The sequence below is a fragment of the Monodon monoceros genome, unplaced genomic scaffold (assembly GCF_005190385.1).
Source record: "Monodon monoceros isolate NGI ecotype Baffin Bay Population unplaced genomic scaffold, NGI_Narwhal_1 Super_Scaffold_20, whole genome shotgun sequence".
Classification (NCBI taxonomy): Eukaryota; Metazoa; Chordata; class Mammalia; order Artiodactyla; family Monodontidae; genus Monodon; species Monodon monoceros.
Genome location: NW_021703777.1, coordinates 106,290,472 through 106,362,560, shown reverse-complemented (window position 1 = coordinate 106,362,560; position 72,089 = coordinate 106,290,472). Strand labels below are relative to the sequence as shown.

At 41.4% G+C, this 72,089-nt stretch overlaps 1 protein-coding gene across 1 annotated transcript; it reads right to left on the bottom strand.

Annotated features, from left to right (window-relative positions):
- Positions 1 to 31,607: 31,607 nt before the first annotated feature.
- On the bottom strand, positions 31,608 to 43,006 carry OSTC (oligosaccharyltransferase complex non-catalytic subunit). The gene is made up of 4 exons (XM_029234551.1): positions 42,804 to 43,006; positions 39,049 to 39,142; positions 37,164 to 37,361; positions 31,608 to 32,182 (listed from the first exon to the last, which is right to left on the bottom strand). The coding sequence occupies exons 1-4, from the start codon at positions 42,940 to 42,942 to the stop codon at positions 32,164 to 32,166; spliced, it is 450 nt and encodes a 149-aa protein (XP_029090384.1). The 5' UTR covers positions 42,943 to 43,006; the 3' UTR covers positions 31,608 to 32,163.
- Positions 43,007 to 72,089: the final 29,083 nt, after the last annotated feature.

Genomic DNA, 72,089 nt, shown 5'->3' with positions numbered 1-72,089 from the left:
ACTTCTCCAAGCATGACAGAGGGAGCTATTGTCTTGGAGCTGCACCAGGGTGCGAGCAGCCCCACGTGTGATGTGACTTGGACGTGACCAGTGTTCGAGAACAATCTGACGTACATTAGGGCGTATAAGTAGATAACTGACACGTCTGGGAGCAGAGAGAGAGGTCAACTGAGGAAAAGGTTATTTATTCGCTTTCTACCTGCTGCTATTATCTAGGGTCAAGTTCAGAGTTAAAGCAGGTGAGCCATCTGGCAGGAAGAGATACGTTGCAGGGAAGGGACGAAGCTAACCAGTGAGTGCCGTGCGTCCAGTTCTAATCATCCGCCTGCCTCCTACACGATGTCTGCCGTCTCTCCTCCTTCCAGGGCTTGAAAGAGACAGGAGGGCTCCATCCGGGTTGCCGGCCTGCCCTGCCCCTGAGCCACCTTCGTAGTTCCCCTAGTCTGCTCCCAATTTCCAGAAGGAAAATAATGCAGACCAGTTGGAAAGGAAAGGGAATTTTGACTAAAATGTGGCAGCTCTTCCGTAAAATGTCCCCCTCATAGTTAAAGAAAATGGTTGTTGGGCTCTAGAAAATGTCACAGAATGTGAAAAGGAGAGGCTCTGAGTTTATAGGTGTTCAAATTGAAGCTGGAGTTGACCACAAAATGTGTTTAGTCCCAACCCTTTTTATTTTTTTTCTGGCTGTGCCCTGCGGCATGCAGGATCTTAGTTTCCAGATCAGGAATCGATCCCGTGTCCCCTGCAAATGGAAGCTCAGAGTCTTAACCACCAGACCACCAGGGAAGTCCGGCAGCCCTTCTTTTTATTTGGGAAGAAACAGAGAGCTAGGAAGGTTAAGGGTTGTGCCCATGGTCATCTAGTCCCCCTCTCAAGTAGACATCTTTAAGTGGATCTGTCAAGCATATAAGCTAATGACCTCCCTCCACCTTCTCTGGGAATTTTACTTAATACAGGTAAATCCCTAATAGCCACGTGGGTGCTCTACGAACTCAGCCCACCTGCTGTAACTGATCAGATCAGGGGTGTATACCCAGCTGTGTCCGTCATTCATCTTTCAATATTTGAAACCACAAAAAAAGAAATAAGAAAAATAATTGAAACCATTAGTGGTTCAAAACTCTTTATGTGGCTGGAAGTATAGCTTGTAGATTCAGGAAATATAACACATATATGTTAATGAGCCATATTCCCCTGTCATGTACCTGTGCACAAAGGAGCAAAGAAACAGGTCAGCAGAGTGAAGCAATTGTGCAGAAAATGGCAGAAAAATGTGAACAGAGTGTGAACCCTAGGGCCTTCTAGTTCCTTTTCTCAGTCACTCACTGAGCTTAGCTGCATTCCTGCTCTTGGGTTCCGTGACATGTCCCTGCCAACCCCACCCCTTTTCTCCTTGTGTTAGTTCAACTTGCTTCTATAACTTGCAGCCAAAGAATGCTAATATCCTCTCACAGTAAGTGTGAGTAGGCGTGGGAGCCAGCATGACTCTCTCTGCTTGCACTCCGGGCCATCAAGCAGGGAGCCTACCTTATCCTTCCTTTTCCCACTGGACGCTGAGGAAACACTGGCAATAGGACCACTGGGAACTGCTTTTCCGAACCCAGAAGGATGTAGCATGGAAGGGATGCTGCTAAGAGCATCAAGATGCCCTCATGATAGGTATGCATATAAAAAGGGAGGAGATCACAGCTGAGCTGTCTGACCATCTGAATTACTGCCCCAAATCCTCCTTGGGACAGCCCAGCTGTGGCTTTCTCCTTTTCTCTGTCTGAGATCCAGTCATGACTACTTGCTGTCACAGTCTCTGTATGTTGTTGGATCAGTCCTTATGGCCATTTCTGCAAGCCTAGCTGAGTCTGGGTCTCCTCCTTGGGAGCAAATATTCTCTAACTGCAGTTCCTCTGCTATCCTCTCACAGCCAGGATTACAGACCTCTAGTCCCTGGTTCTACATTTCTTGGGACAGTCATCTGCTTTCTTTTGCGTGGGCCTAATCCCCAGGGTATCCCCACCCTCCCCTGTCTTAGGTTGGGTTCCTCAGGAATAGAACCTGGGAAAAGCATTTGTGCAAGTAGTTTATCTCAAGGAGTGCTGGCAGGGAAATGGGAGGTGACAGAGGGAAGGGAAGGGAAAGCAGCTAGCTGATCAAGTGTGTATTAGAGGGCAGGTTACCACTCTGGGCAACTGGGGTGCAATCCTGTCTTGGGGACTTGGGGAGACAGTGAGAAAATGTCTCAGAGTTTCTCACCCTAAGGCACAAGGAAGCTAAAGTCTATCTTCCAATTCCCAAGCAACATTGATGCCGAAATCTCAGCTTCTCTGTACACCGGTGCCGAATTGAATCTCTGAGACAGAGTTTTGGGTGAAGTAGAAAAGAATAGCTTTATTGCTTTGCCAGGCAAGGGGGGCCACAGCGGCTAATGCCCTCAAAACCGTGTCTCCCAACTTGGAGAAGTTAGTGAGGAGTTTTATAGTAATGGTTCAAAGAGGGCGTGATCAGCTCGTGGACATTCTTCAGATGGGTTCGTGGTGAGGTAAGTAGGAGTCAGCGTCATCAACCTTCAGGTTCCAACGGGTCTGGGGTCTACATGCTTGTGGGCAGAATACCATTGTTAATCATTAACTTCTCTCACCTGGAGGGGTTTTCAGTATCTGCAAAACAGCTCAAAGATATTGATGGGGAACGAGGACCTTGTCCCAAGGCTGCACTATTGTTTCTCTTGACTGTTTGTTTCTCCCTGGTCTCGCATCCCCTCCCTTCCCTAATTAGCAACTGCTTGAATCTGCCCGTTGGAACTCAGGGAAGTCATGGAGGCTGAAAGAAGCCTATTTCCTGTAATCAAAGGATTTGTGCCCAGGAGCCCCACAGGGCTGCCCGGTATCAGCATTAACTGATGGCTGTTCCTGGAAGATAAACTTGCCAATACCGCCACCTGATCCCACGCTGGGACCGAGAACAAGCCAGGAGGCAGGGATGTAGGTTCTTGCAGTAGGACACCTTCCACACATGTCCCCTGGTGAGGTGCCAGGGGACATGGGCAGAGCACAGTAGTGTCCACTACGGTCCACTTGTCCCAACTGCACCTAGGCTTTGGTACATGATTACGCAAGCAACGCATTGTCCAACACGAACTAAAGTCTAAGACAAATCATTCAGATATGAGGACCCTAGAGCCCTGCATCCAGCAGAGACAAGCTCTAGAACTTGAACCTCATACCAATGATCATCCCCACTCAGCTTTAACTGCCAGGGAGCAGAATTAAATCCTTTGAACACTGGAGATGTTATTTTGTGGAGTTAGTCACATATGTATAAAGTCGATGGTGTTTGTTTTTAAGGAAAAGCCTTATTCCCAAGGCTGTTCCAGGTTTTTATCAAGTCTTTCTTTCCCTCTTTTCTTCCATGAATGTAAATGCAGGATCAAGGAATGCCACAGGACAGAGATTTTGTTCCTTTGCTAAGTCATATCACAGTCGAAAGAGCATGGACTTTGGAACCAATCAAGCTAGTTCTATTTCTGCTTTTGTGTCTTAAAAAATCCTTCCCAACCCTGAAGTCAGGACGATATACTTCAATATATTTTCTAAAGGCTTTATAGCCTTTCACATTTAAATATTTAATCCAATTAGAATTGATTTTCATATATGGATTTGCTTTTTTTGTCCATATAGATAACCCAATTGTCCAAGAAATGTTAAGGGAACCACTGACCGAAACTGCCCTCCCTGGCCAGACAAGATGGTAGCCACTTGCATGAGTTATCTTACAACAGGAGGTCCTGGTAAGGAACGAGGAACTAACAAGCTACCACCAACCAGAAGAATTCGAGAAAGGTCAAAAGGAGAGAGGAGACGCCAGCCCATGTGTCTGACCAATCACCCAGAATCCCTCTCGCTGGAATCCATCTTGCCTGAGTGATGCACGTGCCACTAGGAAGGACCCTGAGTCAGAGTGATTGGCCAGGGACAAACTGGAAAATAACCCAATTACCATAAAACCCCAGACCGCGAGCCACATGGCAGAGCAGTTCTCCTGGGTTCCCTTATCCTGCTCCTCTCTGCCCAGGGGACCACTTCCCGATAAAGTCTCTTGCTTTGTCAGCACGTGTGTCTCCTCGGACAATTCATTTCTGATTGTTAAACAAGAGCCCACTCTCAGGCCCTGGAAGGGATTCCCCTTCTTGCAACAGAAATATTTATTGAAAAGACCATCAGTTCTCCACTGGATCACAGTATCACCTTTTCATATATCAAGTGCCCATATGAGTGTAAGTTTGTTCCAGGCTCTATTCTGTTCCATGTGTCTATTTGTCCATCCCTGGAGCAACACCACACTGTCTTAATCAGTATGGCTTACAAGTTTTCTTTTATTTACTTCTTTATATTTTAGGCCACACCATGCGCATGCAGGACCTTAGTTCCCTGACCAGGGATAGAAGCCACACCCACTGCAATGGAAGTGCAGAGTCTTAACCACTGGACTGCCAGGGAAGTCCTGGCTTACAAGTTTTTATATCTGGTAGAATAGATTCTCCTACCTAATTTTTCTTGTAGACTGCCTCACCAATTCTTGGCCCTTTGTATTTCAGTATAAACTATAGAATCAGCTTGTCAAAGTAATTGATGGAATTTTGATTGGGATTGCTGAATCTATAAATCAATTTGGGGAGAATTAACATACATATAGGATGCTTCCTTCCATTTATATAAAGTTAAAAGCTTGGAAAAACTAATCTAAGGTGTTTAGAGATTGATAAATTTAAAATATAACAAGGAATCAATAACACAAAAGTCAGTGGAGTGGTTACCTCCAGGAGGAAAATAAAGGACCATGATTTTGAAGGGATACACAGGGAGCCTTTGTTTTATTTCTTGATCTGATGGTAGTTATATGGGTGTCTGCCTTATAATTATTTATGAAAATGTGTATTTATGATTTGTTTAATTTTTGTCATATAGTTCATAATAAAATATTTTCAAAATTCTAACTCTGCCTTCTTACTAGTTATTACATTAATTTTTGTTACGATAGTCTCTCTCTGAGCCCCAGTTTTCCCATTTGTAAACTGGAGCTCATACCTACATCACAGATTTATCTCTTCTTACAACATTGCAAACAGCACATAATACTGTGCTTAGCACATGCTAGATCATCAGAAAAATGCTGATTTCCTTTCCCCACCCAGGCAATCCCTAGTCAAATCAGCCAGAGATGAAAGGACAACCTCTAAGACGATTATGTATTCAGGAGTCCCCTGCATGCGGCCTTGGACTTGCACTCTGTCCTGTACTAAAGGAATGTTGACTGGACAGTGAGGTTATCTCCTGCTCTTTCTGGAAATCATGACATCTGTCAGTTTCATCACTTTAGGTGTAGGGCAAAGTGAAGTTCGTTCAATAATGCTTATCTCTAAACCAGCCTTCTGCGGAGTCACCAATTGGCAATGGGCTTTCTCTCCACCCCTTTCACTCTGTCCTTGGCTCTAGAGAAAGTGAACCTGTAGCCTTTGACCCCTACTGGTAAGCACTGTCAGATTGCAAATGGTGGTGGAGTTTTTAAAATAATTCATGCTTAATTGAAATCCCTTTAAAATAATGCCATGGGTGGTGGGGAGAGCACTGTGTGATTGATATCTATATCTACATCTATATCTATATATAGATGTAGATATATATATCCTTTGCAGCTGTTACAAGCTAGGCACCAGATTTAGTCCCTTACTAATAAAAATTAAAACAATAATGGTTAAGATATTTTGAGTGATTGCAAAATATGCAATCACTTTGTTTGCACTTCAGGTGTATTATTTTATTTAATCTTCTCATGATAATAAGTATAATTTTTATCCCTCACTTTACAGATTAGTAAACTGGGTCTTAGAGAAGTTATGACTTGCCCAGTGTCTCACAACTAGTAAATTGTGGAGACCTTAGCTGTGTATCTAAATTTGTGGAACGGCAAGTTAAGAACTGAAGTGGTGGATATACACACGTTCTTAGGCACACAAACTGGCTCATATGCCATGTCTTCTATATATTTCTGCAATGAGTGACTACCACAAAAATGGTGTGTTCTCCAACCTGTGACATTCTCCATGACTGGTGGACACGTATCAGAGCACTAACAAATAACCACGACGAGTCTCCTTCTCAGACTGTCTCAGTGAGCATTAATTTATCATGATAGAAATGAGATGATGGAGGAATAAAAGCACACACCTTATAACCCCACTTATCACAAGTGCATTTTATAGCCAAAATGTTCCACATCTGAAGGAAATAAAATTTTCAACTGCACACAAAATCGGCTGCTGGTTGGGCCTCAGAGAAAGTAATTGCCTGTGGTCGAAAGAAATACCTGATCCAAGACACATAAGATCCACTGCTGCAAAATTTGGAATTGGAACAAAGAGTGTCTTAAGTCTCTTTGTTTAGCCAGAAATATAACACATAAACTCGGGGGCTGTGAGGGACCAATATTCCCTGTGCCCAAAGAAGCAGAGAAATCAGTCCACCAGAGAAAGAGCAGTGAAACATGGTACAGAAAGAAACAGAAAAACAAGGTTAAGAGAAAGAGCTCTGAGGGCTTGGTGTGTCCGCATTCCAGGCCCCTGGAGCTCCCTGCACACCTGTCCTGGAAGTCCCTGAAATGTCCTGTATCCTTTTCATTCATGTCCATATGGGTTGGTTGGTTGGTTTTTGTCTTAAAGTAGTTTGAGTGTGAAAGAGGGGTGTAAAAGGAAAGGTTCCCCCCTTTCCCTACAGTGAAGCTTCGAGAATTTTTCATTTGCCAATCCTTCTAGCAGAGCTTCCTAGCTTCCCTCAGTGTCTGTCCCTATTACGGCGGCTCTTCATGCTCTACCCAAGGCTTCCGTTTCAAGTTTCACCCTTGCACTTTGGAGGTTGCTTAATAACAGGTCTCACCAGCACTGCCGTGTGCCCCTAATCAAGGACTTACCATATGGTGCCCATTTTTACAATAAACAGGATAGACATCAGAACCTGCCCCTTTTAAAAACAACCAAAAAAGTACAGTCCTCTCAGTCACTAGAGGTGGCATAACGTGGCCACAAGCTATCATCCAAAAGAGAACTAGAGGGCTCAAGAGTGCCCCTGGACATAAAGAAAGGGTGGAGAATGAAGGGAATGTAGACCAGATACACACTGGAATCGCCTGGGGAATTTAAAAAAATCATGACACCACGATCCCACCTCCAAGAGATTTTAATGAAATTGGTTTGGGGCCCTAGCATCAGGACTTAAAAAACTCCCCATCATCCCAAGGAGTTCTAATGAGCAGCCAAGGCTGATAACCACTGATGTGGATGAGAAACATAATTGATAAGAAGTTGGGCAGATTTTAGGAAAAGACAAAGGTGAAGAGAACTACGTTGACTAAACTTTTTATCCCAGGGATCCCCAACTCCCCGGCCTACTGCTCTGACCTGTTAGGAAGCGGGCCGCACAGCAGGAGGTGAGCGGCAGGCGAGTGAACGAGAGCTGCTTCTGTATTTACAGCCGCTCCCCATCGCTCGCATTAGCGCCTGAGCTCCGCCTCCTGTCAGCATTATGGTGAGTTGTATAATTATTTTATTATATATTACAATGTAATAATAATAGAAATAAAGCGCACAATAAATGTAATGCGCTTGAATCATCCCAAAACGATCCCCCCCATCCCCAAATCCGTGGAAAAATTGTCTTCCACGAAACCGGTCCCTGGTGCCAAAATGGTTGGGGATCGCTGTTTTATCCTCCAAGGCACCTCGTTTTAAGTAATGACCATCTATTGAGCACCCACTGTGTGCCAGGAACTGTATCTTACATTCATTATCAGCATTCCTCATAGTGACCCTGGAGTTTTTCAGCTGAGGAAGCTGAAAGTCAGGTGAAGAAACTCCACTAAGGACAAACAACTCCTAAGTTGCAGAGTTTGTGTCTTTCCTTTACACCAGTTGTTCTGACTTTAGTGTGCGTCAGGGCCACTAGCGCGCTTGCTAGCCACACCCTATCACACAGGTATGAAATGAAATAGGATTAGATGGGCTCGTGTCTTTCTCCCAAACTCCCCAGGTTAGTCTGATACACATGGTTCACAGACAGATTTTGAGAAAGAGTTTCCCAACTATACTGTTTCCTCTAGCACAGGGCTCCCAACATAGTAGATTCTCAAGAAAAATTTAACAGAGGAAGGGAAGAAGGAAGGAAAGAAGGAGGGAGGGAGGAAGGATAGACTTGGGGTATAATAATAATTGAGTAATAATCATTAATTGAGTAACTGAGTAATAACTATGATGACTTTGAGACAATAGCCAAAAGACATATTAAGGGATATATCTATGGGGCTTGTTTGTTAGCCTTTCTTCCTTTTTTGATGTCAAAGAGCTACAGTGAGAAACCCTGAAGATGGGGGTTTAGAGGCAGAGTAAGGCCAAGCCAGCGGTGGGAAGGAGACGGGGTGGGTATGTTCTTCTGCAGAGCCACCACGTGGCCCAGAGAACAACAGAGGCATACAGTTCCAAAGACGGGGCTCTTGAGTACAAAGGTGCTTTCTTGTTCACACACCTATTCTATTTAACTTGGTTTTGACATCCATGAAGGAAAACATCCATTCACACACGTAAAATTGCAGAGGGTCAAGCCTGCAATTCCAGCTGGCATTTCAACTCTGCTTAACGGATGGTACTGTCCAGCAAGAAGGATTCCATACTTAAAGAAAAGGCCGTAGGCAAAGTGGCAAGGACAAAATAGATTGGGGATTAAATGACTCTTCCTGCACAAGCAGGAGAAAATCACTCTTAAGTTATATATCATTGCCCAAAAAATCTCTGTATAGAAAAAGTAATAATTACCAGGCCCCAGCAGCATATAATATTTTATCTAACCACATTTGTGGCCAATAAAGGAATCCAGACAGTCCTTCAGAGTCTTTTCACTGCCAAGGGCAGAACTATGTTGTAATATTGACAGAAGGCCAAGCCACATCTCTTCCTGCCTCACCTTCCTCCCCAATTCTCTACCACCACCATCAATTGCCCGTCAAATCCAGTGACAACAGCGGAACAGCGACCCAAACATAGAACTTCAGTGAACATTTCCTCTTTCAACTAAACGTATTTGTGGGTTTCTGATGGACTTTAAGTATGTTTGTTGAATGAATAAACAAGTGAAATAATTAATTAACCTGAAGACAGCCTGGGAATCAATGTAAACAAGGTTACATAGGACTTCCCTGGTGGCCCAGTGGTTAAGACTCCTCGCTTCCACTGCAGGGGGCACGGGTTCAATCCCTGGCCAGCGACGTTCCATATGCTGTGTGGTGTGGCCAAAAAGAGAAACAAAAACAAACAAAAAACAAAGTTACATAGCAGGAAAAAGACAAATGCTTGACACAATTCAGAAATGCTGTAGTAGTTGCTCAATAAATGAGTGTTACATGGCAGGGGGAAAAATTACTCTTTGAGACACTGACCCAGGTGAAGCACATTTATTAAAAACCCCAGGGCTGTGTTTCAAAAATGTGCCTAATACTAAGAAGCTTCTGGTGCTTTTATTAAAAATACAACTTCCCCACGCTCCTGCTATGCATATTCAATTTCTGCAGATCTACTGCAAAGTCTGGAAATCTGTATTTGCAAAGTTCCTAAATACCCTAGGGCCAAGGTGTTAAGATCATTTGCTATTTTCCTTCAATTTAGTGGAGTTTGACATATTCATTCATTCAGCAAACATTTACTGAGTGTCTACTGTATACCAGGCGTGAAGTTAGGCACAGGTAATACAGCAAGACCAAGAAACACAAGGTCCCTGCCCTTATGGGGCTTACCCTAAGGGAGATTTGAAACTCATTCAATGGAATGAGATAAAAACTGAAGAGTATTTTGAGACCAACACACCTTTATTAAATCCCTGGTCTGGTGGATAAGAAAAGGGAGAGGACAAACAGAAAGAAATCTCTTGAAAAAGGATTAAAATTCAGAGTTTAGGAAGATGCTAGAATGTGCGCAAACGCCTATTTTCTTATCCTCACTGGCATCCAGGGTGGTGGGACCTGAGAAGGGAAGCATTCCTGTTAATTCCTTGGGGTCACTTCAGTGACCAGAAGTAACCATGGGGCCAGAGCTAATGCTCCTGCCTGAGATCCATACCAGGAACCTGTTCCTCTCTGGGGCCTCTGGGACTTGACTTAAAGAGTTTCCAGAAAATAAATGTTGTAATTACTGCAACAGATGAGTGAAGCTTTCATTGTTCTCTGAAGAGCATTTGCTGTGAAGGTCTCCTCAGGGAAGTGGTGGAGAGCCTGGAGCCATGCATGCTTCCATCTTTATCACCAGTAAACAGTAAATGGGTTCCAGGGCTAAGTACCAAAAAGTACCAGTTTTGGAGTTAGGAAGAATGAACTGGAATCCTGCTTCTCCACTTATTTTTTGTGTGAGTCAAGGTAAATCCTTGAGCCTATTTTCTCATCCCTCAGGGTCCTCATGAGCATTATATGACAAAAAAACATATGGAATCCTTGGCAGAATTACTGGACCATAGTAGGCGATCAATAAATCATTTCAATTATTATTTTCATAGATGTGCAAAAAAAAGGGATAGCAAAGATGTATGTGTCGATGGATACCAGTTTTTCTGGCTGTCATCTTGACAAGTTCCCTACCTATGGAAACTTTGAGTTTCCACACCCATCTTCCAGATTTTCTCTATAGAAGATGTGCATTAAAAGCTTTTCTAATTCAAAGAGTGTAAGGGTAGGAACTCGTGGATTTAACACCATTAAAAGAGGATCCCCAGCAAAGATCTAGCTGAAGACTCGTTTCCAGGGTCTCCACTTTTATTCCTGACAAGTGAGAATTGTTTCCTGTATGCTAATTTTGACTACGGGTGTTAAGGATTAAAGCATTAACAGTCTTGATTTTTAACTAAGGAGAGACTAGAAAGAGGGTGTAGAGTGTTGGATTATAGGACTTAAACCGTGGGTGAAAGAAACACCCAAGGAGTTGGGGACAGGATGAAAGCAACAGAGGCTTGGGGTCCTATTGGAAGGGGAGTCCCAAAGGAAGACAAGGAAGAAAAAAGTTCTCAAAAAGAGGACAGAACACCTCATTTATAACCTTGGGTACTGACTTCCCTGGTGGAGCAGTGGTTAAGAATCCACCTGCCAATGCAGGGGACAGGGGTTCGATCCCTGGTCCAGGGATACATGCCGTGAAGCAACTAAGCCCATGCACCACAACTACTGAGCCTGCACTCTAGAGCCAACCCCTGCACTCTAGTGCCCACGTGCCACAACTACTGAAGTCCGCGTGCCTAGAGCCCGTGCTCTGCAGCAAGAGAAGCCACTGCAGTGAGAAGCCTCTGCACACTGCAACGAAGAGTAGCCCCCGCTCGCCGCAACTAAAGAAAGCCTGCATGCAGCAACGAAGACCCAATGCAGCCAAAAATAAATAAATAAATTTATAAAAAAAAAAAAACCTTGGGTACTTTGAGTATTGCCTGGTGTTAGGAGGATTGAAATGGAAGTAGTCTCCAGCTTCAGAGGTGATATTAGGCCTCTAACCAATTCGTGAACTTGCCTGGTCCACGTGCCTGCTTGTGAGCTGCCTCCAGCAAGTCCGGGGGCACTTAAGATAAAGAAGGGATGCTGAATTAGGCGGTTGGGATTGACATGTATACACTAATGTGTATAAAATTGATGACTAATAAGAACCTGCAATATAAACAAACAAACAAACAAACAAACAAAACAACTAATACTAAACTTTCTTTGGGTTATTTGTATGGAAATATGTTAATATAAATGTTTCAGACATTACATGAAATTTCTAAAAATCTTATATGTTCTGGTATAATGTTATAAGTCATAATTCTAGTTATTACTTTAAAATGTATATCTCAGAAATAACTAAAAAAAAGATAAAGAAGGGAGTGGATCGTGGAATTTCTTGAGCCTTGGGCCAGTTCCCGAGGGTCTAGAAATTCTTATGATACACAAAATGAGATAAACAGAATTGTTGAAGAAACCCAGAGCTGCATGTTCACACACAAACTGATGATATCTGTTAGCAGCCTGGTATTATAAGCGGACTCCCCTGAACTGCAGTTTGAAGTCTCACCCGCGGAGTGGACGCACTGCCCAGGACCTTTCCCAATCAGGACTCCAGATTGCTGTTTTCAGGACTTCCCAGCGCGCTTCAAGTATGGATGTAGGTGTCGGCCCAATTTGGTGATGTACATGCTTTTACTTTTCTTTCCCTTTTCATTTCCATTTCTTTCTTTTTAATGGTTTTCTATTAAAGTTAGGTTGAAATTGTCTATTTGTGTGACGAGTGGTGTCTTTTTGGTAACGAATCCTTCGAACCTAAGACGAAAGTAAAACTTCGGCAAAACACCTGGTTCTCAGCCTGGCACTGAACCACACCAGGTCATTTATTCACTGGTTCGTTCATTCATTCATTCAGCAGGTATTTAGTACGGACCTAATATGCAGTTGTTCATCACAGCAGGTACATAGTAAATTCCTGGATGGGATTAACAGCTGCTCCATGTAATGACCAACTTTGGGCATGTGGCTTTATCTCTGTGCCTGAATTTGCTAATCAGCAAAATGAGTCTAATAGTAATTCTTACCTCATAGATACATGATAAGGATTAAATTCATACATGTAAAGCACAGAAGAGTGCCTAGAAGATGGTAAATCCCCAATAAATATTAGCGGCTGCTTATTTTTTTTTTTTTTAATTTTATTTGTTTGGCTGAGTCAGGTCTTAGTTGTGGCACGCAGGATTTTTTGTTGCAGTGCACGGGCTTCTCTCTAGTTGTGGTGTGCAGGCTCAGTAGTTGCAGTGCATGGGCTTAGTTGCCCCGTGGCATGTGGGGTCTTAGTTCCCCGACCAGGGATCAAACCCGTGTCCCCTGCATTGGAAGGTGGATTCTTAACCACTGGACCACTGGGGAAGTTCCCGGATGCTTACTATTAATAGAAAATCATTTGGGTGTCAAACTAAGAGTGCTATTTTTATTTATTTATTTTTTTTTTGCGGTACGCGGACCTCTCAACGTTGTGGCCTCTCCCGCTGCGGAGCACAGGCTCCGGACGCGCAGGCTCAGCGGCCATGGCTCACGGGCCCAGCCGCTCCGCGGCATGTGGGATCCTCCCGGATCGGGGCACGAACCCGTGTCCCCTGCATTGGCAGGCGGACTCTCAACCACTGCGCCACCAGGGAAGCCCAGAGTGCTATTTTTAGGTTATCAATTCTTTCCATCCCCTGATCCTCCCCGCCCCCAGACACACTTCAGATCCTAAGAATTAGTCAGCTCAGCTTTCCCAGACTTGAAATTTTCAGAGCTTTTTCTTTTCCTTCCTTTATATACCTCGCATAAGATTCTTCTGTTTCACCTCATTCGCATTCCTTTCCCTCATTTTAGCAACTCTAGAATACCTGCTTTTGTTCAGAGTATTCATTTTACTCTCATACTTCTTGCTCTCTCTAATGAGTCTTTGCTTCTCCAACACCTATGACTGGAGACAGTTTAAAAGACCCAAACAGAAAGTGCTCAGTAAATTTTTTTTTCTTTTCCCTTCATTCTCATCATTTCTTCTAACGTGACTCTCTATTCTTGAGATCTATGATCCAAGTTAAAAATGACTGGTTCATCTTAAGGTGATTAATATCTTTAATTCATTCTTATGCCCCTAAACTGATGACTCTCACAGGACTCAACATAAGATTTACTTATATTTGAGCTATGTCTACAATTTTCTTCAAATCCCCCTGTCTTCATTTGCCCACCATAGAGAATGGAAATCTCATCAAATTCCTGCCTACCCCACAAGGGTATTATAAAGGTTAACGAGGCAATTTCCCAGCAGTTCTTTGAGTGCTGAGAGCACATGATATTATTATTGTAAGATTATTGAGGACTTTAAATGCTTATAAAATAGCAGACATCCCCCTCGGGCTATTAGACAAGAATTCTTAATTTTAACTTTTCAGACTTTAGTAAATTCAGTTTCTTTCATCTTCAGAGTTTTGTTACACATTTTATTGATGTTTGGATGAGATGGAATTCTGAAAGTCTTATGTAAATTAGACTGTGTAAACACAAATACTTATATGTATTTACATATGTGCATAAATACTTTTATTTCTATACCACTCCAATGATTTTACGTATAATACTAAAAAATCCTTCCGGGCATAACTTTCTGAAAGAATAAATATTAAAGACTTGAGAAAGGAACATTTAACCATCACTACAGCCTCAATCTGATGCTTGATTTCCCCCTAGGATAACACTGGTAAATGTTATCTATGCTTAAGTCTCCCCATTGACAACTTTGTCATTCTAGAAACTTCCCAACATGTGTAGAATTCCTCCTTTTGCCAGGGAAGGGCTGTTTCAAGTATCCTCTCCCTTGAAATCTCCTGCTCTTCCTCCGTCCTCATCCAGTGGGCAATCTTGTTTCCTGCTTTGCTGAGGAAATGGAAGCAATCAGAAGAGAGCTTCCACAATCTCTCTTCACCACACATTCTGCCTTCTCTCTGACTCCTATAGATGGATGGACTGTCCGTGCTTCTGGCTAAGGCCATCCTCTCTCACCTACTTGTGGACACTTCACCGCCATTCTCCTCTCTGTCATTTGTATCATCCATTTTTCTCTCCCTATTGAATTATTACCATCAGCATACAAGTATATTGTGAATTTGCCCATCTGAAAATAACTTTTTAAACCTCACGTGTCCCTTCAGTCAATACTCATTTCTCTCCACCTCTTTCTGGCAAAAGTCTTGGAAAGGATTGCATGTGTCCGCTGGTACAACCTCTCTCCTGCCATTCCATCACAGATGCCCCGCCACGCCTCCCATGCCGCTCTTCTCCAGGTCACCAGGGTCCTCCACGTTGCTAAACCTGCCGACCTTTTCTCAGTCCTCATCTCACTGGACCTAGCGGGGACATTTGACCCAGTGGATCACTCTCTCCTCCTTGAAATACTTTCTTCACTTGGCTTCCAGGATGTTCCCCTTGCCCTGTTTTCCTCCCTCTTTTCCAGCTGCTCATTTTCAGCCCTGCTTTGGGTCTGCCTTTGACATGCATCACTTCTAGCCCCACCTTCGCTGCCCCAGCCTTGTCTGAGCCACTATCGTCTCACTTAGGTTATTGCAACTCATCACAACTTGTCTCCTTTCAACTGCCCTTGTGAGATCTTCTCACCACAGCAGCCAAGCTAATCCTGTTAAAATAGGTCAAGCTAGGGGACTTCCCTGGTGGTCCAGTGGTTAAGAATCCACCTTCCAATGCAGGGGACGGGGGTTCGATCCCTGGTCGGGGAATTAAGATCCCACGTGCAGCTGGGCAATTAAGCCCGCGTGCGCCGGAACTAAGACCCAACGCAGCCAAATAAATAAATAAATGAATATGAAAAAAAATAATAATAAGACTCCAAGCTTTCGCTGCAGGGGGCACAGTTTCAATCCCTGGTCAGGGAACTAAGATCCCAAACGCCACGTAGCCAAAAAATAAATAAAAATTTTTTTAAAAAAAAAGATAAAAAATAAAAAGGCATGCATCTTTAAAAAAATAAATAAGTAAACTAAAATAGGTCAAATTAAGTCATTCTTCTGCTCAAAACGCTCCAATGTCCTCCCATTCCATCTGAGGTAAAAGCAAAGTCCTTGCTGCCCAGTGCAATGTGATCCTATGTTACCTTTCTAATCTCTTCTCTCTGGCTACTTTCCCTCTTGTTCACTCCACTCCAGCCATTCAGGCCTCCTTACCGAGCCCTTGAACCCACTATGCTCACTCTGTCCTCAGGGCCTTTCTCCTTGCTCTTTCTACTCTCCCCCCCAGATTGCCTCATGGCTCCTCCCTCGATTCCTTCATTTCCTGACTCAAGAATTGCCCTCTCAGTAAGGCCTTCGTTGACCATCCTATCAAACATTGTAAGCACCCCTGCAAATTCATATTCCCCTCTTCTGCTTTATTTCTTCCTCAGCATTTCACATATCTAACCTATATTTCACTCATTTGTTTATTATCTGTCTTGCTCACTAGAATGTAAGCTCCATGCGGATAGGGAGGGTTTTTTTTGGTCTATCTTGTTTACTGTTTTATCCAGTGCCTAGAACGAATGTCTAGAAAATAATAAGCATTCAGTATAAATATTTGCTGAATAAATTATGGATGAAACAAATAGATAAATCAGTTTGTTGTAATTGGCAGGTGGTTAGGAAAATAAAATGCAAATCGTGGCATCAAAGCACCTCTTGGCTGAGGATTAGGCCGTCTCTGTGCCTGTACGTTCAAGGTATTGATGAAGCACCTCGGCTGGGTGGTCCCCACTGCAACCCCGCAGCAGCCTGGGCCGACCCCAGTCTTCCCTGCAGAACTCAGCACACACTCAGAGAGGACAGCCTCTCCACCAGAAGGAGTTTGTCAAGCTTATGGCTGTTAACTCATCAACAGAGGTAAATAAGATTTTGCCCTTTTTCAATATTCTACTAGGTTATCAGGGTTCAGTCTTCTTGGCTTTTGTCTCTTAGTTTTGTTCCCAAATCCAACTGGTGAAGATTTCTATCCAGATTTAATTAAACTCTTAAGAAACTGGCTGTATTGTCATTTTCTGCTCTTAAGAGTTTGACTCTCAGTGTCAGCCTGAGCATAAACATTTAAGTAAGATATCATTCATCATTCAACAAACATTTATAGAGCTACAAAGTCCCAAGCACAGTGTAATGGAGGCAAAAATAAATAAGGCCCAGTCCTTGCCCTTGAAGAGATCAAAGTCTAGAGGGACAGGAAGACGTAGAGACGAATTCAGCACGATGTTACAAGCCCAGTAATGGACGAAGGGTTATGGGAACACTGAGCAGAGAGCAATGAAGTTTGCAGGGAGAAATGAGCTTTGAAGGATGAGAAGGTGCTGCTGAAAAGGGAAAGTGCATTACAGTCAGAATCACTGCAGGAAAGCCTCCCCAAACACAATGATCCCTGCCTTACCCAACGTGACACAAAACAAAAACCACCTCCTGCTTGCCTTGAGCCTGAACAGTGCTCCACTTAAAAATAACATGATCTCTTACCAAATTGTAAATGTCAGTTGATCCATCCCCAGGAATTCCGCCCCCTCTGTGGCACTCATCAGACTGAATAAAGTACCACAGGATAAAGTAATCAGAGGGGCCTTGGTAGATTTCCCACCTTGGGCTCAGACTATTAGAGCTGTGGCTTGAGAGATTAGCTTTGCCCAAACTTGATTCTTTCCATTGCTGAGGAAGCCAAGGCCCTGAGCGGGGACGGCCCTCCCCAAGTGTACCCGGTGAGTTAGGTCACCCCGTCTCTCAACAGGATCTAATCTGAACACATATCAAGTGAACGAATCAATTCTTGCAACTCATTTCCTGCATTTTCCAAACCAGTCTTACTGCTCTCCAGACCTGAAATAGGCAACATTGCTCTGACCTATTCCCCCACACACACACACTTGTCATTCAACTGCAAAGAGCCTGCATAGCCAAGTGAACCAGTGCCAGGAGGTCTGACGGACCATTCTCCCACATCTTCAGCTGTCCTTGGATCACCCCAAGCTTTTCCTTTAAAGAAGCTCCAGAATGGCTTTCCAGGGCTGTGAATCAAATTCCAAACACAGGTCTTTGTTGGAGTGTTAAAGCCTATAGCATTTTGGAGTTGAAGATTTTTTTTTCACATTCCTCAAGTATTCCTCATTGAACCAGATTCCCCAGAGTTTGTCCTGACCTTGAACAACAAAGTGGATGGAAAAAAATGACATGTCCTCTGCTCAGTGCTTTGTCCTCCCCGTTTGGTCCTAGCTCTACAGAATAAATATTCACAGCCGTGTGTAGACCAGCTTCATCTAAGTGACATTTGCCTCTTTCAGCTTCAGTTAAGAGGGAGTTATCTTAAAGTACAAAGGGAAATGAGGACAGAAAGCCCTTTTAGCAGCCAAATAATGAGTCTTGTGCAGTCACTCAGGATACCTTGGTAGAAGGGCGGTCCCGCAGTTCCCAAGTCTGGACCGAGTCATCTCTACTTTGTTACCTCTACTATTCCCCTCCCCGCTGCCTGCTTACAGCTGGACTCCAGCTGCCTTTCCTGCTTCTGCCAACCACCATTTAAATAATCCGATTACACATCATTTTCCACAATCTAATGTATTTCATTTCTGTCAGTCTCTATACAGCTGCCTGAGCTCAAGGAGCATCGCAGATCAGTTGAGATCAGGGCAGCTGAGCTACAGAGCTCCGAGCATGGAGACCTGGGCGTAGAGAACTGCTTGTAATCACTTAGGAGGGGGGCTGAGTCAGTGGCAGACCAAATGGCCTGTCAAGTACACAGAGTTTCCAACTCTTTGGTTTCTTTGAACCCATTGCAAGAAAAACAGCATCCTTGAGAAATTTCAGGCAGAAGAAACTACAAGAGCTTTGAACATGCATGGAGTAGGCAAAGAAGTTGCTTATATGTTTTGGTTTTCTCTTCTTAAGACCTGGGTTTAAAATACCCAACTTACAGAATTGTTTGAAGGATTTAAAAGTGCTGAACACAAGGCCAAGTAAGTAGTCACAATCTGACATGAAGGACCATTCCCTTCCTCTGAAGCATACGTCAATCACGCATGTAGAGTCCTTAAATAAGATCGGTTCCTCCTTAGCTAAGCCGTGGGGCTGGCCGAGCCTTTGGACCTAGACTAGGGGAAACAATAACAACACCTAGCGTTTGTTGAGAAGTTTACCTGTATGAACTCCTTTAATCTCCATATCCTTACTCTGATTCATTTTCCTTCATAAAACTTGTCTACCTGACATTAGATATTTATTAGTTGGGGTATGTCTCCCCTTCTGGAATATGATCTCCATAAGGATAAGATCTTTATGTTGTTTACTGTTATATCACCAGCATCTCGAAGAATACTTGACAGTTAGTAGTGTTCTTTAAATATTTGTTGAATAAATTTAATCCCCTAACAAGCTATGATATAGGTAATACGATTACCTCTTATCTCAGATAAGAACACTGAGGCACTGAATCAAGTAAGCTGCCCCAGGTCACACAGTAGGCTGTGGAGGCCAGATTAAAATACAGACTGACCCAAGCATCCCCACGCTGTGCGCTGTGCTCTGTGCTCTACTGCCTCTGGGAAGAAAGGCTTCCTTTCAGCCCCTGCCGCTATGAATTAGACTCACACTTTTTTTTTTTAAATGAAGTAATTGTTCCCTTTGGAGCTGGTGCTATTTATCAGCAGCAGCGGCACAGCTTTTACCCTCCCCCCACCACTTGAAGGAGGAATAGCATGGCAACCACTGCATCCAAAAACATATCTGGTCAGGGGCCACTGCCAGGTCCAGAGAACCAAACAGCCAGTGCAGCCCTGGGACCTCAGCTGAGGTGATGAAATACTGGCATCTCAGAAAGTCGACAGATGAGCCTGGCACAGTGGTTGGCCCAGTGGGGCTATAATCTGAACCACTGTACAAAGAAGACCTTTTGACAGCTGATTCATGATTTTCTCAAAACGAATCATCAGCTCTTCATAAACAATAAGGAAAAACATGCCTCCCATTGCTGACCTGAGTGAGGAGTGTCAGGCTCGCTTCTCTTGCAGCCTGTTGGAACTGTCAGGCCAAGATTGTCTCAGAGGACAAACCTTTAGGTATGTCTCCATCAACACAAAACCTTCAAAGAACAAGTGGCTTGAGGCAAAAGGGCTACAGTTGGGCAGTAATACTTTTTTTTTTTGCTGTACGCGGGCCTCTCACTGCTGTGGGCTCTCCCGCTGCGGAGCACAGGCTCCGGACGCGCAGGCTCAGCGGCCATGGCTCACGGGCCCAGCCGCTCCACGGCATGTGGGATCTTCCCGGACCGGGGCACGAACCCGTGTCCCCTGCATTGGCAGGCGGACTCTCAACCACTGCGCCACCAGGGAAGCCCGGGCAGTAATACTTTTGTCACAAGTAAACATGTCAAGAGAAGATTAGTGATAGAATTTTTTTTTTATTCAGTGTGTCCTATTTTTTTTTTGAATTTTTATTTATTTATTTATTATTTTATTTATTTATTTTTGGCTGCACTGGGTCTTCGTTGCTGTGCGCAGGCTTTCTCTAGTTGCGGCGAGCGGGGGCTACTCTTCATTGCGGTGTGCGGGCTTCTCATTACAGTGGCTTCTCTTGTTGTGGAGCACGGGCTCTAGGCACGCGGGCTTCAGTAGTTGTGGCACGCGAGTTCAGTAGTTGTGGCTCGCGGGCTCTAGAATGGAGCCTCAGTAGTGTGGCACACAGGCTTAGTTGCTGCGCAGCATGTGGGATCTTCCCGGACCAGGGCTCGAACCTGTGTCCCCTGAATTGGCAGGTGGATTCTTAACCACTGCTCCACCAGGGAAGCCCCTGGCCCTGAGTTTATAATAGATGAAGCTGAGCAATGAGTGAGGAGAGGTTTGTTATACTATTCATTCCTCTTTCACCTCTTTTGTGTCTAAAATTTCCATAACAAAAGTGAAAAGATAAGCAAATAATACAACAACCTTTACAAAAGTTTTATCGAACTCCTCCTATTTGCATAGCACCATGCTATGTGCAGTTGAGTGTGGGGCATCAGGTTCTGCCTCGAGGAGCTTAAAGTCCTAATAGGGGAAATAAAGCAAGCTCTCAATGAACCCAAATCCCAAGTGGGCTTTAGTACCTCAAGAGAGACAGAAGGAAAGTCCGATGGGGTTCAAGCTCCAGATGCCTGGTTAGCACTGTGTTAATTGAAACAGTCTTGCTATGAAGATTTGAAATCCTATTCCAGCCTAATTTATAGTGCCCATGACACTAGTGACAGAGAACAAACATCTGTTATCTTACGTGTCCTGGGATGTGGAGGGAAAGCGGAGAAACTAACTTTCTTCCTGGTCAGTCCACAGCTGGGCTGGAGCATACTATTTGAAAAGAAATGCAAAGATTTGGCTAGGGAATCAAGCTGGGGGTTGGAATGATGGACATAATGGGTATGGTCAGGAGTCTGTCAGACGGAGATGATTTCACAGTGATTAGGTGATCCTAAAAATGTCCCTCAAATACGAGTTTGAGGCACTTTTCTCCTTTATTGAAATCATCTTGCCAAACAGGTAAAACTCAAGTCTACTGGCCAAAGGCTTCTACTATCCTGGACAGTGCTGGAGAAATCTTGCTGACTGGCTTGGGGATTTTTCTTTTTCATGGGCCAGGCCAATCCTGCCCCTTTTATGCTTTGTCCACCTGCAGACCAACCACGGTACAGGTGGACAAGTGTCCAGGGCTTATACCTAGCCTACCCTGATTGGAGATGATGTTACCAAACTTTCAGCTCTACATCTACAGTTTCTTGACTTATAATCCAAGGTAACGAATTACCTCTATTATGGAATCTTCTACTAATTAAATAAGAATGCTCTCATTTCCCATTTTTCTAAGTTCTTAATAGGTCTCATTGTTGAAGCCATGAACACCTTACATGAGCAGATGCCTCGATTCATTCTGCCCTCAAGCCTGAATTTAAAATGAAATGCCAAAGCCAAATTATAAAAAGAAAGTAAGGGGGCTTCCCTGGTGGCCCAGTGGTTAAGAATCCACCTGCCAATGCAGGGGACACAGGTTCGAGCCCTGGTCCGGGAAGATCCCACATGCTGTGCAGCAACTAAGCCCGTGCGCCACAACTATTGAAGCCTGTGTGCCTAGAGCCCTTGCTCCGCAGCAAGAGAAGCCACCGCAATGAGAAGCCCGTGCACCACCCCTGCTCGCCGCAACTAGAGAAAGCCGGCACACAGCAACAAAGACCCAACGCAGCCAAAAGTTAAGGGAAAAAAAAAGAAAGTAAGGTACGTACATATAATCTGGTACATATAATTCGTGTAGAATTAAACTAACATGCTTCCAAATAAAAATTGTATAAAACCATACTTTTCTAATTCCAGCTAAATGAAGGCTGTGTGAAATATCTGTAATTAGTAATCAGTGGAGCAATGGACGTGTATTGGACGTGTATTTTGTAAACTTTAAAACAGTCTCCAGAAGTTATCTCCACTTAAGCTCCCAAACATAAATCAAGCTCCTATTATATGCTGAGTACTAGGCACACTTCTCAGAGGCAAATGATGAAGCTTAACTGATACAATATAGTAAGTACTACAACAGGTGAATATGAATATATAAGCAGAGCTATGGCGTGGAAAATTTTGTAAAGAAGTAAATAAGAAGCAGGATCAGACCCTGAACTCAAGCAATTTCCAATCTAGTTCATTCTTTTTTTATATAAATATTAAAAATTTCCTATTCCTTTGAGGTCAAATAAGGACACGTTCCTGGAACGTTCCATCGTGGTGAAGAGCAGAGGCTCTGGTCCATCACCTACTGTGCAACCTTTGGCAAGTGACTTGACCTCTGTGAGTTTCCTCCTCTACAAAATGGGCCAAATAGTACTCCCTCATAGTACTGTTGTGAGGGTGCAGTTAGGTGACATGAAGAATGCTGGGGACAAAGTGCACACAGTACGCTCTCGATAAATATTAGCTATATTTAATGCCTACCCTTCCCTGAACAACAAAGCTTTCCACAGTAAAAGAAAATCCTCTCAAGGACAAGAGTTAGGGATTTAATGGGTTAAAAGTCCTAGAGAATGGAGTGCTGTATTAAGGCTAGTGAATCAGCACTTTCGTTGTTTACTGGTCATCTGCTCAGAAACACTGATTAACATGTTCAGAGGAAGAGCTCAAAGACAAATTCCAATGACCAGGAAAACAACAAACCTCCTTGATAGACAGGCAATTTCCTTATTAAGGTTTTGCGTTAGTAATAAACAGGTTATGTGACATTTGGGGCATTGGGGGGAAGGGGGAGAGAAAGAAACGGCACGTGGTAGACCCCAAAGGCCCAGAGATACAGTAACCTGGGGCAGAGGACATCCAGCCACGTGGACCCACATAGGACGAGCTTGTTGCAAAGACCTGCACAGGTTACTCAACCTCTGGATGCCTTGGAGAAGAGGGGCTTACGTGAAGTGGGAGCGTGACCTCTCATGAGGGGACACAGGTCCAAGCTGAGTGAGTTGAAGAACTAGCAGTTTGTCCTGGCCTTCCTTTGAGAGGTTATCAAAATATTTGACGGTTCTTCTATTTGATTGTTGCAGCAGTTTTATGTGGCATTGCCAGCGGCAGTGCAGCTCCTATCTTGAGATTTCTCTTACTTAGAAATGTTAAAGCCACCACCCTATAATTGACGGTGGCTGTTTATAAAATAATAATAATTGATATTGGAAAACCATAAGACAGCTTGAGAAACAAAGAGAAACCAAAGTTTCAGAAACATCTGGGTTATTCTACTTCCTGCTTTGAAGCATCATGTAGTTGGTACCTAGGGGGGAAAATGATGTAGTATTAGTATTATCATCCCTTTATAGACAAAAGATTTTAAGTATTAAAAGTATCTGTATATATGGGCTTCCCTGGTGGCACAGTGGTTGGGAGTCCGCCTGCCAATGCAGGGGACACGGGTTCATGCCCCGATCTGGGAAGGTCCCACATGCCGCGAAGCGGCTGGGCCAGTGAGCCATGGCCGCTGAGCCTGCGCATCCGGAGCCTGTGCTCCACAATGGGAGGGGCCGCGGCAGTGAGAGGCCTGCGTACCACAAAAAAAAAAAAAAAAAAAAAAAAATAACTGTATAAATTGAAAATATTCTTAAACCCTCAGTGGCTTCTGTATCCTATTTATGATCACAAAAGCCTGAATAAGAGGTAGTTTCTAGCTCCTGGGTTCCTGGGAGATGTTTGAAAGCCACAGAGGATCAGACATATCAGCTCCTTCACAAAGGAGTCCTGGACTGCTAAGGTCACTTAACTCTGGGCCTCAAATCATGGCATTTAGCATTGGGAGACATCTCAGTAATCACTTCATCAGTTTTCTGCAGGGAAAAGTTCCTTCTTGGTAAAATGGCAAGTGTTCCTTTGAAGCACATGTAAAAACAAGAATTTGAGATAGGCCTAAGAACATAGTCATATAAATCTGAAGCAGCAGCAGGGTTACACCCAGGCCTGGCACATGGTAGGCACTCAATAAATGCTTCTTCCTATTTGATTATCAAGAGCCCCATCTGCTGGTCAAATGGAATTCATTTGCAGCCCTGCAGATAGGGATTAGAAAACCCACGTGTCAGAAAATTAGAAGAGGTGAAAGGAATATCAAAGGTGAAAGAGGCACTGGAGATCACCTGATCCAATCCATTTATTTTACAAATAAAGAAGCTTATTGTAATACTGGTGTATTCCTAACCAAAAGAAATGGAGAAAGTCAAATAATTTATCAAAATAGTTCACATAAAATATTGACTGTGAGACAGACAATGAATATGAAATTTTATAAGGTGAAAGTAATCCACACATTGAAGATGCTTTCTGGTCTAAAATTGATACCTGTTCTTCTCAGGGAAAAAGGTTAAATGGGAGTGTGGACTTGCGGTAAAACTAGGGTTTGAATCGAGGTTCTACCCGTGATGTTTCGTGGTTGAGATATTTAACTCTCTGGTTTAACAGTCTTCATCCTTAGATTGTAAGTCATAACACTCTGCTATAAGAATGTAAGATCACCTATCTAAAGCTCAACAGCAGGCACAGAGTCAGAACCCCAAAATTGGAGGAGAAGAAGGAAGGATGGCTGTGGTCGTCACTACTATTAATATTGTGGACTAACAATAGCTTTCTACTTAGATCTAATAGCAGGATAGTCAGGAGAATTGGAGTAATGTATATAAAAGTTCTTTGTAAATTGGAAATACATAGTACAACTAAAAGTTACAGTTATAAGTTGGACACAGAGAGATGATATTTAAAAGATTATACTTTTAGGGACTTCCCTGATGGTCCAGTGGTAGAGAATCCACCTTTCAATGCAGGGGACTCAGGTTCGATCCCTGGTCAGGGAACTAAGATCCCACATGTCACGGGGCAACTAAGCCCATGCGCTGCAACTACTGAGCTCGCGCGCCTCAACTGGAGCCCACGTGCCGCAAACTACAGAGCCCATGCACCCTGGAGCCCGTGTGCCACAACTAGAGAGAGAAAACCCACATGCCACAACTAGAGAGAAGCCCGCGCACCACAATGAAGAGCCCGCGAGCAAGATCCCGCATGCCTTGGTGAAGATCCCACGTGCCGCAACTAAGACCTGACGCAGCCAAAACATGAACAAATAAGTCTTTTAAAAAAAGTTTTAAATAAAAGATTACACTTTTAATCATCAATTTAACAACAAAATCTTTAAAAAAGAAAATCTTTAAAATATCCAAAATGTTTGATAAACTGTTTTTCAAATACAAGCTTTCATTTGCTATCTGGAAAGACTCTTCTGAGCTCTCTATTTCTCTAAACTCGAAAACTGAACCGAACAATTCTTTGATTCACCTCTCTCTACTCACTTTTCCTTATCTGCAACGTGAGCTAGAAGAAGCCAGTTGACACTTTCTACTTTCTGCCTGGAAATCTCCCCAGTCAGATCCATGGGTTCATTAGGTGCCTTTTCTATTCTCTACCTTACAGCAGGCAGCAGTGTTAACAAGCCTGCTGCCTTTTCTTCAGCCTCCAAGGTCATTTTCCTCGCTGGCTTCAAGCCCTAGTCAACAGTTCCCTGGGGACCTGTCACTTGGGGCTTCTCAAAGCTCTTCTAACTTGCACCCTCCACCTCCTCAAGACCCTGTCAGTTTCCATCCATTACTCAGTCCCAAAGCCAATGCCACATCCCCACCTCAGTTATCTATGCTGCATAAAAGCCACCCCAAATCGTAGTGACTAAAAACAACAGCTTAGTAATATTTCTCAAGGTTTTCTAGGCTGACTTGGGGTAGTTCTCCCTTGGGGTGTTTCAAGTGGTTGCAGTCATCTAGCAGCTGGGGCTGGATGTCCACAAGGCCTCACTCATAGGACTAGCAGTCGATGGTGGTGGCCAGCTTGGAGCTCAGCTGGTGTTGACACGAGTGGCCACACGCACTTTCTCCGTGTGGCTTAGTCTTCTCATGATTTTGCAGCTGGGTTTCCAACTGCATCCCAAGCGCTGGCATTCTAAGAGGTAAGAAACAGAAGGTGCCAGGCAGGTTAACAAGTACCCGGCACTGGCACAAGCTCACTTCTGCCATCCTCTGTACGGGCTAGAGAAATCATCTCCACCTCTGGACGCAGAGCAGCAAGGTCACCTTCTATAAAACAGGTGGGATGAGAGTTATCGTTGCAGCCATCTTTGGAAACTACAATCTTCCATTTAAGGATTAAAAAGCACACATACAAAAACTCTATCAACCCAAAACAGGTGAGAACAGAGGAAAAAGAAACATTAAAAAATTGAGACAAATAGTACAAAGTGAGGACATATAGAAAAGCCCAAATGTGTAATAAAATAGACTAAACTCACTCATTAAAAGACAAAGATTGTCAGAGTAAAACACAAATAAATAATGCCTCATGATACACAGACACCCCTAAAACATAAGGACAAAGAAAGGGTTCAAAGAAGATGATAGAAAAATATACAGGGCAAATTCTAAGCTGCAGAGAGCTGAGTAAGCTACATGAGACTACACAGACTTTGAGACAAAAAATCACTGTCAAATATGAAGAGGGTTGCTACATAATGATGAAAACTTCAATCCACCAGAAAGACAGGACAATCAAATTGTATAAAACTGAAAATATCTTTAAAACTATGATCACAGTAAAAAATAACATACACGAACTAAATTATCAAGGTGTTATGCAGTAACTCAAAAGCAAGCAAGACTAAATAGTACATTGAATAGTCGTACAAATGTTGTAACACTAGTTTTTTAAAAGCAAAGAAGTGATAAACCAAAATTCAGATCAGGGGATACCTCTGGAAGGAAGGCAGGGGAATGATTGGATAAGGACTGAATACAAAAGAGACTCCATGGTACTGGCCATATTCATTCCTATGTTGGGAATGGGTTCGCAGGATTTTATTCATTTTATTATGCTTCCCAAATTACATGTCTGTTGCATATATTCCTCTAAATATATTACATATGATATAATAAAATGTTAATTTGAAAAATGACATGAATCAGGCTTTATAGGGGAAACAAAGGAATGTAAGAGATCAGAAATACAACTTCATTAAATTAATGATCTGAGTGTTTTTTCATAGTCCAGACGTTTTGAAAAACACTAAGTTAGAATATAGGACAAAAAGTATATGATGTTCTAGTAGAAAGTACAAGGGCTTTAGAGGTAGGTCCACTTTATTTCAATCCCGGCTGATCCCTGTGAAATAGAGAAAACAATATTGACTAGATTGAATTGTTGTAAGGATTGGAAATAATACGGATCAAGTACCCAGCATGGTATTGTACCTTCCTTGTTGACTCAGCCTGCTATTCCTTTTTATGACACTAAGAGACCCAGAAGATGGTTGGGGCCCTTGTTAGGATTAAATGAGGTAATAGATGTGAGGGAGCTTTTAAAAGTTGAAATATGTTATTATACAAATACAAAGTATTATGTAAAAAGATAGTTAGATATTAAAATTGTCAGATAATTTCCCATCATCTCAGTTAAAATAGTACAGCAGTTCTGAGGACTCTGAATTACAACTGTTCCAGCCTATTAACCTGGTCAAACCTTGAGTGCTCTGTGTTTAGACTGGCGCCCACAGGCTGCTATAAAGAGCTCTGAGGTGGAGCAGTTGCCAACATAAACACTTAATGGCATGTGTGAAGGTTCATCCTCGACAGGAGGCATCCAAAGAAACGGACTTTATGAAGAGGCCGTGCCATCCATTAACCAAAGGCAGTTCCTTGGCCTCCGGTCTCAGGGTGGCGTCATGCCATGCGCTGCGTGGAACTCATTTCCACCCTGCAATGGACAACATAAATCATAAAAACACTTTGTTAAATGGACATAAGAATAAAAGCAGACATTCCACGCTTCAACTATATTTATCACACATGCCTGTGTGCACATTTCCACCACTCCCATCCCCGGGGGAGAATGTATAACCTTGCATTAAATCAAACTACAGAGCGTGAAGGGAAGAAGAGCTAAAGACAAGTTCAGAGCTAACATTTCTGGAGCACCTAATACATTCCAGAGGCTGTGCATTATCTCATTAAATTCTCGGAACTTCCCTATGAGGTAGGTATTGTTACCTTCATTTTACTTAGAGGAAAAAGGCTCAGAGAATCTAAGTAACTTGTCCATGGTGACACAGCTGGTAACTGGCAGCACTGGAATAAGGCAGCAAATCGGATTGATCCCAAGTCTGAGCTCCTAATAACTCATGGTATCGTCCATCCAGATCCATAGTAACCATTGCTGAGACTCTGATATTAACAGGGCTTATGAGAAGGATGTAGCCACCAAAATGGCTCTATCAATTTTAGTATGAGCACCCCAAGCGCAGTACATAATCTTTCAGGGAACTTAGAATGCAGGGACAGGGGAATGATCATAAAGGAATCAGAACCGATGTATCTGAGGCTGAAAAACTAGAAATGATAAGCCTGAAAAAAATGGAAGCTCAGGAGAGGGTTTTACTATTTGAAATGCTTGGTGTCATTACGTAGTGCAGGTAGATATGTCTAAGTATAGACACAGGGACCTGAAACCAATGAACGAAAGAAAACAGAAAATAGCTTTCTAAAAGACAAAGACGGAATTCTCTGGCAGTGCAGTGGTTAGGACTCAGCGCCTTCACTGCTGAGGGCACGGTTTGATCCCTGGTTGGGGAGCTAAGATGCCACAAGTCGCGTGGCACAGCCAAATAATAATAATAAAATGGTAATAATAATAATAACTTTTTAGAAAAAGACCAAGAGACATGAAGATGGAATGGGCTTCCTCTAGAGGTAGAAAGATTCTCATCACTAGCAGGTTCAACAGAAGTTAAAGGACCCCTCATCACAGATGGTGAAATTAGGATTTGAATTGTCTCACATACTTTGTAACAAATTATATGAACGTAATTCCACAAACTTGGCAACAACTGGCCTTTGGGCAATCTTGCAAAGAGAGCTGGACAACTGGGTGCAGCAGGGCTGGGGGGTAGGGTAGGGAGGGGTGGCCAAAGGCATGGGAAGAGGTAGGAGTTCCCATTCGAGGAGGTGCCCTTAAAAAATTATCGAGTCAAAGAAGTTTCCTCTAGAGTGGCTGAAGCTGTCAAGTATAATGATCAAGATGGGTTGGCAGCCATGATTCCTTCTACTCTTAACTAGAGTAATAGAAAGTGGCCAGTTTCGCAGAGAAAAGAGCATGAAGCAGACCCACAGAATGCCTCAGAAATAAACAGCGGAGTCCTTATAGTCCCATGTTCTCAATCCTGGTACTCTCAATGCTCAGCATCCCTGCCCTGAGTATCGTGACACTCCAGCATCCGAATAATTTATCCTGTCTGCTTAAGACAGCTTGAGTGCGTTTCTCACTTGTAATTAAGAGTCTTGGTACATAAGAAAAACAAGTAGAAGAGATTTAGGGCAAAGTGTATTAGCACTTGAAACATTTAGGCAGATGAGCAGCCATTGTTTCAACAACAAATTAAAGGCTTGCCTCACACCAAGTCTTGGTTTAGGTGTTCCTCCCACATGTTCCTATAGCAAAGAGAATTGGTACGTTATCGTATATTCACTAAATTATAAATTCCACATGAACAGGGGTTGCGTTTTTCTTACCGATGTAACCCAACATCCGGCATTATGTCTTTTATAAGTATATACTTATTACTACCTTCAAAGACTGATCTGTGTCAGAAAATGGCAGTACAATGGAAACCATTGGTCTGCTTTGCAGAAGACCTGGGTTGTATTTCAAGCTCTGTAACAAATGAATCTCCATCTACTTACTAGCAAAGTGGGGAAATAACCTTTATTCCAGCTTTACACTTCAGGAATGTACTATTTACTAAGAACCTAAGTTACCTCACACTTCCCAATTCAAATAAACAACAATCAGAGTACAATCTTCCATTTGTAAGCAAGATATACAGGATTTCCTCTCATTTTAATCCTATGAAGAGGATATTTTCTTTATTGTCAGGGTTCACCTCAGCTTTCTAGCCAAGATCATGCTAATCTCAAGATGGCACCAGGCCAAAGATCTGAAAAGGCAGTGAGTGGTACAAGGGTCTAGCCATTTCCACCCAACGTGTTTCTGACAGGCCTTCTTTCCTCTGGAGCTCCCCATTGGGCAGACAGCAACCCTCAGCTGAACATCACAGGATGACAGCTTCTCCTGGCTAACTGGGCATCCTTCCTTTACCTCTCACTGGAGTTACTCTCCACTAAACCGTTCTGCACTTCTAACTCCACTGTAGCATCCACCTCCTGCAGAATTCTGTGATAAAATCAAAGACTAGTTTGTTTCTAATCTAGGCCGTTAATTTACTCTCTCATTTATTTAACCGCTGCTGATGTTAATAATGCTTGGCAGGCTTTCTATCAGGCTGTGACATTTTGGCTTAGTGTCCCCAAAGCATTTTAAGTCTAGTACAAGGTATGATTTTTTCTTTCACATAAAACATTGCAATTTTACCAGCAAAATTAATTACATTTCATTGTATCTAGTCAAGATACTTTTATTTTACCATAAATACAAAAACCAAACCAAACCAAAAATAATAGTTGTGACACAGAAAAACACACCAAACCTTAACAGCACCATCTGGTGGTGCTTGACAGGAACTGCTCACTGCTCAATCATTCAGGGAAAGACCTCTTGAAACTGCAACACCTTTGTGTTATCTTCTGTCCATCTAGTGTAATTAAGGTTTTAAAATAAGGCCAAATAACGAAAAATATAATTAAAGTTAAATCAAGGCTTTAAAGTTGGTGAATACATACAGGTGTTATGTTCCTTTTTCAGAGCTCTGGAGTAGAGTAACCTCCTCTCCCCACATCTCTCATCACCATAGTACAGACTATTAACTTGTTTTTGTTTGTGGTATTTATCAGCGTCTGAAACTTTATAAACATTTTTTTATCTTTTGATAATTTGGCTTCCCTGCAAGGACATAAGCTCTGTGAGGACAGAGCCCTTATCTCTCATCCCTATAATCCTCAGTGCTGCCTGGCAAGTAGGTTCTCAAAACTTTTTGAATAAATGAATCTTTTTAATTTAATGAACAGCTACATTTAGATCAGCCTTGGAATTATGAAAAAAACCCACCTGAGAGAAAATTTTACTGTAAACTTAGAGATCATGGGGTAAGAATTAAAGAGGCCCTGGAGAAGTGAAGTCCATGGCCAGTTAAGGGAGAACCAAATGACCTGGCTAGAAGAAATTAGGGGAAGACCAGACTGGTCTACAGATGTTTTTATGTGCTCCAAACTGTGTTAATTACTGCAGATGAATGACTGAAGGGAACTGTCATCTAACACAATCACATTTAAAACAACACTGGCATAAATGTACAGCATGTGCTGGAATATTTATAGGGACACGGAGTTGCTACCTCACAAGGCATCCTGCCAACTACACTTGGAGACTTCAGGCTACCAACAGGAGCTTAAGACAGTCACAAGATGGGAGTGGATAATTATAGACCAAAGATTAATACAATCAGTTAATCAAAAGACAAATTTAAAAGGTGTTAATTAGAAAAATTATTTATTTCTGCTCCTTTCATACATCTTATTGTTCAGGTAACAGTCTTACATATCTGAAATGATGCACTGTCACACACTCTGTTTAAAGGCAAAGCACCACAGGTAAAGCTGATCAGCTGTCCAGAGTTCTCAGCTTATGGGATCTCACTTCCTGATTTTACATTAATTTCTGAAGGTCAGAAGTGTCATCTCCAAAAAATGTTAAGGGGTTTGTAAAACATAATCACCTTATTCAATGTTATAGTTGTAGAAATGAAGTATATTTTCTTTAAGAAATGAAAAAAAGAAGAAGAAAATGCCACTTAACATCGTTGGTATGTCAGTATAGGCCAGCAGGAAAAAATGCTGATAAGCTTGTCTCTGATACCAAGAAGACATTCTAGTCCAAGCTATAACACATTTCCTATGTTTTCACTAGATGTTTCTTTTCTGCTGCTTTTCATCCTTTTCCATATTTCATATCAGAGGACTGGTACAGCCTTTAAAACTTCATTAACGGGAGCAAATTCAGTATCCACCGATTTCTTCACAAAAGGCACTCTAACCCATCAGATAGCCCCTATAAAAATAAAATTTATAAACACAAAAAGTGAAAAGGAAGCAACATTTCAATGTGTCCCAAACAAATTTTATGATGAATCAAATGACAATCTGAAAATATAATTGTGTGATTCCTCATTATGGTTCTTATTTCAAATCTCGCCCCCCAATAAATACAGTACTGGGTCTGGGTTCCATTATCCTTCTCCCTCAAAGGACAAAGTTACAAACCAATATGCTAAACAACAGAGGATGAGAAAAAAAAAAGTAAAGAGAAAAAAATGTTATGTAAAAGTCAAAGAAAGAGTCAGAATCAATTTCCTTTCGACTCTCACAACTGCCAACAAACCTTTTTATGGAAAGAAGCTGGTTTAGATTTCCTGAAAACCCTAATATTACCAAAGGAGAAAGTAGGAGGGCCAGGAGCTGTTCAGCCTGGGAGGCAAGCCCTCACGCCCTCCAGAAGCAGTGTGCAGAAGCGTGTCTGCCTTGCACCTCTGTTTCTTTAGGAAATGTCTTGATGGCAGGCAGGGGGCATTAGCTATAGCTGTTGAGCAAGTCAAACTTCACACTGTTCAAATAGGAAATCCTTTTACTAAATGTACAAGTTGGGCCCTGAAATCCCCTTTAAATTAAAGTATTAAAAGTCTGCTTTAAAAAAAAAAAAAGTCTGCTTTATAAAGTTCCAAACTTTTTCTTTTGCAATAAATCCTTGCAACCTATTATTTAGGATCTGCAGGATCAAGGAAAAAACAGATTGTGTAAAACTATCCACATTAAGAAAGGGTTGAATACACCCTGTACCCGCTGATGCCTTTGGAACTCCTCTCCTTTTGATCCTGCCTCTAATACGAGTGGGTAAGCTTAACACGAATGGGCAAACGTCACTCAGTTTCCTCATCTATAAAATGGAGTTACGTCAAAGGATTTTAAGGATTATATAAGAGAATCTACTAATACAGTAACTGCTATTCATGGTAATAAGCACTTAACAAACATTAGCTATTATTAGTTCAGTGTCTCAAATTTCTTCATCACTAAGGTGAGGACAAAAAACTACTTCATAGGGCTGAGATCTACTATAGTGCCTGACACAGAGCAGACACTCAAGAATTTCCTCCCTTCCAGCTCCTGGACTCACCTGACTCTCTTGGGTCTTGGGTCTACATGCAGCCAATGTGATCTCCTTAGAACTCATTTATACCTTTCCTTCTGCTCTACCAGCCTGGTCAATACACACTCTGAGTACAGAGAGCACTTTCACCTCACACAACCACTGTCACAACTCTGAGACAAACAATACTTCTCCCCTCCACTTCTCCCCCCAAAACTGAATAAAAAATAAAAAGCCTCTTAGTGTATATACTGACTTTGAAGACCGCCTCATAAATTTGCTACTGTAATGCCTGACACTTCACAAAAGGCAAACTCTAAGACCTAAGCTTCACAAGCAAAGAATCTGAAAAAGAATAGACATATGTATATATATATAACTGAATCACTTCACACCTGTACACCTGAAACTAATACAACACTGTAAATCAACTATATTCCAATACAGAATAAAAATGTTTTTAAAAAGATTAAACCTACAAAAAAATAAAATCTTTGGGGCTTCCCTGGTGGCGCAGTGGTTGAGAGTCCGCCTGCCGATGCAGGGGACACGGGTTCGTGCTCCGGTCCGGGAAGATCCCGCATGCCGCGGAGCGGCTGGGCCTGTGAGCCATGGCCGCTGAGCCTACGCGTCTGGAGCCTGTGCTCCGCAAAGGGAGAGGCCACAACAGTGAGAGGCCCGCGTACCGCAAAAAAAAATAATAATAATAAATAAATAAAATAACATCTTTGTCAGATAATTCTAACAGCAAGAACAAAAAGAGACCTAAGCTTCACAAGAAAAAAAGTTGAAGATTTTAAGAAAGTGTCCACTAATATTTGCACCAGTGGAAATTACTCAACAGCTGGCTCACACTATGGAACAAAAGTACTGAGGACTCTTTAGAGACAGCTGCCTGTCATCTGCATATACTAATAGGTGAACATGCACTTTTGGACACATATCTCTTGATACAGTTATACGTTGTGGTATTCTTCCTTGTAATTAGTATATGACCTATTCTTATGCATCAAATAAAGCCATGTTTTAATATGTAAAATTATATCAGTAGAGAATACATCAGGTCTTTTAAAAAGCATAAATCACAAAATATAAAGCTAGTAGTACCATTTCACTGCTATTGTTCTCTCCTTTTTAAAGGTACCTCTTGTTAAAGGTGATATCAGATTCTCTGTGAGCGTGCAACCCTGGAAGTTATGAAGCATCTTATAGCATAGCCAACCTTTATCTCAGATGTTAGCAACTTATTTGATCTGAAAAAACTCATGGTTACTGATGTTTCTTTACTTTTTGTTGTTGCTGCTGTCCCATTTATTATATATCAAACTGCTTATATATGATGGGTCCTCAAAGAGAATGTATGCGCAAGAAGACACATCCCTTTCTTGCTGGTGGTACTAACCACACCCCTATCATGTGCAATATGTAGGCTCACAGACCTGGCTCATCATCTCTTTTGGGGCCTGCAAATATTCCAGAAAATGCAACACTGTTGCTTCCCTTATTTTCCCAAACTGTCCACTGTTTCTCCCCACTCCACACTCAAGGTACCAGGCATTAGGAGCTGTAGATGAGAAATCATATCAAAGAGGGGATCATAAACTCTTTCCTCTTAAAAATGTAAATCTTAGATTTAGCTGCACAGCAAGTTACAAAAAGCAGCAATTTTCTATTTAGACTATTGTTCTCCTTTGACTATATCTAAATATAATTTACACCCAAAATCCAGAGTATACTCTGTTTTTTTTTTTTTTTAATATCAATTATTTATTTATTTTTGGCTGTGTTGGGTCTTCGTTTCTGTATGAGGGCTTTCTCTAGTTGTGGCAAGCGGGGGCCACTCTTCATCGCGGTGTGTGGGCCTCTCACTATCGCGGCCTCTCTTGTTGCGGAGCACAGGCTCCAGACGTGCGGGCTCCGTAGTTGTGGCTCATGGGCCTAGTTGCTCCGCGGCATGTGGGATCTTCCCAGACCAGGGCTCGAACCCACGTCCCCTGCATTAGCAGGCAGATTCTCAACCACTGCGCCATCAGGGAAGCCCAGAGAGTATACTGTTATTTCTTATTTCCTATTGTTACCTTAGTCAACAATCTTGGAAACTGGCCTATAGAATGTGGAAAAGACAAATGTTTATATAAATAATTGCAAAAGTAAGACAGAAGCAATCCAGAGAATTAAACATTTTTCAAAACCTTTTTGTAAGTAGTAGATTATCCTAAAAGGATAATTTAGGATAATTATCCTAAATTTAGGATAATTTAGGATAATTATCCTGTTGTCCTAAAAGTCAAATGCTCAAGCTAAAAGAAAAACACACAGCCTAAGGAGAAGACCTAAAACCTTAAGGAAGAATGGGAAGCTTAAGCAGAATGAGAACAAATCTGGTTCTATGGACAAAACCAGCTCACTGCTTCTGTTCTGCTATATGCCTCCAAAGGTTCTTTCTGTTTTCATTATTAATTTTTAATAGCCTCTTTATCCTCTCTGGGAGCCTCCTCTTTTCCTGTTTTGCTATGAAAAACTTCAGACTCTTCTATTGGTATACCTTTGGCAACAAGGGTAGAACAAAGAGGAACAAAAAGAGGAGGCTGGGGCTTCCCTGGTGGCGCAGTGGTTGAAAGTCCGCCTGCCGATGCAGGGGACATGGGTTCGTGCCCCGGTCTGGGAAGGTCCCACATGCCGCGGAGCGGCTGGGCCCGTGAGCCATGGCCGCTGAGCCTGCGCGTCCGGAGCCTGTGCTCTGCAACGGGAGAGGCCACAGCAGTGAGAGGCCTGCGTACCGCAAAAAAAAAAAAAAAAAAAAAAAAAAAAAAGAGGAGGCTGCAGTCTCTGTCCTCGTACAATTTAACAAATGCCCCAAATTTTTCTCAGGACAAAAATAAGAGCCATTGGCAGTCTGATGGAGCTACATGGCCACAAAGATATTCAGCTGACAAAGAACACTGCTCTCTTTTCCCATATTGCAGGGTTAAGATGGGAACATGAGTGCAGGATAAGTATTTGTGACTTTCTAGAAAGTCTGTCCATTCTACCCCAGATGTGTTATAGATACGGACAGGTTAAGCCACAGAACAAGTGAACTTGTGTAATTCAAACACATTCCTATTTTCCCTTCTACTGTCTCATAATAAAATCAGAAAATATCAGTTTTAAGAAATCAGTACAGTTGACACTTGATGTTTAACATATTCCCTAAAAAATGAATTTTCTAAGAGCTAATCTTTGTATGGTATGTTTGCCCAAAGTTCCTGTAGTTACTAATGTATCCGTAGGTGAAATCAGAATATAGGGAAACATGATCAGACTCATCTACATTTAAAATGAAAGATCTCAAACAGAATTATAAAAGTTGCCATAAAACCAATTTATTTTTGTTCTAAAGATAGTGTTCGTTTTCTGAATCAAAATAATCTAATATACATATATGAAATCCTTTCCCCATCTTTTTGGAGAGGCAGTAACTCTCCTTTCCTGTCCAATGCTTAGTGGATTTTCCTCATATCAATATTCAAAGAGCAGCAGCAATTAATGGCTCAAAAGTATTCCTTACTGTTATTATTACTGTGGGAATTCCATATGTTACAGATTAACCAAAAAGCCCTTTAGAGAAATGTCTCCAGTCAGTGGTCACTGATGCTACAGCAAAATAACGGGATTTTCTCATGAACATGTATGGAGATAACAGTCAGGAAGACCTATTCGTCTCAATTTTGCTACTAATTATAGCTATAACCTTGAGCAAGTCACAAATTTCTCTGGTTCTCGAAATTTTCATCTGTTTAAATAAGGTTTAAATTAAATCTCCTATGATTTTATGAGATCCAGGTAATTATTTTACCAGTTTGCAAGTTAAGGTGCTGATTATACGAAGTACTTAATAACTTACGGCAGTTTCATTCTCATGAATACTCTAGCCATGAAAAAACTCAATAGGACGCAGACGAATCCAATGAATAAAAGGAGAAATCTATTGAGCTTTGGAATGTTTGGTGCATTGGATCGGTCCAGGATTATGAAACCTAAACCTCCCATTGTAAACAGGAAGCTGGATGCGAGTCCTTCCATAATATACTGTCCATTTACTCTGAAAAAGAAAGACCAGAGCAAACAATAAATGAAAATTCCCAGAAAAATAAAAAACTTTTTCCTTAGACTGAAATTCCTATTTCTGCTAAAATATTGTTGTGCTTATTTTTTTATTATTACCCTTACAACTATTTTACCATATTTCTGGCTATTCATTTCAATAAATATTTATTGAGAGCCTATTATGTACCAAGCACTATTTAGGTTCTGGGGACACAACAATGAACAAAACAGACACAAATCTTTGTCTTCATGGAGCTTATGCTCAAAAAAACCTTTCAAACTTCAACTAACACAACTGCCTATGTAAAATCAATACTCACATATATACATATATACATATATATATATTTTTTGGCCACGCCGCACAGCTTGTGGGATTTTCGTTCCCGACCAGGGATTGAACCCGGGCCCTCAGCAGTGAGAGCACAGAGTCCTAACAAATGGACCACCAGGGAATTCCCAATACTCATATATTTTAATTATTAGCTTAAAAAGCCAACTAATATATGTACGTGAACACTTTACCCAGAACTTTAGTTTTTGAAAATTATGTTATTTAAATTTCTACTATTAATTTCAAATTAATTTTGAATTGGTTAATGTTTCCCGAGTTTTAATAATTAATAAATCTCTTGTTTCAAAGTGAACTTTTTAAAAGCAAGCAAGTTCTTAACTAAGGCTTCATTAACCCCACAAAGATGTCCAGCAATCTATAAACCCTTAAATTTTTGTATATACACGTATCTGATTTTTCTAGGGATGAAGAACTTTCAAGTTCTGAAAGCTCACGGACCCCAAAAGGCAAATTTCTCTGTTAAAGATATGATTTATACATAGGCACATATAAAGAAGGTATATACATTTTTGCTAAACTAATTGTTTTAATTGAAAACGCAATACATGCAGCGGTTTCAAAATTCAAACTCAGGTGACGAGACAGTGAAGCGTCTCCCTGCCATCAAGATCTCCTGTCATCCATATCCCCTCCACAGAGATCACAGTAATCTTTCCAGGAATATTCTATGCATGGAATACCACTAACGTAAGTGTAAATACAAACATATAGCTATGTTTAGGTAGATAGTTACCAAGTGGCTTGTATAAGGCAATACAAGAAGCACTGCTCAGGTGAAACAAACCACACTGTTTTGGTGTTCATTGCCTACATGGAACTCCCAAGTCTCAAAAATTAGTTTTCCTATGTAATAGTATATCCAGGGGTCCAAAGATTTTTTCTTAAATGACCAGATTGTATATATCTTAGGCTTGCCGGCCATATGGTTTGTATAACACAACACAGTAGCCTGAAAGCAGCCATAGATAGTACAGAAACAAATGGGTGTGCCTAATTCCAATAAAGCTTTACTTACAAATAAACAGGTACCTGTGGTTTGCTGACCCCAGAACAGCCTATAAATGAATTTTAAACTGATACCCTCCTTTAAATAAGTGAACATATCGATCACTGTGAAATATTTTATTTCCTAATAAGTGAATACATAAATAATATACTTCTACTCTTGTTCTTGTCCACTTCCTGCAATCTCTGAATTTAGCATTTTAAAACAGCTAGTGTCTAAATACAGATGCACCCAATAGGTTGCACTGTATTTTTAAATAAGCAGGCATGCCTCAGCAATCTTCCTTCCCACCAGCAAATCATTCAAAATGATATCTTTTACCTGTAGGCCAAGAAAGCTACTGGTCTCTGGTGCCCATGTTCATCAGTCATGGAGCCGACACTTGGAGGTTCCACGATAACATCATAAATGATGCCTAAATGAAAGACAACAACATAGATTAGATTGGATTCCTAATTTTAAAATAGATTTAGAGTTTTTATCGGTCTCTAAAGGTTCATTTATATTTAAATAGGACTGCTTTGATGTATTATTATAATCAAATGAGGCCCAGCTTACTTCCTAAACTTCAGATAAACCAGAATTTATCTTCAGAAATTCAACTCAGTAGTTTAGAATGACTTGCAAAACATAAAAGAAATTCATTCAGTATTGTTGCAAACTCAAGAATGACTCCACAATAAAGCAGATTTAACATTAAAGGCTATTTTTAGTTCAAGAAAATGTTCCACATATAGTTGGATTTGTTTCTTTAAATTAAGAGGTAACTAGAGAAATTTTCTTGCTTGAAAGTAAAATGAGACGTTTTAAAATCACACCACTAGGCAGACTGGCAATACTAGAGATTAACAATCATTAATGTTAATATCCATCATTATGTCATAATGTCATCATGATCATTTATGCTAATGTCCATCAACACTGTTTCTCAAATCTCCCACTGTCAAAGTCTACTCTTTATCTTCACTGTTTTCCATCATCCCCACCTCCAGCTTTTCTTAAGCACAGCAAGACTGTCTCCCTCACCTTTGACTAACAAAACAATCACTTGGGAATTCCCTAACTCACCCCCACCCCCCAAACCAAATCTACAAACTGGAACCTGCATCCATCCTCACCTCCAGCTACAACAGAGGAAGAGTCCCTCCTCCTATCACCATGGGATCCCTTTTGCAATAATGAGGACTCGGTCCCCCTTGCCATTTCAGAGACTTTGTTCCATGGGCTACCTCTTCTCTTTCCTGTATTTTCAACCTCTTGTTCCCTACATCAACTTTCCCTTGACACCAGATCCTCCTAGCTAACATTCTACTTCTATGCTTCCTTTTTGAAAGGGGGCCAGGCTTCCTTCTGGAGGAAAAAAAAAAAAAAAAAAAGGTTAACTCTCTGTCTCCACTTCCTCACTCATCCTTCATTTTTCAGCTCACTCCGATCTGGCTTCTGCCACCACTGATATTACTCTTGCTCATGGAGGCTAATGGCCTCCATGTTGTCAAATTCAAAGGACACTTTTCAGTTCTCTTATTAGGAGGTCTCCTAGCAGTGCTTGATCCAGTTTACTAAATCCATTTTCTTGGGGTAAAAAGATGGCTTCTCATGGCTTCCATGACACTCCTGTCCATGTTTTCTTGCTACCTCTCTAGCTGAGCCTCATCTGCTATAAAACCACTCAACGTTTGGAGTTCCTTAGGGCTCCATCCACTATGCTCTTCTTTTCCTACCTTCTCTCTCCAACTGAACTTATCCCTTCCCAGGGCTTTACTATGCTAATGATTCTCAATGTGCCAACACCTACCGAATCATGTTAGCACTATTAAAATTAGATGTAAGCTCCCTAAGAATAGAAACTCTATGTTCTTCAATATCTGGCTCATGGGAGGAGTTCAGAAAACATCTGTTATTGACTAATTTCAACACAAACCTCTTTCCTCAGTTCTAGACTCCTATCTGCAAACTTGACATATCCAACTAATTATAGTTGGTTATGTCCAACTATTATTTATCCCAAAGTGACCTCTGGGTTCACCATTCCCAACCAAAAAAACTTCATTTCTCTAGTCTCAGAAAATGACACTTCCACCTACTTGGTGCTCAAACTAGACACCAGGAAACTTCCTTCACATGTCATGCTCCCCCCACATCCAATCAATCATCATCAAGATCCACTGAATCTATTTCCAAAATATCTTTCATTATACATTCCTCCATCTCTAGTGCCACCAACCTTGTCTACTCTAAGTCAACTACAAAACCCACCTAATTGGTATCTCAGTCCCGCACTTGTCCATACTTTCCCCTCTGCCTAGATACGCTTTTCCCCAATCTTTCAAATTTTGGCTAACATGTCATTTTCTCAGAAACCACATTCGAATGTAAATGATGTTCCTAACTCTGATTGTTTTTACATAACCTCTTGTTCTTTTCCTTCAATGCACTCATGGCAATTTGCAGTGGAAAAACTAATGTAATGGAGAAAGATTTATGTGATATTTAACGTATCTCAACCAATGACATTATAAGCTTCAGGAGGGCAGGGCCCTTATCTGTTTCATTCATTGTTGCCTCCAGTACCTAATGCCTGGAACTTAACAGGAACTCAATACATTATTTGATGAATATTTCTCAGCAATAAATATTGTTTATTTATAAAGGTACACTCAGTTTCTAGAAGACTCCTTTCCAGTGGCAAAACCGATTCCTTGTATGAGACAGCTCATGGCCTTGGCCACTAAAAGGTGTCCTTTCACTTTCCCCCAGAAATTAGGGCAAAGAATCTCCCCATTACAAACACAGATGGAAAAAGTGCCCAGAGTGAAAACTGTGAGGCTTCCAGCAAAGGCCCTGGCTCCAAGGGAGGTAAGGGTTACAGGAAAGATTTCTAGCAGATGAAGACTTACTAAAAAAAAAAAAAATGCCACATGCATTTTAAATTTTGTTTATTCAATCCAGCACCTATTAATGTGCTGAGCAAATGTGAACGCTAATGCAATGTTAGGACAGTATCTTACCAACATAAAAAATATTTTAAACGTAATTTATTTAAATGAACATAAGTTAACTGCCACTGTTCTAGATTTGGGAGGAGGGTAAATCCAAAGGTTCATTCTAGAACTAAGCCTGCATGATTTCAGATACTTCCCTCCTCAGCACCAACTATTTTCACAAGACATCTATGAAATGAAGATGTCTGACTATTCCCTTAAAAACAGAACCAGCTGCTCTTGCTGTCCCTAATCTGTGGAACTTTAATTTTATCATTTCCAAATTAAGTACCCCACTTCCCAAAATCTAAAAGTGCAGTAGCAGTGTTGAGTAAATCATGGAACTGCGGCTTGAAAGGGTGGTAGCTATGAAAAGACTGTAGCCGGATTGCCAACTCACCACTGTACAAAGCGACGCCCCTTTTGCAAAGGACAGGATAAAATGACAATGCAGTGTTCAACGGTAATGCTATTTTCCTTATTCTTTAAATTTTCAACTTCCGATCTCTCAAATACGCGATATCTTCTGCAAATCTATCTCCAATCTCAAATATTTATCAAAACTGTGGTTTCGAAAGATTACATTCATATTTATTGTTGATCGGGGCAAAAGCAACACCGAACCCTTAGGTTTGAGCTAACAAACCTAAAGGCTGTCAAGTCTATTCCAAAGTTCCAGGGACGGTAGACAAAGAGAAGGTAACAGTCCCACACCCTCCTGACCAACCGTGGAACTAGAATGGGCCAAGAGATTTTCCCAGGGCCTTTGTCAAATAACTCACGGCATTCAATAAAAGGAGCAACAATCTGGGCTGGAAAAATATATTATTCGGCTCGGACCGCCTGGCTAAGAGGTCAGGAGACGGAAGGCAATGGGAGCGAGAACAGGAGTCCCCTCAAGATACAGGACAGGGCGTGAGGGCAAATAAACCTTTGGGCCGTTAACACTCGGGACCCCAGAGTTTCCCTCCACCCTCGGAAAAGATCGAGAGGAGAGCGATGCTTTCCCGGGCTGAGAGCGGAACAGACGCGCCCCGAGGGCGGGCCGGCTCCCAGCGCCTCAGCGTCTCTCGGGGCCCAGGCAGGACGAGTTACCTCCGGTGATGAGGAAGTAAGACACCACCACCAGAGCGTACACCGTCATGGCCGACGGCATGTGCACCCAGGGCGGCTTCTTCAGCTTCAGGTTGGGACATTCGAGCACTAAGAACGGGACTCGGTACAAACTCTCCATGTCGGTGGCGGCACGAGCAGCGGTCGGCCGCCAGTCCCACACGCCCCCCGGCAACAGGCCCGCCCGCTCTTCCCCCGGCGCGTGCGCGGGGAAGGGAACGGCAGGTCCGCAACGCTCGGAGGCAGAGTTTACACCCATAGAAGAAAAGAAGAAACTATAAAAACGGATAAGTGACACGAATTAAAAGTATGTATTATTGAATCTTGTGAAGCATAAATTTGAGTAAGAAGCTCAGTTGTAACCAATGAATAAACATGTGATTTCTGTACCTTCCAGGACCTGCAGGCCTTCAGACGTGGCCAAGCTGGAGCAGCAGAAGGACCAGGATCGATCTGAGCCCCTCCCACTTGCTGATGCTGGGGATTTGGAAGCTGATTGGACGCAGGACGCTCTAAGTTCCCAGAGCCAGAGGATGAATGGGGGACGTTTGGAAAGCTCTGCCTTTTTTATTAGCGGGTTTTTCAAGAGCTTGAGAAAGTCCTACGTTGCTGAGCTTTTACTTCCTGATGTAGCAGTGGTGACAGTAGTAATAATTGTTAAATTAATGTATTATAAAATTAAAAATACATATCTAGTTTAGATCTATCACAAAGGTCAAGAGGACATCTCCACAAGATGTCTAAAGCGGATACCTTGACGTGACCAAAATACTATTTTTTTGTTTGTTTGCGGTACGCGGGCTTCTCACCGCCGTGGCCTTTCCCGTCCCGGAGCACAGGCTCCGGACGCGCAGGCCCAGCGGCCATGGCTCACGGGCCCTGCCGCTCCGCGGCACGTGGGATCCTCCCAGAGCGGGGCACGAACCCGCGTCCCCTGCATTGGCAGGCGGACTCCCAACCACTGCGCCACCAGGGAAGCCCCTAAAATACTATTTTAAATAACCAGTATCCTCTGCTATTTTCGTAAATGCTAAAATATTTCAGCCCGAAAATCTTGAAATCGTCCTGATTTCTCTCTTTTTTAAACCTCCGTATCCAAAGTATTAGCAGATCTTTTTGGTTGTACTATCAAAAATATCTTTAATTCATCCACTTTTCTCCATTCCATATTTACCACCCTAGTGGAAGCCACCATCATCTCTTGCCTGGGCTATGTTTACAATCCAAGTGGATGAAAATATTTGATGGAAAATTTGTCTTTGGGGATGGACTAGATGGCCTAAACATTTTTGTTTGTTTTCTGTTTAGTTTTTGTTTTTTATATACTCTCTTAAGATACTGCTAATACCTGTTTTCTTTTGGAATAAGAGTTCAAAGTGACTGATTATATAAATCCAGGAGAGACTGATATCTTTATAATTGAGCCAATATTTTTATGGTTTTTGTTTGTTACTGAGCTCATGGTGTTTTACAGGATGGTATGCATTGGTTCTGCACTTTAGTGACTCGATTACTGAGAAATTGTTTAAATACCACAGTAGTAAAAATATTTATAAAACATTGCAGCATCTAACTCTAAATACAGATGAGGCTTGCTGCTCTTATTGTTTAATAGTGAGAGTCTCAGGAAGCAGCTGCATAGCACAGGGAGATCAGGTCGGTGCTTTGTGACCGCCTGGAGGGGTGGGATAGGGAGGGTGGGAGGGAGGGAGACGCAAGAGGGAAGAGATATGGGAACATATGTATATGTATAACTGATTCACTTTGTTATAAAGCAGAAACTAACACACCATTGTAAAGCAATTATACTCCAATGAAGATGTAAAAAAAAAAAAAAAAATAGTGAGAGTCTCCCCCTGAGTCTTACTCAGTGTGTATTAGGGAAGGGATGTTAATCTTAGATTATGAGAGGGTCACTAATAACACCAGTAATAAAGGGTGTTTACACCACAGCCAGCATTTACACATAGGAAGTTTTTCTGGGGACTATAAAGCAGAATGTTTCTGAAATTCCCATAGTTATATAAACAAGGAAAACTTTGGAACAATTAAAAATATGTTGCCTTGAGAAAATAAGGAAAAACATAGAAATTAAAAGTTTTTAAGCTTCCTGGGACTTCCCTGGTGGTGCAGTGGTTAAGAATCTGCCTGCCAATGCAGGGGACACGGGTTCGAGCCCTGGTCCGGGAAGACCCCACATGCCACGGAGCAACTAAGCCCGCAAGCCACAACTACTGAGCCTGCGCTCTGGAGCCCGCAAGCCACAACTACTGAGCCCACGATCCACAACTACTGAGGCCTGTGCACCTAGAGTCCATGCTCTGCCACAAGAGAAGCCACCACAATGAGAAGCTTGCGCACCACAACGAAGAGTAGCCCCCGCTCACCCCAACTAGAGAAAGCCCGCGCACAGCAATGAAGACCCAATGCAGCCAAAAATAAATAAAATAAAATAAATACATTTATAAAAAAGGTTTTTAAGCTTCCTTTATATCTTCAGAAAGGAAACTAACAGTTTTTTAATTATTCGTTTTTTTAATGTATTTATTTTATTTTATTTTTGGCTGCGCTGTGTCCTTGTTGCTGTGCGTGGGCTTTCTCTAGTTGCGGCAAGCGGGGTCTACTCTTTGTTGCAGTGCACGGGCTTCTCATTGCGGTGGCTTCTCTTGTTGCGGAGCCCGGGCTCTAGGCGCGCGGGCTTCAGTAGTTGTGGCGCACGGACTTAGTTGCTCTGCGGCATGTGAGATCTTCCTGGGCCATGGCTCGAACCCGTGTCCCCTGCACTGGCAGGCAGATTCTTAACCACTGCACCACCAGGGAAGCCCCGGAAACTAACATTAATTAACCACCTCTTGGCAGATATATTATGTTGTCATTTATGTTAGTTCTTATTTATTCTTCATGACAATTCCATTAGGTAATTACTAATGTCACCACTTTACATATGACAAAACTGAGGCTTGGGAAGTAAAACGAACTCAAAAAGTATATTCTGTGATTGGATGAGAACTAAAGGCAATTGCCCTAAATATAAAACAGATTTAAGCTGTTTAAGATGAGACAAATTTATATAGTTATCCTTCCTCTTATATATTCTGGGGCCAAATAATTCCATATACATTATAGAAAAAACACAGAAGTTTAAAAAAAAATAAATTTACTAATACAAAATAAAACTGCCAAGTCAGAACATATCACATTCATCTATATATCGAATTATTACTGTTACTTCTTTACTCTGTTCTGAAAGGTAAGTTTGTTCCAGGAACCAATTCGCTATTTTTTTTAACATCTTAAACTTTCAAGTATTTTCCAACTTGAGTTTGTAATGTTATACAAGCCAGATAAAAAAGAAATCTTTCATGAGTAAAATTTGCACATCTGTTACCATCTGTGTCCTAACCAACAACCTTCCTATAGAAAATGTTTTGTTTAAACACAACATAAACTTTGTAACTGAAAACCAAACAAATAATGAATATAAGCATGGGCATTAGAGTATGCCCTTAAATAAGCAGAATCTTATTCAGCGGGGGGGGGGGGGGTATTGTATGTAAATGAAGAAGGGACAAATGTTGGAAGAAACAAATACTTAAAACTTTATGGGGACTTCCCTGGTGGTCCAGTGGTTAAGAATCCGCCTTCCAATGCAGGGGACGTGGGTTCGATCCCTTGTCCGGGAAGTAAGATCCCACGTGCCGCAGGGCAATTAAGCCCGCGCGCCACAACTACTGAGCCCGTGCGCCACAAGCTACAGAGCCCACGCACCACAACTGGAGAGAGAAAATCCGCGCACCACAACTAGAGAGAAGCCTGCGCGCTGCAACAAAAATTTCCGCATGCAGCAACGAAGATCCCACAACTAAGACCCGACACAGCCAAAAATAAAATTAAATTAAAAAGAAAAGAAAAGAAAAAACCATTATGTACAGTAGAGCCTATCATTTTAAGCTGCATATAAAAGCAAAACTGACAAATTTTTACTGTGCACAATCAAATCTAAACTCAAGGAAAAAAGGAGCATGTTTAACGTAGAAAGTCATACTAAAAAGCCTTGAAGTCAGGAATGGCTCTGCCAGTCAAAAGAGAAGGGAAACCCTACAAATAAGTTTTAAACTAAATTCTAAACAAACCAGAGCTACCAAGGCTATTAATACTACTGACTTCGGTGTGACTTCAGTTTATTTAAATATGTACTAGAGAGGAAATTAGTAGCTTTGTTTCTGTCAGATAATAATACACAATTTTATCCTAGATTTATTTCCAAGGACATTTTGCAAGATGACAATACCTTTGAACTATGCTATTTCCTTCTGGGTTCCGCATATGCAAGGGTATATTTATTTCCCCAGCTCGGCAAGTATTTATTGAGTGATAACTCTATACCAGTCACTGTGTGAGGCATTATTATGTCTCATGATCTATACAAACTCTTTCTAATGTGATATGAAATTGTGGATTTTGTTATTTCTGTCATTGTTTTAAACTTTGAAAATCAAAATTTGCAAATAAAACATAGGTACATGCCCACTGTAACAACAGAGACACACATGGAACAATTTCCTTTCATCACTGCTCTCATTTTAGTTTTCCTTCCAGAGGTAGTGAGGCCCCTGGGATTAGTTCTGGAATGCACAATTGGAGTAAATGTACTAAGGTCTGGAAGAATCCCCACCTTGGTTTCTGACCCAGAGAATGAGGGCTCTAATGGTAGGAAAGGCTAAGTGGAACCAACAGAACTGCCTTTACCTTCCAAAACAATAAATCAGAAGTGACTGCAGAGATCGATGTCACCATCAAGGACTTGAAAGATGCAGAGTGGGAATTCCTAGCACATTACATTCAGTTAGCCAATTTGGCCCTTTTAAGGAAGGATGAATCTTGGAGAACAACAAAGAATGAATGTAAACTGAATCATGCGGTGCCTCCAACTGCAGCTGCTGTTCCACATGGGGTTTCATTGCTGGAGCACGTCACACCCCCGACACCTGTTAGGTGGCTATTGATCTGTCAAATGTTTTTTGATCTGTACATTGGTAAAGGCCATCAGAAGAAGTTTGTTTTCAACTGGGAGGGTCAGCAATACACATTCACAGCCCTATCTCAGGACCATGTCAAACTTCCAACCCTATGTCCTAATCTGATTTTCAGGAACTTTTTTGTATTGCCTTTTCAATTGCAGGCTATATGCCATTGCATTGATGATATGATGATTGGACCTAGTGATCTAAGTAGCAACAACACTAGATACGTTGGTAAGACACACGCATGATAAAGAATGGAAAACAAGCACAATAAAACATCAGGGGCTTCTCACTGAAATTTCTAAGGGTCTAGTAATTTATAACATGTGAGATATTCCTTCCAAGGTAAAGGATAGTTGCTACATTGATTCCTCCTTCCACTAAGAAAGATGCACCATGAATGCTTAGGGAGCTACTTAGGATTTTGGAGACAACATATACCTCATTTGGTCATGTTATTCCAGTTTATTTAGTGAGTAATCCAATAAGTTGCTAGTTTTGAGTAGGACCCAGAACCGGCAAAGGCTATGCAACAAGCCCAGTCAGCCAAGCAAAATGCTCTGTCACTTGGGCCATATGACACAGCAGATCCAATATCATTTGTGATGTCTGTGGCACATAGGGATGCTCTATGAAGCTTTTGACACGCCCCTTGAGATGCATCACAGAATGGAGAGCTAAGGGTTTTAGAATAAACTTATGCCAGCCTCCGCAGATAAATAATTTACTTTGAGAAATAGATTCTGGTTTGCCACTGGGCGTTAGTGGAGACTAAGGTATTGACCATGGGCAACAAGCCACCATAAAACCTGAACCAGCCATCACCAATTTGGCATTGTCTGACCTATCAACTTATAAATGTGGGTACCCACAGCAGCACTCAATCAACAAATGAAAGTGCTATGCAGGAGATCAGGCTTGAGTAGGTCCTGAATGTGCATGTAAGTTGCATGAGAAACATTCTAAGATCCACATGACCCACATTCCTGCCACATTGCCTCTTCTCTCTCAGCCTGTACACATGGCATTATGGAGAGTGCCCTATGAGCAGTTAACTGAAGAAGAAAACACTGGGGACTGTTTTACAGATAGTTGAAGGAGTGATGGCCAGAGTTGCAGTTCTGTAGTGATTCACGGGCAGTGGCTAATCACTTGGCTGAATGGATGGCCAGGGAATTAGAAGGAATACAATTGGAAAGTTATTAAGGATGTCTGGAGGAGAGGCATATGGATAAACCTCTCTACATAGGTATGAAGTGTGAAGATATTTGTACCCCATGTGACTATGACCCAAAGAGCAACCTATGTAGGGAATGACATTCATAATCAGGTGGATAAGAGACCCGTCCTGTGGACATCAGTCACCCTCTTTCCCCAGTCACTCCTGTCCTCGCCCAGCAAGTCCACAAACAAAGGGCCCTGGCAGCAGGGATGCAGGTTATGCATGGACTTTCACTCATCAAGGCTGATCTGGCTAGAGCCACTGCTGAGTGCCCAACCTGCCAACAGTAGAAATCAACAATGAGTCCCAGTCTGGCACCATTCTCCCGGAAGATGAGCCAGCCACTTATTAGTGGGTTAATTACATAGGAACGCTTCCAGTAGGCACTTGGTTCTTACTGAAACAGATATTTGCACTGGATACAAATTCTCCTCCCTTGCTCACAGCGCAGCTACCAAAATCACTACTGTGTGGACTTGAGGAATGCCTTATTCAGCATCATGTTAAACCACACAGCACTGCTTCTGGCCAAGAAACTTGTCTGACAGCAGATGAATTGTGGCGTCTGTCTCATGTTCATGGAATTCACTGGTTTTATCGTGTGCGCCATCACCTTGAAGCAGCTGTGTGGAATGTCGGAATGGGCTTTTGAAAAGTCAGTTATGATGCCAGATTAATGTCAGCACCTTCTGGGACTAGGACAATGTCTTCTAAGATGCAGCATGTGCTGTAAATAAGTGATCGATATATGATGCTATTTCTCTTAGAGCCAGGATTCACCAAGTCCAGGAATCAAGTGTCAAAGCTGGGAATGACTCCTCTCACGGTTACTTCTAGTGATCCACTAGTGAATTTTTTGCTTCCCATTCCCTACAACTTTGGGCTCTGCTAGTCTAGAAGTTTTAGTCTTAAGTGAGGAATACTTCCACCAAGGGACACTTCAACGGTTCCATTAAACAGAAATGAGACTGTCACCTGCCCCTCAGTGTCTCATGCCATTGAATCAAAAAGCAAGTGGGGGCTTCCCTGGTGGCGCAGTGGTTGAGAGTCCGCCTGCCGATGCAGGGGACACGGGTTCGTGCCCCGGTCCAGGAAGATCCCACATGCCGCGGAGCTGCTGGGCCCGTGAGCCATGGCCGCTGAGCCTGCGCGTCCAGAGCCTGTGCTCCGTAACGGGAGAGGCCACAACAGGGAGAGGCCCGCGTACCAAAAAAAAAAAAAAAAAAAAAAAAAAGGCAAGTAGGGGGTACTGTATTGACTAGGGCAGGTTGACCCTGACAACCAATTATATTGCCACCACGAAACAGCAGTAAGGAAGAGTGTGTCTAGAATGCAGAAGGTCCCCTGAGATGCCTCTCAGTACCTCCGTATTCTGTGATTAAAGTCTATGGAAAACTTAACAACCGCATAGGGGCAGGGCTCTTAATGGCTCAGACCTTTCAGGAATTAAGGTTTAGGTCACTCTGGCAGACAAGAAACCACAACTAGCTAAAGTTTTTTGCTGAGGGCAAGGGGAATATGGAATGAGTAGTGGCAGACTGTAGTTATAAATACCAGCTATACCCATGTGAACAGTTGTAGGAATAAGCACTGTAATAGTTATGAGGAGTTTTCTTTATTTTGATACGAATATATTTATATGTATATTCACCGTTTTTCTCTTTTCTCCCTCCCACTCTCCTACCATGTATAGAATATTTGCTGATGGTGTTTAACCTCTCAGTATTTAAGTTACTGGATATCAAAGAAGGAATATGACTTGTCTAGAAGACAGATGATTATCACCCCTAAATGGATAAAAGGACTTTTTTTTCCTCTTTGGAGAGACCATGTTACAGTTGTATGAGGGATAGTTGCATTATGTTAGGAAGAAGCAAATTGTTACTATTTCTCTTATTTGAAAATTAAGTTAAATACAGCTCAAAAAGGTAAACATGGATGCCAAGCTGACAAGGGATAGACTGTGGTGGATTTGTATCATATCAATTTAGCTAAGCTGGAACTATATTTCCCAGAATCCCTTTACTGTGTAGTTCTGAATTAGTGTGATCCCCAAGTGACACTATTATTTTTTAGACACTTTTTAAGCTAGTGAAATAAATTTCCACCTAATTATCAGTTCCTTATGAAACATTTAAAATATTCAATTGAAAATAACACATTAACTAAATGAATTATGAAGCATCCATATGGTAGAATACTACACAGCCATTAAAAATGATACTGTAGAATTTTATCTTCTGAAATGGACAGATGTTCATAACAAATTTAAAATTATGAAAATCAGACCGCAAAATTGTATTTAGGGTATTGGCCCAGTTGATATTGTATGCATTTTCTGGGCACTATATGTTGAAAAAAGTCTGAAGGGACATAAAGGTTATTAATAGCTATGTGATGAAATTATAGATCTTTCCTCTTCTTTGAAACTGTATGTATTTTCCAATTTTTCTATAATAAACATGTATTACTTTTGTAATTAGGATTCAAACTTTTAATAGCGTTTTGTTGGAACACAGCAGATATCTTCTTTCTGGTGTTTCATTGGCATATCTGTCTCTCTACCCAGGTATCGCTCACTGCTGTATTCTGTAAGGGATAAATAATAATGCTTCCCAAATTTGCTTCCATTCTAAGTAAGAGTGGTTGGATGTTTATTACTATGCACCATCAGATAGTCAGCTGCAGTATCAGAAGCTCAGCATCTTGAAGTCTGGGTCAACATGTTTTTCACCACTGACTTTCCTGCACCTCTCACAGTGCTGACACATAGCAGGACTCATTAAATATTAGTTGAATGAATCAATGAACAAACAGACCCTTGGCTCTTCCATCTCTTTGATCCTTCAATGTGTCATCTTAACAATTGCACTTCCTTAATGTTTATTTCGGTTTTTTAAAATATAAAGTTATTTATTTACTTATTTATTTTTGGCTGCGTTGGGTCTTCGTTGCTGTACGTGGGCTTTCTCTAGATGCGGCGAGCGGGGGCTACTCTTCGTTGGGGTGCATGGATTTCTCATTGCGGTGGTTTCCCTTGTTGCAGAGCACGGGCTCTAGGTGCTCGGGCTTCAGTAGTTGTGGTGCGCAGGCTTATTTGCTCCGCGGCATGTGGGATCATAGTTCCCGGACCAGGGATCGAACCCACATCCCCTGCACTGGCAGGTGGATTCTTAACCACTGTGCCACCAAGGAAGTCCCAATGTTTCTTTAGTTTGTTCCCACCTCTCCATCTTCCCCACAACGTGTTAGTCCAGACTCACATCATCTCTTGCCCCAGTTCTCTTCACATTGCAGTTAAGATGCTTTTTCTAAGAAATTGAAAAAAAATCTCAAAATGCCAATCAAGACGACAAACTTACTGCTAACTAGAGAGAAGTAAGTTGGATCAGAAGCAAAATTTGGACTGTTTTTATTCGTTACTATCTTCTTTCTTTTCTATCTCATAGCTCCCTTCCATATTTTAATATCTGTTTTGTGGAAATTGTGGGTATACTCTGAAAGCATCTGCCTTCTCTTCAGAAGAGATGGGGACCAAAAATGGCAAGCAGTAGGGCTGGTCATGATAATGTTCGCCATTTCTTTCCTCCTTCATTCATCAAGCGTTTGTGGAGCGCGTAGCAGAGACAAGCACTGTTCTATGCAGTGGGGGTATCTGATTCCTGCCTCCAGGAAACTGTCGTTCTAATCAGAGGAGAAACACACACGCAATTAATGGCAGAGCTGTCTGAGAAGCGCATGCTCATTGGAGGTTTGCACCAATTGCTTTGAGAATCCTGGAGTGATTCATTATCTCAAGTAGGAAAAGGCAGGTTTACAGAGGAGCTCGCTTTTGAGCTGAGCACCGAAGGAAGAGCTGGATTCCTTAAGAGTCAGGAAAAAGCTTTTCAAGAATGAGGACCAGCCTATGCAAAGGCAGAGAAGTGGGAGAGCCCAAAAGAAGCTGAGCGGTTGTGTACAACAGAGAGTAAAGGAAGAATGGCTGGAGATATGACTCAAAAAGGAAAGAGGGGCTTCCCTGGTGGTGCAGTGGTTGAGAGTCCGTCTGCCGATGCAGGAGACACGGGTTCGTGCCCCGGTCCGGGAAGATCCCACATGCCGCCGAGCGGCTAGGCCCGTGAGCCATGGCCACTGAGACTGCGCGTCTGGAGCCTGCGCTCCGCAACGGGAGAGGCCCCAACAGTGAGAGGCCCGCGTACCGCAAAAAATATATATATATATAGAGGGTCTTTCATGATGCATTTAGATTTTATTATGTAGGCAATAAAAAACTGTTGAAGGATTATTTTTTAAATGAAATAGTCAGTTGTGTGTTTGGAAGATGGATGAATAGCAGGAAGATGTGAGGCAGAGAGAACTCTTAGGACCTTCATGTGGGAGTCTATATGGGAGACGATGAGTGTCTGCGATAGACAGGGGGAATGAGGAGAGCAGGGAGGTTGATGGTGATGGAAAGATTACAGAAGATCTTTCACTGGTGGAAGCAGTTGAATTTGATCAACAAATAGATATGAGGCCTGGTTACTCTGGAGAGAGAAGGCTCTGGTGAAAGTGAACTGTGAATTATGGCCCCAGGCAACTCTGCAGCTTTGTCCAACAGCTGGACCAAAGAAGAAGGTCTTTCCTGGAGCCGGAGGAGGAGGAGCCTGGGGAAATGGCCAGTGTCACTCAGGGCTTCGGTGGATACAAGAGCCAGGTCGGAGCATGTCCCCCCAGGGACTTTGATTATAGGTACACACCCGGCCCATCACCTCCAACCCACACAAGGCCTCTCGGAGGGAGATACAAGGAACAGCATGCTGAGGTCATGCCATCTGCCTGGTGAGAACTATTGTTCTAGAAGGACCCTCCAGGAGTGGACCTTGGTAGGATTGGGAAAGAGGCCAGGGTTAGAGATCCAGGAGTCAGCAGCATCTGGGTGATAGTGGGAGTCATATCGGTGGATGAACTGCCAAAATAAGAGATGGAGCAGGCAGGGCTTTTGTTTGGAGGGATCATGGATCTCCTTATGGAGCTGATAAAAGCTATGAGCTCTCTTCCCAGAAAAGTGCCCACACACACCCACTGAATGTGGCTATAATTATAGGAAGTTCATAGAGTAAAGTTAAAAGGGTGAGAGGGAAGAGAGTTGAAGATGATGCCTAGGGAATCACCCACATACTTAAGAGGATACTACAAAGGAGATATAGCAAGGTCAAAGGGCCATGGGAGAGCAGGAGCAGAGAAAACTCAGGAGGGGGAGCTTCCAGCAAGTCACGTGGAGTGAAACTGAACAGAAGCCACTGGATTTGACAATTGGTCGTTGGTAACATTTGTCCAGTAAATATTTTATTAAGTGCACAATATTATGGTGACTTGAGTGCGGATCTGACTCTACTACCAGACATCGTCCTAGAACATTGTATCATGATCAACGCCCATATATATTTGGTGAATTAATTCATTAATTTCAGTACTGTGGTGGCAGGAGAAGCCAGATTGCAGAGGGAGGAAGTGAACGGGAATTAAAAAAATAATAGTAGAGAATTAGTATAGGATTTATCCCTCCCAACACAGCTGGGTATGAAAGGAAGAAGAGGGCTGAGGTGGTAGCTGAGAGGGGTTTTTAAAGATGCTGGGACTTGGGCACATTTGTATAAGATAGGGGAAGAAAATTGTGGAGAGGGAGGGACTGAAGGTGGCAGAAGGAGGAGAGGGGGGTAAGTAACAGCAAAATTAGGGCCATGGTCAGAGTGTGTGGATGGAGCCCACCAGGGTGAAGTTTACCTTGGAAAAGATTTGAGCCATTTTTTTTTTTTTTTGGCCATGTGCAGCATGTGAGATCTTAGTCCCCCAACCAGGGATCGAACCCATGCCTACTGCATTGGGAACAGAGTCTTAAACACTGGACTGCCAGGGAAGTCCCTGGAACCATCTTCTTTTTTAAAAAAAATTTTTTATTTCTGGCTGTGTTGGGTCTTTGTTGTTGCGTGTGGGCTTTCTCTAGTTGCAGTGAGCTGGGGCTACTCTTCATTGTGGTGCATGGCCTTCTCATGGCAGTGGCTTCTCTTGTTGCAGAGCATGGGATCCAGGTGCGTGGGCTTCAGTAGTTGCAGAACACAGGCTCAGTGGTTGTGGCTCATGGGCTTAGTTGCTCCGCGGAATGTGGGATCATCCTGGACCAGGGATTGAACCCGTGTCCCCTGCATTGGCAGGCGGATTCTTAACCACTGTGTCACCAGGGAAGTCCCCCTTGAGCCATCTTCTAGAGAAAGAGAGCAGAAAGAAGATTAAAGGCATAAAGAAACCAACACTTAGTGTCCTATTAATCTGCCTTCTTTAAACCACCCAATTGGTTTATTAATTCCATTTTTTTCAAATGAGGAAACTTAAGTTTACAGACATTGACAACATGTTCAACTTGCCATAATCCCAAAGTGGCAGAGCCCTGTTCTGCTGATTACAAAGCCCACAATTTTATGTACATTAAAGTTTGGAGGTGCCAAAGAGGGAAAGGGAGCTGCAGAAGTTCATGCCTCATGGTTTCCATACTTTCAGATATTATTAGACCACTTGGAGTGAGTGTTGGGTCGAGGAGAGAGGCAAAGACTTTGAGACAGCCACTGTGAAGAGTGGATTACATTGTGGCATAGGTATACAGATTTTTTAAAAAATTAATTAACATAAGATAACCTCATCCACCAGAGGGCAAACAGCAGAAGCAAGAAGAATGACAATCCTGCAGCCTGTGGAACAAAAACCACATTCACAGAAAGATAGACAAGATGAAAAGGCAATGGGCTAGGTACCAGATGAAGGAACAAGATAAAACCCCAGAAAAACAACTAAATGAAAGGTAGACAGGCAAACTTCCAGAAAAAGAATTCAGAATAATGATAGTGAAGATGATCCAGGACTTTGGAAAAAGAATGGAGGCAAAGATCAAGAAGATGCAAGAAATGTTTAACAAAGATCTAGAAGAATTAAAGAACAAACACACAGAGATGAACAATACAATACCTGAAATGAAAACTACACTAGAAGGAATCAATAGCAGAATAACTGAGGCAGAAGAATGGATAAGTGACCTGGAAGACAGAATGGTGGAATTTACTGCTGTGGAACAGAATAAAGGAAAAAGAATGCAAAGAAATGAAGACAGCCTCAGAGACCTCTGGGGCCACATTAAGCACAACAACATTCGCATTATAGGGATCCCAGAAGGAGAAGAGACAGAGAAAGGACCCGAGAAAATATTAGAAGAGATTATAGTCAAAAACTTCCCTAACATGGGAAGGGAAATAGCCACCCAAGTCCAGGAAGTGCAGCAAGTCACATACACGATAAACCCAAGGAGAAACACGCCGAGACGCATAGTAATCAAATTGACAAAAATTAAAGACAAAGAAAAATTATTGAAAGCAGCAAGGGAAAAATGACAAATAATATACCAGGGAACGGCCATAAGGTTAACAGCTGATTTCTCAGCAGAAACTCTACAAGCCAGAAGGGAGTGGCATGATATACCTAAAGTGATGAAAGGGAAGAACCTACAACCAAGATTACTCTACCCGGCAAGGATCTCATTCAGATTTGATGGAGAAATCAAAAGCTTTACAGACAAGCAAAAGCTAAGAGAATTCAGCACCACCAAACCAGCTCTAAAACAAATGCTAAAGGAACTTCTCTAAGTGGGAAACACAAGAGAAGAAAAGGACCTACAAAAACAAACCCAAAACAATTAAGAAAATGGTAATAGGAACATACATATCGATAATTACCTTCAACATGAATGGATTAAATGCTCCAACCAAAAGACACAGGCTTGCTGAATGGATACAAAAACAAAACCCATCTATATGCTGTCTACAAGAGACCCACTTCAGACCTAGGGACACACACAGACTGAAAGTCAGGGGATGGAAAAAGATATTCCATGCTAATGGAAATCAAAAGAAAGCTGGAGATGGGCTTCCTTGGTGGTGCAGTTCTTGAGAATCTGCCTGCCAATGCAGGGGACATGGGTTTGAGCCCTGGTCTGGGAAGATCCCACATGCCGCAGAGCAACTATGCCCGTGAGCCACAACTACTGAGCCTGCGCATCTGGAGCCTGTTCTCCGCAACAAGAGGGCCACGACAGTGAGAGGCCCACACACCGCGATGAAGAGTGGCCCCTGCTTGCCGCACCTAGAGAAAGCCCTCGCACAGAAACGAAGACCCAACACAGCCAAAAATAAATAAATTTATTTTTTAAAAAAAGAAACCTGGAGTAGTAATACTCATATCAGATAAAATAGACTTTAAAATAAAGAATGTTACAAGAGACAAGGAAAGACACTACATAATGATCAAGGGATCAATCCAAGAAGAAGATATAACATTTATAAATATATATGCACCCAACACAGGAGAACCTCAATACATAAGGTAACTGCTAACAGCTCTAAAAGATGAAATCGACTGTAGCACAATAGTGGGGCACTTTAAAACCTCACTTACACCAATGGACAGATCATCCAAACAGAAAATTAATAAGGAAACAGAAGCTTTAAATGACACAATAGACCAGATAGACTTAATTGATATTTATAGGACATTCCATCCAAAAACAGCAGATTACACTTTCTTCTCAAGTGCGCACAGAACATTCTCCAGGATAGACCATATCATGAGTCACAAATCAAGCCTCAGTAAATTTAAGAAAATTGAAATCATATCAAGCGTCTTTTCTGACCACAATGCTATGAGATTAGAAATGAATTACAGGTAAAAAAAAGGTAAAATACAGAAACACATGGAGGCTGAACAATACATTACTAAATAACCAAGAGATCACTGAAGAAATCAAAGGGAAATCAAAAAATACCTAGAGACAAATGACAATGAAAACACAATGATCCAAAACCTATGGGATGCAGGGCTTCCCTGGTGGCGCAGTGGTTGAGAGTCTGCCTGACGATGCAGGGGACACAGGTTCGTTCCCCAGTCCAGGAAGATCCCACATGCCACGGAGCAGCTGGGCCCATGAGCCATGGCCACTGAGCCTGCATGTACGGAGCCTGTGGTCCGCAACGGGAGAGGCCATAACAGTGAGAGGCCCACGTACCTCAAAATCAAAAACAAAAAAACAAAAACAAAACCTATGGTATGCAGCAAAAGCAGTTCTAAGAGGGAAGTTTATAGCTATACAAGCCTACCACAAGAAACAAGAAAAATCTCAAGTAAACAATCTACCCTTACACTTAAAGGAGCTAGAGAAAGAAGAAAAAACAAAACCCAAACTTAGCAGAAGGAAAGAAATCATCAAGATCAGAGCAGAAATAAATGAAATAGAAACAAAGAAAACAATAGCAAAGATCAATAAAACTAAAAGCCGGCTCTTTGAGAAGATAAAAAAATTGATAAACCATTAGCCAGACTGATCAAGAAAAAGTGGGAGAGGACTCAAATCAATAAAATTAAAAATGAAAAAGGCGAAGTTACAACAGACACCGCAGAAATACAAAGCATCCTAAGAGACTACTACAAGCAACTCTATGCCAATAAAATGGACAACCTGGAAGAAATGGGCAAATTCTTAGAAAGGTATAACCTTCCAAGACTGAACCAGGAAGAAATAGAAAATATGAACAGACCAATCACAAGTAATGACATTGAATCTGTGATTTAAAATCTTGCAACAAACAAAAGTCCAGGGCCAGATGGCTTCACAGGTGAATTCTATCAAACATTTTGAGAAGAGCTGACACCCATCCTTCTCAAACTCTTCCAAAATATTGCAGAGGAAGGAACACTCCCAAACTCATTGTATGAGGCCACCATCACCCTGATACCAAAACCAGACAAAGATACTACAAAAAAAAAAAAAATTACAGACCAATATCACTGATGAATATTGATGCAAAAATCCTCAACAAAATACTAGCAAACAGAATCCAACAACACACTAAAAGGGTCATACACCATGATCAAGTAGGATTTATCCCAGGGATGCAAGGATTCTTCAATATATGCAAATCAATCAATGTGATACACCATATTAACAAACTGAAGAATAAAAAGCATATGATCATCTCAATAGATGCAGAAAAACCTTTTGACAAAATTCAACACCTATTTATGATAAAAACTCTCCAGAAAGTGGGCACAGAGGAAACCTACCTCATCATAATAAAGGCCATATATGACAAACCCACAGCAAACATCATTCTCAATGGTGAAAAACTGAAAGCATTTCCTCTAAGATCAAGTACAAGACAAGGATGTCCACTCTCACCACTATTATTCAACATAGTTTTGGAAGTCCTAGCCATGGCAAGAGGAGAAGAAAAAGAAATAAAAGTAATACAAATTCGAAAAGAAGTAAAACTGTCACTGCTTGCAGATGACATGATACTATACATAGAGGATCCTAAAGATGCCACCAGAAAACTACTAGAGCTAATCAATGAATTTGGTAAAGTACCAGGATACAAAATTAATGCACGGAAATCTCTTGCATTCCTGTACACTAATGATGAAAAATCTGAAAGAGAAATTAAGGAAACACTCCCATTTACCATTGCAACAAAAAGAATAAAATACCTAGGAATAAACCTACCTAGGGAGACAAAAGACTTGTATGCAGAAAACTATAAGACACTGATGAAAGAAATTAAAAATGATACAAACAGATGGAGAGATATACCATGTTCTTGGAATGGAAGAGTCAATATTGTGAAAATGACTATACTACCCAAAGCAATCTACAGATTCAATGCAATCCCTATCAAATTACCAGTGGCATTTTTTACAGAAGTAGAACAAAAACTCTTAAAATTTGGATGGAGACACAAAAGACCCCGAATAGCCAAAGCAGTCTTGAGGGATAAAAAGGGAGCTGGAGGAATCAGGCTCCTTGACTTCAGACTATAGTACAAAGATACAGTAATCAAGACAATATGGTACTGGCACAAAAACAGAAATATAGATCAATGGAACAAGATAGAAAGCCCAGAGATAAACCCATGCACCTATGGTCAGCTAATCTATGACAAAGGAGGCAAGGATATACAATGGAGAAAAGACAGTCTCTTCAATAAGTGGTGCTGGGAAAACCGGACAATGACATGTAAAAGAATGAAATTAGAACACTCCCTAACACCAAACACAAAAATAAACTCAAAATGGATTAGAGACCTAAATGTAAGACCAGTCACTATAAAACTCTTAGAGGAAAGCATAGGAAGAACACTCTTTGACATAAATCACAGCAAGATATTTTTGATCCATCTCCTAGAGTAACGGAAATAAAAACAAAAATAAACAAATGGGACCAAATGAAACTTCAAAGCTTTTGCACAGCAAAGGAAACCATAAACAAGGCGAAAAGACAACCCTCAGAATGGGAGAAAATATTTGCAAACAAATCAACGGACAAAGGATTAATCTCCAAAATATATAAACAGGTCACGCAGCTCAATATTACAAAAACAAACAACCCAATCCAAAAATGGGCAGAAGACCTAAATAGACATTTCTCCAAAGAAGACATACAGATGGCCAAGAGGCACATGAAAAGCTGCTCAACATCACTAATTATTAGAGAAATACAAATCACAACTACAATGAGGTATCACCTCACACCAGTTAGAATGGGCATCATCAGAAAATCTACAAACAACAAACGCTGGCGAGGGTGTGGAGAAAGTGGAACCCTCTTGCACCGTTGGTGGGAATGTAAATTGATACAGCCACTATGGAGAACAGTATGGAGGATCCTTAAAAAACTAAAAAAAGAGCTACCATATGACCCAGCAATCCCACTACTGGCACATACCCAGAAAAAACCATAATTCAAAAAGACACATGCACCCCAATGTTCATTGCAGCACTATTTACAATAGCCAGGTCATGGAAGCAACCTAAATGCCCATCGACAGACGAATGGATAAAGAAGATGTAGTACATATATACAATGGAATATTACTCAGCCATAAAAGGGAACGAAATTGGGTCATTTGTAGAGACGTGGATGGATCTAGAGACTGTCATACAGAGTGAAGTAAGTCAGAAAGAGAAAAACAAATATCGTATATTAATGCATATATGTGGAACCTAGTAAATGGTACAGATGAACCAGTTTGCAGAGAGAGAATGAGACACAGAAGTAGAGAAAAAACATATGGACACCAAGTGGGGGGGGCAAGTGGTGGTGGTGGGGCGGGTGGTGTGATGAATTGGGAGATGGGGATTGACATGTATACACTGATGTGTATGAAATGGATGACTAATGAGAACCTGCTGTGTAAAAAAATAAATTTAATTTAATTTTAAAAAGAAACTATTAAAAATTAATTAATATATAGAATTAATTATATATGTATAATCTTCATTAATATAAGTAATATATATATAGACTCATTTTACATTAAATTTATTAAAGGAAAATAACTGTAAGTCTGCGCATTTTTCAGCTTTCCTACAGAGCTGTTGCAATTCAACTCAATAACTTTGTCTTTCTGACAGTTGTCCACATGTAGTTCCTTTCTGTGGCCACAGCAGGGCAGGAGTTCTCTTTTATAAAAATCACAGTCCTCTATAATTTTAACTTTGCCCAAACGTATTTTCCATACCTTGAGATTTATAAACTACATTTACCAGCATAATGAAAAGGCAAACTTATTTAAAAGAAATTTGCCTCAATGTTGTGATCCAATAAGTGCAATGAAACATTACACAAACGGAAAAGGCTGATCTCACGCAGTCAAGGCTATCTTTAAAATGCAGAAAGTTTACTCGTTTAATGATGAAAGAAAAATCTTGTGGAAAGCAGTATTTTCAGATGAATAAAATATCAAACCCAGGACATTTTCTTTTCTATCTAGTTGCTTTGCAAATCATACAGACATATAAAAGCAGAAAAAGAAATGTGTATTTGTCTGGCAAGTTTTCATTATTAAATCTTAAAAAGAAGAATTTGTAGTGAAGCTTTTTAAAGTAAACTTTAAAAAGTTTATTTTTCAATACAGAAATTTTTAAAGAATAAATAACAACAGTGGCCTACAGCACCCTCATACAGAGGATTCCCGTTTCTTAAAAAATAAGATCACGGGCTTCCCTGGTGGCGCAGTGGTTGAGAATCTGCCTGCCGATGCAGGGGACGCGGGTTTGTGCCCCGGTCTGGGGGGGTCCCCCCTGCCGCGGAGCGGCTGGGCACGTGCGCTTCCGGAGCCTGTGCTCTGCGGCGGGAGAGGCCGCGGCAGTGAGAGGCCTGCGTACCAATAAATAAATAAATAAATAAATAAATAAATAAATAAATAAGATCACCTGTCCAGAGTTATAAAATTCCAGGAGTACAAAGGATAAAAATATGAAAATCAAATGGCAACTCCCCCTTATCATCTCCTTCCCTTCCCTAGTTGTTTTCCCCGAAAGTAACCACTATTAGTAAATTCTTGTGATGAAGAATATTTTCCTAGGAATGTTTTATCCCACGATTAGGAATGGCATTTAAAACAACAGACTTTAATCTTTTCAAAAGAATTTGAACCAGAACCCAGACTGCAGTTTGGTTGCACATGTGAAATGCGGCAATGGCCTCAGAACCAAAGGCCTGACTAAGTGACTCACCACACCACCGTGAGCCCCACCAGCACCTTTCAGAGTGAACGAGAAATCAAAGTGCCTTCTCACCTCCAGAAATGGTCTTTCCAGAGGAAGAGTATTTGGGGTACATTTGAACAGCAGCTGCTCCTGCTGTATGCCAGAAGCCTGGAGAGAAGACCACTGTCTCCAGGGCTGTCAATTTGGCCCTTTCAGACACACTGAAGTCGATTTAACAAAACAAAACAAAACAAAACAATTCTGGCTTGGGAATGACAAGGGACTCTTTAAGATATTGATTTATCCATGTTTGCACACATGGAAGAGAAAAGTATGTTTTATATATATACCAAATAAAATATCTAACTTTTTAAGAATGTTGTAAAATATTTCCATATGTACATTATATCAAAGTACTTTCCCCCCCAAGTTCGGTTGAAAGGAAATACCCAGAGCATTAGGCCCATCAGAATAGATGTCTCCAGTTGTGGTTTTCAGATGCCCTAACATGCTTCTGCCCAGAACTAATCAAATACAGCTTGGCACTTTCAGGCGGGGTGTGTGTGTGTGTGTGTGTGTGTGTGTGTGTGTGTGTGTGTGTGTGTATGCAATTCCTTACAAAGAGAAAAAAAATCATTCTTGGTAAAACATGATAGAGGAGGATAAGATATCACTTGACTTTTCGGTTTATTTCCAACATTATCACTTGTCTTTAATCATTCAAAATGAGAAGTCTCCATCATGACCATCTTGATGCACTGTGTTTGTTTCTCCTTAAGTATATGAGAAGGCAGTTTTTGTATCAGAAGCAGGAAAAGGTCATGCATTCTGTGGTGTGGATAACACAGGATATCTCACTGAACCGTTAGAACGTCTGAAGTTATATTACCTTCATTTTATAGGTGAGGTGACTAAGACGTAGAGGGTGTAGGAAACTTGCTCGAAGTCACCTAAGTGGTTAATGATGGACTCTAAGATTTGAACCCGTATTCGTCTAACACTAAATTGTATAGACAGTTGAGTCTTGAACAACACAGCGGGTAGGGGTGGCAACCCTCCCTGCAGTAAAAAGTCCGAGAACAACTTATAGTCAGCTCTCAGTATCCGCGGTTCTGCACCGGAAAATACAACCAACTGCGGATCCTGTAGTACTGTAGTTTTTACTACTGAAAAAAAAAAATCCATGAATAAGTGGACCTGCACAGTTCAAACCTGTGCTGTTCAGGGTCAGCTATACTTTCTACCATACCTTGTGAAAGGGCAGGCCAAGATCCATCTCTGTGATCTTGTTAAAATGCAGGTTCTTGGCCAGACCTTCAGAGATTCTGACTGAGGAAGTCTTACGTGGGGCTCAGACATCTGCATTTAAAAAATCTCTCCAGCAGATTCTTACAGGAACTATGTGAAGACAGCCATTGGATGACAGAGGCAGAGATTAGACTGACACAGCTGCAAGTCAAGGAATGTCATGGAATGCCAGCAACAACTGGGAATGAGGAAGAGGCAAGGACATGTTCAGTGCAGTCTCAGAGGGAGCAGGACCCCGCCAATACCTTGATTTCAGTTTTCTAGCTTCATAACTGTGAGATAATACATTTTTGTTCTTTATTTAAGCAAAAAAAAAAAAAAATCTCCCCAGCAGATTCTTATGTGACTCTAGAGTGTGAGAACCATTGTCTACATGGCAATGCTCAGATTTTTAAAACAGAAAGGGAAGTTTCATATGAAAATCCTCCTTCAAGCCCCTGACGTCTCTCTGTAAAGAGGTGGCAATCCTAACTTGCTCTTCACCGTTGACCCTGTCCTTGGAATTACCTGTTAGCTTTGTGTTTATATTTAATAGTGTGCGTGGTCCTTGACTCCCAACAGGTTGAACTACCAGCTTCACCTGCTTGAAATTCCTTTAGCGGAAGTCAGTCTTTCAACCCACTGTCAGAAATCATAAAGCTAAAATGTAAATAGTTCTAGAAGGAAAACACTGACTCTTGTTCACACAATGGCTGTTGGCAGACGTGGTCTGAGATTAGGTTTTGGAGAGAGATGGAAGGGGACCCAGAACTAACATTTGTTAAGTACCTGCTAGGGGCCAGGCACACTTAATCTTTATAAATCTTAAAATAAGTAAGTATTTTACTTTAAAATAAGTATTTTTATACCCATTTTGGGGGTTCATAAAGCAGAGAATCAGAGAATTTAAGCAACTTCTCAAGGCCACATAACAACAGTAGTGGAGCCTATGCTTTGTCCACTACACCAAGCCACATGCGTGGAAAGAGGGGGCAAAGAAGGGAGATGGGAGACTCCATAAATTCTCCCCAGGGTAAGTGCCAGCATAGTGCTTGGCAAACACCCAGTGCACAGTTAATGTTTGTTGAATGAATTGATGTTAATTCTTCATGCCATCAAAGAGAACTTTCCAAATGCCAATGTACTTAAAACCCTTTGCTACTGGGCCCAGAGAAAACCATAATTCAAAAAGACACCTGCACCCCAATGTTCATTGCAGCTCTATTTACAATAGCCAGGTCATGGAAGCAACCTAAATGCCCATTGACAGACAAATGTATAAAGAAGATGTGGTATATATATATATATATATATATATATATATATACACAATGGAATATTACTCAGCCGTAAAGAGGTACGAAATCGGGTCATTTGTGGAGACGTGGATGGACCTAGAGACTGTCATACAGAGTGAAGTAAGTCAGAAAGAGAAAAATAAATGCTGTATATTAATGCATATATGTGGAATCTAGAGAAATGGTACAGATGAACCAGTTTGCAAGGCAGGAGTAGAGACACAGATGTAGAGAACAAATGTATGGACACCGAGGGGGGACAGTGGGGGGGGGTGGTGGGATGAATTGGGAGATTGGGATTGACATATATACACTAATATGTATAAAATAGATAACTAATAAGAACCTGCTGTATAATAAGTAAATAAATAAAATTTAAAAAAAAAAAAAAAACCCTTTGGTGTCTCCTGATTGCCCATAGTAGGGGTTCTGTAACTTGTTCAGAAATCAAAGCACTTAGAAATCATGGTGCTCTTTTCAGAACATGATAGATTTATATATTAAGCCACAAATTAATTTATTGTTAATCAGATTTTTTGTCAAAACAATATCCAGCACTAAAGATTTAAGAAAAAAATATATATCAGGTACTTCCCTGGTGGCTCAGTGATTGGGAGTCTACCTGCCAATGCGGGGGACATGGGTTCGAGCCCTGGTCCAGGAATATCCCACATGTTGCGGAGCAGCTAGGCCCGTGTGCCACAACTACTGAGCCTGTGCTCTAGAGCCCCGCGAGCCACAACTGCTGGGCCTGTGTGCCGCAACTGCTGAAGCCTGCGCACCTGGACCCCGTGCTCCGCAACAAGGGAAGCCACCGCAATGAGACTCCCGTGCACTGCAGCAAAGAGTGGCCCTGCTCGCCACAACTGGAGAAAGCCTGAGCGCAGCAACGAAGACCCAATGCAGCCAAAAATAAATAATAAATAAATTTTAAAAGTATATATATATCAATACATTCACCCATACACTTATACTTTATTCTAAAAATTGGGAATCTTAGATTACCTTGCAGAACTTCAAAACTTTATGGTTTGCTATTTCTTTTTTCCAAAATGTTGAATTTCTCCAGATAATGTTCAGAAGAAAAATATAATCTCCCTGGTTTTACATAGCGCATTCTTAGAAATTTTAATATTTATTAAAGTCATGCAAAAATACTCTTTTGTTTATATTCAAATGGTGTTTACCAAGGCTGAGATAATAGTAAACAGGTTTCCCACCTACATGAAAATCTGGTTGGGTATGGAATGTCATGCAGGACTCAGGATAACTTGCTGAGCCAGACTGTCCTGTACATTACAGAATATGCAGCATCAGTGCCTCAACAAAATGCTTCCTAGGTGTCATTCCAGCTTGAACAACTGATTTAAGCTAATTACCAAGAGTCATAAGTGGTTGAACTAAACAGCTAAACTATAAGCTCCTGGAAAGCACCAGTGTTATCATATTCACCCTCAGAGCCCCATCCAGTGGCTGAAGCACAGCAGTGATAAGCCTTTGTGTCTTTCACTGTCTTAAACATGAGGGAAATGGTAGACATTGGAGCAGGATATCCTCGCCCACATTGGGATGACCTGAACTCAGATGTAATGTAGAATGTAGATGATGACCATTTTCATTTAACGTCCTCACCTCTTTTATCTCCCCCAAATTGTTAAATGAATCATTCTTGAGCAAGCGTCCCTTAAAAGTAGAGCAAAGAGAACAGGGTTGAAAAAGCAGTGATGCCTTATTTTATCCAGAGGACAAATGGGTGGCAAGACTCCAGGCCTCTCTCGTTTGGTTTTTCTTTCTTAGAAATAGAACCGTGGGAATTACCAGTCAGGAAAACACTTCCAACATAAAAACATAGTTTAAAATTCCACAGAGGAAATGGAATGGTAACATGAGTCAAAAAAAAGGAAGACTATAAAACTTCCAACTGTCAAGAGAGCGTCTTTCTTTTTTTTTTAAATGGTTGCTATGTAGCTTCTATTTGATATATTTAAAAAGTGATAGAACTGTTTTTAAAAAAATTATTCATATCTTTACTATGCTGGAAATTATATCCTTTGCAATGATTTAAATTTATAATGAAAATTTTTGGATGATAATCTAAAAATTTGCAAGGGTCTACACAGCTTTTCAAAATTCTTTAAGGAATATGCAAGCAAAAAAAAATTTTTCAATACTATTGCACTATACCACTGTTTCAGTGGTATATTGCTATGTAACCAACCTCCTCAAAATTCAGTGGGATAAAACAACCATTTTATTTTTTCTCACTGTCCTTTGGGTTGGTTAGATTCAACAAGGCAGTTTGCTGCTGGTCTTGCTCGAGGTTTCTCATGCAGTTGGTCAGCCGGAAGCTGTAGCTGGAAGCAGGAGTCATCTAGAGCAGGGAGGTCCACAAACTACAACTTGCAGGCCAAATGTGACCCAACATCAGTTTTGTAAATAAAGCTCTATTGGAACACAGCCATGACAGTTCATTTAGGCATTGTCTATTTCTCTTTTTTTTTTTATCATCTTTATTGGAGTATAATTGCTTTACAGTGGTGTGTTAGTTTCTGCTTTATAACAAAGGGAATCAGCTATAGGTATTGTCTATTTCTGCTTCCACACTCTATCAGGAAAGCTGAGTGCTTGCAACAGAGACCATATGGTTTACAAAGTCTTTATATAACTTATGGTAAGATGCAATAAACATTTGAATTTCCTTTAAGACCATTTGTTTTGTAGGCATGTCAATTTGTAAGCTTATTTCCAACCAGAGAGAGAGAGAGAGAGAGAGAGAGAGAGAGAGAAGAGGGCACAGTCCTGAGGCTATTTGCACAGGCCAAGGAATATAGAAGCTGAATGAGTATCAGGGGAATTGAGTCAATAATTTTGATCCTGTTCCTCCTTAATAATAGGTTGATGCCTAAATTATCTAAGGGATTGCATAATTTAATATCCTCTAATGCAGAAGGGTGTCTTTGCTCCTAACAGTTTAGGAAAGCTTTTCTTTCACTGGTCTCCCTTCGGAAGGAAAAGGTGGCACAGATCTTTTGGCTCTGGGGCCGCATAAGTGGACTAAAATCTATGTGCTAACAGGCATACTCCTTCTCAGTGATTAATAATTTGCTCACACACATTAGATTTACTGGACTCTAAATACTGAGAGTGAATTGAGTTGCATGTATTGCTTTTATTTTTTTAATACAAGTTGTTTCTTAGGTGATTTGTACATGTTGGTTCTTATGTCTGGAATGTTCTCCCTGCTTGGCATCCAGCTAACATCTCCTTGCTCAGAGCTTAAATATGACTTCCTCAGAAAAGCCTGCCTTCACGCCCAATGAGGTTCCTTTCTTACGCGGTTTCACAGCACTGCGTACTCCTCCTTTGTGATTCCTACCCCAATGTGTGCAATTAAAAACATATTTGTATCCTCATTTAACAGGGTCCCCCATATACCACGAGAACAGGAGAAGAGTCTGCTTTGTTAACTGTCATATTAATATTTATCTGGAACATAGTAGTTTATCAAAACTATTTGTTGAGTGAATGAATGAAATCTAAAGCACGTTATAAAGTAATGTAAATGTATGGCAAAAATATTTATATAATCCTTCAAATTAACCAGAAACATTTAAGATTTACTCAAAAGTATTGACTAGCTAATATTTTCGAAACCAGAAAGTATCTTTTCATCCAGAATTATTATTTTTTAAAATAGTTATTTATTTATTTAGGCTGCGCTGGGTCTTAGTTGTGGCACGTAGGATCTTAGGTGCGGCATGCGGACTTCTTAGTTGTGGCATGCAAACTCTTAGTTGCGGCATGCAGGCGGGACCTAGTTCCCGGACCAGGGATGGAACCCAGGCCCCCTGCATTTGGAGCGCAGAGTCTTATCCACTGGACCACCAGGGAAGTCCCTGATCCAGAATTATTGTGGATCTTATCCTTTAGAAAGGAAACTCATGGAGATAGTCTTAACTTTTCTATTCCTGGTTTAGAATACAATGTTTATCATTGTTCAAAGAGACGAAACTTTCACTTTTGCAAGATTTTAAATTCTGTTTTCCTCTACATTCACAGAACTGGATTCAATAATCTCTTTGTTTTGTCTTTTATAAAATCAAATTCCAGGATATTCATAGATTCAAAGTATTAATAAGAATTTATTACAACAAATTTTTCAGTGCAAATCATAATCAAACATGCACCAGATATATAGAGAGAGCTCCTGGTACCAACAGCATCATGCCTAAATTGTGATAATAGACTGTAATTTGAATAATATCCAGTGACTTGCTGGTCATATTAAACATCAAGCCTCCTGGGTGGGTGGGCAGGCAGGGGAAGGATTTTGTAGCATTCGCTGATTTCCCAGGAATAAATACTCCTACCATGCCAATTTCAAGGTACCAAACTGACATCACGGAACACAGTTGACTCTCACAGCCGGGATGAGCTGGATCCACACACCACGGATTCTATTGGTTATATATAATAATTATAGGACTCTTACCAGCGATAAGTAATCTAACTCAGAGAAAAAGTCATAATCTTCAGCCGTGCTTCACAATCTTACTCCACAAGAATTGTATGTGGTTTTGGTTTTAGTTGGTGTGATAAGATAGTTTACAGTTAAAGCTAGACATAGCCCTGACTATCAAAACTCTGGGAGCCCAAACTCCAAGTCATTAGGGTAAAAACTGTAGGTATACTATTACACTGCTGAAAATAAACTTGATTTACTTATTTAAACATATGGAGATTTTCTGCTTTTAAGGGTGAAAGAACTCCCCTTCCCCCCAGTCCTTCTAATAGAATTTATAAGCAATTCAATGGAAGGAGAAATACTAGACTTTAAAAAGAAACCACTGACTACATTCACATGTCTTTTTAGGAACCTGTCAAGAATACTTTAAGTCACACACACAGAACTGGATTCAATAAAAGCTTCATTATTATTTTTTTTTTTATAAAATCAAAACCCAGAACAGTGCAGAATCCATTTTGGTCGTTTGGACAGAGTTGGTACTATGTTCCCACCAATCTTTGCTCTTCTGTGTCTACACATCACAAGACGAAGTCTGCACTCCTGGGAGTGGTGGAGTGGGAGGAAGAATTGGACCGGGCAGTGTGAGAGGGTAAGGTGAAGAGGAGAGGCCTTAGCAAAGGGAGCATGAAGAAGTGTGGTCTGTGGTCAAAAATTTAGTGGCTAAACTAAGATAGATGAAGAAATGGTCACCAATCAGTCACATTTCATATCCTGTCTTATGGACTGCATGTCTGTGCTCCCCACAAGTTTGTAAGTTGACACTTGAGTCCTCAGTGTGATGATACTAGGAGGTGGGGGCTTTTGGGAGGTAATTAGGAGGAAGGAGCCCTCATCATGGCATTAATGCCCTTGTAAGAAGAGACAAAAGAGGGGCTTTCCTGGTGGCGCAGTGGTTAAGTATGCATCTGCCAGTGCAGGGGACACAGGTTTGAGCCCTGGTCCAGGAAGATCCCACATGCTGTGGAGCAACTCAGCCCGTGAGCCACAATTACTGAGCCCGCGCTCTAGAGCCCGTGCTCCCGCAACAAGAGAAGCCACTGCAATGAGAAGCCCACGCACCGCAACGAAGAGTAGCCCTCGCTCGCCACTAGAGAAAGCCCGCGCACAGCAACGAAGACCCAATGCAGCCAAAAGCAAACCAACAAATAAATAAATAATTTTTTACAAAAGAAAAAGACAAAAGGGAGCTTGCAGAAGGCAGCCATCTGCAAACCAGGAAGGGTGGGGGACCCTCACCAAGAACATTCTGCCAACACCTTGATTTTGGACTTCCCAGTCTCCAGAAATGTGAGAAATAAACATCTGATGTTTAAATCACCCAGTGTATGGTAATTTGTTACAGCAACCTGAGCTAAGACTCTTAGGAAACATCATTGTAACCCCAATAATTAAACTTGACTACTGTACTGTACTTCAGTACCAGCTTATGAATGTAAAAAAAAATCAGCATAAATGAAATAATCAGCTGTATAAAAATGCTCACAAGTGTTAAAATAGAGAAAAATTGGATATAGCCCAAATATTCAAAAGAAAGGGACTATTTAAATTATGGCACATAGATTTGATGACATATGTAGCCACTAAACTAATTTTTCAAAATACGCTCACAGGGGTTAAGGGGGGGAAAAGGGTTGAATTTTTACACATATAGTATGCTTACAATTTTTATTTAAAATGTCTATCTTGGCAATTCCCTGGTGGTCCAGTGGTTAGGACTCGGCACTCTCTGCTGGGGCCCCGGGTTCTATCCCTGGTCGGGGAACTAAACTCCCATAAGCTGCACGGCACGGCCAAAAAAAAGAATAAATTAAAAAAATAAGAAATAAAATGTCTTCCTTATGCCTAGAAAACAAAATGGGAGGAAAGACATCAAACTGCTAAAAATGATTGTCTGCATACTGAAACTGAAGGTGATTTCATCCTATTTTCCCCTACTTTCCAAATTGTAGTTTTTTTAAGACAAGTGACATTTCAAATTTAGAAAAGGTTAAACCATCTAACATTATGAAGAATCCTTTTAAAAGTATGAAACTTTAATGCTTGAGCTTTCTCAAATTTCTAAGTTAACCCACTTATTTTCCAGAAACTTGATAGTCCTCAGTTCATCTGTGTTCAGTCAAGTTGTTCCACGGAACTTCACATAGTGGGGAGAGAAGAGCCCTGACAGGCAAGAGCTCATGCTGCGCTGGCAAGTGGAGGCTTTCCCCTCCACAGCTGTTATTAAAATATTCAACTCAAGACTTTCAAAATGTAGATTTAGGTTACAAGCCAATCAAGTAATTGAATTTAAATAAAGCATATTGTTTTTGTGTTATTTTAAAAGTACCAACTTTTAAGTCCTCATAT

Bases quoted from the DNA above. Each gene is read 5' to 3' on its own strand.
- OSTC (XM_029234551.1), bottom strand. From the start codon at position 42,942: ATGGAGAGTTTGTACCGAGTCCCGTTCTTAGTGCTCGAATGTCCCAAC. The intron at 39,143-42,803 runs GTAACTCGTCCT...TCTTTCATTTAG, and splicing joins TTACTTCCTCATCACCGGAG to GCATCATTTATGATGTTATC. The intron at 37,362-39,048 runs GTAAAAGATATC...TTTCTTTTTCAG, and splicing joins GTAGCTTTCTTGGCCTACAG to AGTAAATGGACAGTATATTA.